This window comes from Hippoglossus stenolepis, chromosome 14 (assembly GCF_022539355.2).
Source record: "Hippoglossus stenolepis isolate QCI-W04-F060 chromosome 14, HSTE1.2, whole genome shotgun sequence".
Lineage (NCBI taxonomy): Eukaryota > Metazoa > Chordata > Actinopteri > Pleuronectiformes > Pleuronectidae > Hippoglossus > Hippoglossus stenolepis.
The window spans coordinates 18,667,304-18,739,392 of NC_061496.1; the positions used below are offsets into that span (position 1 = coordinate 18,667,304).

Here is a 72,089-nt window from a genome sequence, read left to right on the forward strand (position 1 = left end):
CTTTAACAGGCAGTCAACACCACACATGGCATCTGGTATAAATAGAGACAACTGACTAATTAACTGTCGTTGGCCTGCTGGCTGTATCAAGTATCATCAAACAGAAAGAACGGACGTGACTAAACATAGACAAGGCCGGAGCCTGGTGGAGCGAGGGAGGTGTGGGTGGTTATCATCTGGTTTCTACTGCGGCTCTTCAGGCATGTTGATGGAGGTTAAAGCGAGCAGGATGGTGAGAGACAGGACCAGGATGACAGTTGAATTTAAACTGATGTAGGATCTGTCTTTTGTTGTGACAATTCTTGTTCTGAAGGACTATTTTTACATACCTCGGATTCCTGACACGTATCAGACAACCAGCGCAGAGGGAAGCGTGAACAAAGGAAAATAAAGGAGTGATGATGATTTAGTGTCTGTTTTTAGGTAATCCTCCTGTGACACATTGCTGCCACTATGACTATTAATATGTCTTTTCCTATACACCCTATATATAAATACTCATTTTATCACTCTATCACATTGCCTTCCCCAGAGCGGCACGTGGCTAAAAACACAAAGGATACACACACATAACAGCATGGCTGTGAATAGGAAGTGTAAATGTGGTATTAGGAGTATGTGTTACTGAGTACCCATCGGCTATTGTTTGACAATGAATTAGCCTCTGGTGGCAATGGCTATATTATAATATTTTACGGCCTCCAGTGTAAACCTTAGATGTGTAGACCAAGACTTCCATTCGCCGTACACTGATGATAGTCTGAGCCCAAAAAATGTTCACACAAAACACAACTGGCAACTTTCTACTAGGTGTCATAGGTCCATTTCGCTAATCACTATTCAGAGCTATCTGCATATGAATGCTGATCAATTTAAAGCCGTCAGCGGATGCATATTGGTCAATGTGTTCCTCTTATGCTCGCCACATAAACTGTGTACCTGCTACATGATTGGTCAAACTAGAAACCAAAATCTTGTCCCTACAAGATTCTGCATATTCAGGATCTGTTGAGAGATTACTGAGTGTTTAACTGCTTGTTTTTTCCCCATTCATCATACGTTGTTTGCTCCAGATGTTAGAGACGGTTGAAGGCACAGGTAAGGGGAATAAGACGTAATTTAAAGAGATGAATAAAAGTTGGGTTTTCACTTGGTTTGAACATTGTTAGAAACATTTTGGATAATGTAAATGCACAAGTCAACCAACTATATACCACAGGTCTAATTGTTTTCAGACATTTATATGAAGAATCATTACATATTATATCTTTAGTGGCAGTTCAAATGTAGGATTATGAATAATCAAATTGAATTTAATAAGACTAACACAGTACATGGATGTTCTTCATGTGGTTAAAAGTAATGTTTTTATAATTGCACATGAGACATTAACGTTCACATCTGAATGGAACCCTCCTGGTTTTATATGCAGTTATGATAAAGACAGTTTCTGATTCACGTCGAGCTGCACCAGGACACGCTGGGGCTGTGATGGCAGAGCAAACGCTTGGCTGCCAATGGAAAGTGTTATATTGAAGCCTCGCCTCTGATCATTAGTTATATAGATAGAGAGGGTCAGTGGAGCCTCCCCTGTGTGACTCACTTCATGCTGCTGTTCCACCCAGGCACAGTAAATATTTAACCACACGTCAATGGTGGCATTCTGTTGTCAGCTCTTCTCTGCAATGACGATGGCACATCATGTATTTCAACAGTCGTGCTTGGACAGGCTGCTTTTATTTGCATATTATTATGATCATTTTTCGGAAGAATCCCTAAATGGAGGTTTCCATGAGATTGCCGCGTGCCAGAGAGAAATCAGCACAAAGGGCAATGAACTCTCCTTTATGGAATTACTGTTGTTATCATGAAACACAAACAGAGAGCGTAGCCTGGAAAGTTCAACAAGAAGGCGGTGGGAAAAAGAAGGAGAGAAAACCCGGAGGGGGAGGGAGCAGGGGGTTTACTGAGAGAGAGAAGAGGGGGAGAGAGAGCAGTAAAGCCGGAGGGAGACGGGGAAGGATGACGTCGTCATCGGGGACGGAGGGCTATTTTAAGGGTCTGATCGGGAGAAGGCCGCTGCGCACTCCCCTGCGCTGACGTCACAGATGAGATCAACTCCCTGCACGGCCTGCCAGCCCGATCATGTGACCCATAATGACCTTTGCAATCAGTGATTAGATTACTGCGGAGAAAATACCTGCTGTATAGGGAGCAGACACACTGCTGCAAAGGAAAACAACAGGACAGAGTAGGAAGGAAAATAAAATTAAAAAAAGGAATCACTATTGAGAAAAGAAGTGGTGGTGTGTGTGTGTGGGGGTGAAAGCAGAAGGAGAGATAATTAAGCAAGAGTATGAGTGCAAGGACCAAGGGTGAAGACAGCAGGAGAGAGAGAAAGCAGAGGAACGGCAGCCAAGATCGAATTAGCCCGCAGCGTCGGCTACCCCTGAGCGTGGGATGGAGGGGGTTTAGTGGGCAAGGATTCTGGAGTGTGTGTGTGGGTGTGTGTGTGTGTGGAAGTATTCAACCATGTGGGAGGAGAGCAGGATTTGGCAAGTTCTGAACTTGCTTGCACCAACAAAGGAAATGCCTGCATCTGGTATTCATCACAGTGCACTGTACACACACACACACACACACACACAGACGCTGCTATTACCTCCTATCTGTTTCTTTTCAGAGTAAAAGTGCAGGGAGTACTGGTGAACATCGCAACATGTTGCTCTTAAACTGATTTGGTGTCCCCTCCGCACACACGCTGACCTCAAAGAGCAAACCTTTCTTCTTTTCTTTTTTTTTACAACTGATACTATACTCAGTGAATGGAAAGAGCTATTGCAAAAGTCATATCTTTGTTTTACCAGAACTAATACGCAATAAGTCCATTCTGCATTGCCAAAACCACCTACCCAGCCACCCACACTTCCTGCCCTGAGTCTCCCTCTCTCTCACTCCTATTTTCTCCAGTCTCTCTCGCTCCCTCGCTTTCACACTTGTTCTGCTCTGTTCTATTTTGTGCTCTCCACACTGACACCTAACCTTTGTCGGACCACCAGTCCCTCTGGCGCTACGCCGTGGGCTGTCGAACAGACAAATAAACAAACAGATAGCGCTAACACCCTTCCAGCTTGGCCGAGTTTCACAGCTAGAAAGGTTCTTATCGTGCCTGGCTTGTGTCCTGTGGGTGGATTTCATTAGCTTATTTAGCACATTCAACCCAGTTCCCAGCTGAGTCCTATTGTGGGCCTTTTTTAGTGTGAGTAGACCGGCTCTGTAAAAAGCAGCGATTATCAGGTCCATTTTGTGGGGGTGTTGAATTCACACCATATTGATGAGGCTGTGCAGCGAGCGCTCGACAGGCCTGGATCTGGGGTTTGTGGGGACACCACTCGTGTCCTAGGGGCTGAGCCGCGTCATGACACACGACTGTGAACAAGCCAAATGGTCCGCCGCACATGGACAGAATATGGAACCCAGTGTGAACTATCGTGTTACAAACGTGATAGGCCAAGCCAGTACATCGTATTCTCACAGGATCCATGTGGAGGCTGAAACCATAGTTGTTGCTGATTAACATTACTATACTACTGCAAGCCAATACTCTAAATATAAATGGTATATTAAGAAAGACTTTTACATTTAAAGGGACACACTTGTTTCCTTTTTTTAGATGAAAGGATAGAGAACGTCATCCTTTCTGTTTTCACATACCTTTGCACACGTACAAACAAATGCAAATCGTCTGTGTGAGATGTTTTCACACTGGAAATATTGAGTTTGATTCAGGTGAGAGGTGGTCCCTGTGTAGAGCGGGCAGGAGGCATCAACACTCACTGGCTGTGAATTCTCCAGACTCACATACAGCTCGTCAGGGTAATGTCTCAGTGTTCAATGTTGCGATGCATGTGTGAAAGCAGCTAAAGCTAAATGTTAAGCTGCAGCCAAACATTTAACACTTAACATCTGAGGGGTGATGCATATCATGTGCATTATGCCCTGCACAGACAATGCTAACTTATTATATTGTAATATTGGCACTTCATAATGACATCAGTCTAAGGTCATTTATACCATATATACATGTAGGTGTTTAATCGCATTGGTTGCAAAAGTTAATTTATTACTTCAGTACATGACGCCATTTTCTCACTTCATTGTAACATCTTAAAGACGTAACTTATCACATGATATCATACAGTATGATTGGAAATCATTTTCTGAACAATATACGTTTTAGATTTCTCCTCCAGCCTGATTATTTTCGCAGTTATCCTGAAAAGTATGTTTTTTGGATAGTTTTTTTCTCGACCTTGACAGATAAGCTCCAAAATGTGTTCATCTGGAGATACCATTCCAAGTAACCATCCCATAGTTTGTTGAAAATGTATCCATGCACTGTTTAGTTATTTTGAACGCACACATTGGGGGGAAAATGGTTCCCTGCCTCTGGCTGGTGTCCAACAGAGGGAAACAGCTTCTCTCCAACTCTACAAAAAGGTACAAACTTCACAAAATGACAAAACTCCACGACTTCACTGCACCTAGCCAAGAGGCAGTGTGGCTAAAACCACAGCCCTCTGCTTCTTCACTTCAGTTTTTGTTTCGGTTACACAAACAAGACATAGCGTATCATTGCATAGCATAAAGACTGAAGGCAGGAGAAAATCTTATGCTAAGCTAAAGTAGCTGTGTCCTAGCTGTAGTTTCACATTCAGTGTGCATATACAAGTGTGGTATCAATCTTCTCATGTTCCTTTAACCAAAGAAACTAGTCCGTGAGTAAAACCTATAATTAGAGTGTAACTTTGCTGCTGGAAATATATTACATAGCTTGGTCAGTGTCTGTAACAGGTGATACAGTTGATAGAATCATGGTGACCAACACCCTGTTGTACCAAAGCATTAGCATACCAAGAAATGAGAAATGGCTTCTTATTACACACAAAGTACATGTCCTCAACTCAACCTGCCACCTGGGACTGTGGTAACTAAGGACATAATGAGTACAATGTTCCTAATGTGAAACAAAACATGAACAGTACATTTTTATTCATCGCTGGGAATACACACTCGGTATACACTCTGATGCATGTGTCATCCGTAGAGAATGAATACAGCTTGATTGTGAAATGTTTGGAGTGTATCCAGTTTGCCTTTGAGCGTTCCTCAGTCTATAGAGTTTGTTGTGATGAGTCATCACTCACTCACTCTCTCACAAATGACATACATGTACTTTACACTATGTGCCCAGGTGGATGTTGCTGTAATTCACGGGTCGGTCGTTCAATCTACGTTTGGAATGTGCAGCACGAACAGTCCGCTTCCTGAAAACTTTTACAGCAAAACTTTTCAGGATTGTAGTCAAGGGAATGTCGTGACTCACAATACTAGAAATGAGGGGGGTCTGGTCGAAATGTTCCTGGCTTGGATGGTCAGACGTTACTGTAAGCTGTGACTGTGACTGAATAATAGTCTGAAGTGACACTTTCTTTTCTTGTCCCGTCTTTGCACGTTTGGCACATTTTCTCTCTGAAGCCGGGGCTCTGACACTCTCTGCGGCACGTTGTCTGCTTTAGTGTGTAAAGCCGTAGAGCTGGAGATGAGTCACCCATCATCTGTGCTGTGAGGCCGGAGGCCGAGCGGTCGAGCACTTCAAACAGGGCTGCTTCAGAGGCCATGTCCAAACTGGAATCCAGCCCACTACCATTCAACTCATCACCCCTCTACTATCTGACTCTTTTTTTTACCTCATTGTATCTTTGGTGCATTTGAACTCCATCCAAAAATGTTTACAATTATCCCACACCACATGTCTTGCTACTATGACCAGATTTCTTCAAGCATGGCGGTACATAATGTACGTTCATAACAAAATCACAAAGAACTGCGTAATCCCTGCAGCAAAACACACTAATACATGTGTCTATATTCTGTGTCTATATTTCTCAGAAATATAGACAAATGATACATGTTTAAGTTTGATTACCCCAACTAAAGGAGTTATGTTACACCCTTGTTTGATTGTTAGTTTACGCAAAAAAATTACTAAACAGGCTTCCACAAAACTTAGTAGAGGCACTGTACATGGGCCAAGAAAGAATCCAGTGAATTTTGAAACGGATCTGGACAAACGGGCGAGACCTGGAGGTTTTTTTCAATTTCTTTAATATGACAAGACCCAGGGAATAGTTAGATAGAAATAGGATTTTGATGAGAAAAAAATGTGGCATATTTAAGGCACTGAAATATATGAATGTGCCTAATTTTGTTGGACCTTATTTAGAGAAATCACCAATGTACACCAATCAGAACATTAAAAAAGATAACTGGTTTTGGAGTGAATGGCTATTTTTGACTTTTAAAACCATGAAGCTTTGGAAAATAAATGAAACTTCAAAACAAGTTTTAAGATTACCCCAGATATACTGAGCAGCTGGAAAATGTAAACCGGTTACTGCTTGATATGTATAGTGACTGGTTGGTGTATTATGTCAGCATAAAAAGACATCTTAGGCAACAGCAGCTTCAAGGTTACATCACTTCTGAACTGTATTTGTGCTTGGATTTTTATGTCTCCGCCCCAGGAAAGAAAAAAAAAAAAGTTCACTTGGTCTGAAGAACTGATAAGATTTTAGTGGTTGAAGGTCAAACGTCAAGGTCACTGTGACCTTGTGTTCTTGTGGACATGATGAATCAAGAACACCCATAGGGAGTTTTATTACATTTGGCACAAACATTCACTTGGACTGAAGGATGAGCTGACTAGAATCTGGAACCCACAAAACTTATGTTCTTTCAAATCTGGCACAAATTTCCATTTGGAAATGGTCAATGTTCAAGGTCACAGTGACCTCATGTTTGTAGACTGAAACTGGCAGAGACATACAACTGCTGTGTGGTAATTCTATTTTCAATCTATTTTGTGATATTATCCATGTGTTCAGATTGCACACAGGCATATGGGCGGATCTCATTCACGTCTTCATGTGTTTCGTTGAATACATTAAATTCATATAACTGACTGATGTTCACCACACATCATACCCGTAATGTGTCAATACATGAACGATCACATAATACGTGTATCTGTGTCATCCATGCCGAAGTGACAGCCAAACACTGAACTGCCTCTGCCCTGATTGACAAAGACAAAACATTGTTGTGAAATAAGCACAGGCTTTAGAAAAGTAAAATTAAATATGTAGGATCAGCAATAAAGTGTCATTGGGAAATTATGTGCTGAGTTTTCACAGTTTTTCATTTACACTTTTAGTCTGGATTTATTTTAATTGTTTTATTTATTTTTGATATTGAACACTTTTGGTCATAGTCTCATGTGTTTTCACAGTCGTGTGTCATTTCTCTAAATCTACATTTTTGTCTGTTATTATGAACATGAGTCTACAGTCACAAGTCATACTCAGCTGCCAATCAAATTAGAGATACACACAAATCTTTTAGGACCACATCAGGACCAACATGTTTGCATCATTTTTTTTATTTTACACCAAAATTTCAATGTGACAAAAACTGTTTGGAGTCTGAGCTATTTAACCACTTGGCTAAATAAAAACACAATGAGAAATAGGTAAACAAAAAACAGCTGCTAATAAGTAAAAGACAACGGCAAATCTTCAAACACAGCAACTATAACAAAAAAGATTGACAAACTACAAAAAACAACAACAAATAAGAAAACACAACAAAACATCACAAAACAACAAAACACAACATAAATCACAAAACACAACGTATTTGTATTCATTGCTGTTTTGTGATGTGTAGGTTGTATTTTCCCATTTGTTGGGATTTTCACTCCAGGGCCACTGTATTTAGCAACAACTGACCCTCACACACTTTAAATGTATCTGCTGTCAGTTTGTGTCTCTGCATGTTTGTATGACTTTGCCCGATTACATCACAACCTCCCTCACATCTCCCAGAGAGCTGAAGACGTCCCAGGTATGATTAGTCTTACAAGCATTAATTCATATGCTTTGTATCATCATGTGAGGTATGCAGGTATTTTCATGTGTCAGCTTCCGGTGGTAAAAGTTGTGGAGTGGAGCATTGTGATGGCGAGGCGTGTCTGGCGCGCTCTCAGCCACTCGGGTGTGAATCAGGAGGAAACGGCGGCAGGGAGAACAACAGCAGCGGGATGAGTTGCGTTGGGCATGGTTCATTTTTCTCCTGAGGCAGAGGGCGGCCTGCTGGTGACTTTGATGGATAGGAATGCTGCTCACCCACCCACCCACCCACACACACACGCCCACACATGTCCCACACACACTCAGGCTCTCACACAGCAACTCACGCGTCATTGCTCGTGCACGAACACACACATACTGAAAAGTTGTCGACACACACGCAGGCTGCTCTGTCCCACCAGATCTGATATCCAACGCGAACTGTTTACGACCCGCCCACACGGCCTTCCTCCCCTGTCAATAAACTCTTCCCAGAAGTGTGTGTGATGCATGATCATGTAGATGGCTGCATACGGGGGTCGCTCTTGTATCCTCCATCACAGGCTTATCCATGTGCATCCCACTGCACCGTGCAGCACATAGTGAAGAACATTTTACAGCTTTTACACCTTGATGATAAATTTGTGCATTAACAGGATTCTTACACTTAATCGCAATTTTGATTTGCCACATTAGCTGAGATAGAATGAGGGAACACACTGTTCCAGCTACTGGGGATTAAAATAAATGACATCCTGAAAGAAGGTCTCAACCCCAAATAGTGAAAAAAAGAAACTCCCCATTACCAGACAATGTTAAGATCAAGATTTCATGTCCTGAGAGTCGCACTCTTGTCGCAAAACACAAGGATTTGTCAGCTCACTACAAAGTCTAATTCAGGCAATCGAGGTCAGAGTGTTCTGCGTGACCTAGACTGAGTTCACAGCCAAACCTGCTGACGAGGGCAGCCAAGCCGTCTCGTGGCTGAAAGAAGAACTTGACTCTCTGGCAGCTGGAGTGACGAACACCAATGCACATTAGCTTCCCCTCTGAACCAACGTGTTTCTCTCTCACACACACACACACACACACACACACACACACACACACACACACACACACACACACACACACACACACACACACACACACACACACACACAGATCCCGTAATGTGCCCCTGCCAACCTAACAAGTCTCAAAACAGGCCATAGAGCGAGCTAATTCAAAAGCGTAGCGTTCCACTCGAACAAAGGGCCGTGGTTGAAGGAGAGGAGGGAGTTTAACCAACTCCTTTCACTTTGTTCCACTGAGTCAGCAATCTCCCAGAGAGAAGTGAAGAGATGGAGACAGATAAAGAGCCAGAGGGAGCTGTTGGGGCTAGGCAAAGACAGGCACCTTTGTTTGATCGTTGACTCTCCCAAAGATAACGCCAGTGTTTCTTTTTGAACATACACTCTGCTCTCTCTCTCTCTCTCTCCCTCACACACACACACACACACACACACAAGGATGATTCATTTCGCAGACAGTATGATAATATGCTGGTGGGGCACAACGTCCGCTGCACACCAGGGAGGAATGTGTGTCTGTAATCAGACTGTGCTGCTCTTCAGGCTGGGAGGAAGGACAGTTTCTGACTGGTGAATGCGAGCTGACTCTGAGGCACAGTCAGGCACATCTCTCGCCCTCTGAATCATTGCACAACATCTCTCTTTGTCCTTGAGCTGAACCTTATTGTGATGATTTTATCGTGTGTGTGTGCTACATGGATGTAAATACAATAGCCTGCCCTCACTTAGCTGGTTTACATTCAGTGGTGCAAAGTACATTTATTCAAGCACTATAGTTGAGTACATATTCAGGTTTTTGTCTCTGAACATAATTATGTGCTTCTTAGTACAACAGTAATATATAACACCACAACATTTGCAGATAAGAATGTCACAATATGATCAACTTTAATAAAGTTAAAATATGGTGCACTGCTTACATGTTACTCTTATAATAATAGTATTGCTAATTTTAGGATTAAAAGTAAATGTAAAATAAGTCATCATATTATATGATAATATATGATATGACTAGTTGTTTTACTTTGTATCCTTAATTCTCAGTAAATATTTCAATGCACACTTTAGGCATGGGCTACTTATATATAATATACATTGTAATGTTTCGTTAGTACTTAGTTTTAAGATTCTATGTATTTTTTCAATTACTGTCCACATTTTACTAATACAAAAAACTCTGTGGATATTTCATATACAGGTCAAGTGATTTTATTTATTTATTTTCTCAACAAATGTCCATGTCATTCCCGGGCGCATGTGCATTTCCTCGAAACGTGCCAGTGAAGTTGTTGTTTATCGGTGAGCGCGCCCTCGTATCCAGGCAGCATGTTTACCTGCTCTGTTGCCCGGTGACATTTTTCTCTACGTCGTCAAAATGCTGGTAACACCCCTCATTTCACCAAACCACCCGTTTCCCTGTCTTTTTAAGGTGGTATGGCGCGGGCCGACTGTTCTTTGTTTATATTTAGGAGTTTATCTCTATTAAAGTAAATGTTCCTTTGGCTGATACAGCCCCTGCAGTGACTCAGGTGTATTTATGTGCTGTCGCTTTACGCAGGCACATTCTGTCCTCACGGGACAAGATCGCCGCGAGGACACTGAAGCAGGAACCACCTTAAAATCACATGCTGACATAACAAGCGCAATACTCTCCACCCATATCCGAGGCGAGTCAGTAGAGAGGTGTCTCACCTTCCCGGCTCAGTATCAAGAAAGACACCGGTGCGCGCACAGCTCAGAGCGCGCAGGCACCTCCGGAGCGAACAGCAGCTTCCTATTGGCCAGAACGAGACTCGAGCTCTGGTGCGTAACGACGCGCGGCGGACACGCACATCTCCTGGCAGAGAATACACCGAGAAACCTCCCGTGGATTTTTTTCAAGTGATTGGATTTACACGAGTTTTTTTTTTTTGTATCACTGACTTGGTTTTACTTTATATGCCAAAGCTGGGGGAACACACTGGAAGACAACACAGTCCAGCGCGAGGCTTCACAGTTTTCGCCACGATAATTGGTGAGTACAACATGAACATCACAAACAAGGCGGAAAGTATTCATCTCGAGATGCTCAGGAAAAAGTTTGACGTTCTCCATATTGTGTTGGTGCGTGAGAAAATTGATTTGGGACGAGTCGTCTATCGGGGATCGATGGAAGCATGTCGCGGAGTGATTGGATGAGGCACCTTTCATGTAAACTCTGCAGCCATGATTAACTTAATGAGGCCAGTATTGACGACAGGAGTAATGGCCGTGTTACTGTAGATTATATTTAACTGAGGCTGATGTTGTCTGTTTAACAAACTCGTAATATGATACAGGAGTGAGGTGACAGTCATGTTAATATAATAATAAACATTCTTTGTGAATGATCCCAAAGAATAAACGAGTGGATTCATATTTTCTGACCGTTACATGATCGTTATGAACGGAAATATCTTACAACACAATGAAAGAATCCCCTTGCAAGTTTTGATTGTGAGAGTGTTTCGCTTTACCCACTAGGTGGCGACCGAGTATCTTATTTTCAGAGTTTAAAGGCCCTGCTGGTGTTGGGAGAATCTGTTTCTTCGGGTAAAACTTGTGGGGTGTTTTGATCATCATCATTTCCCTTATTTCCTCAAACTGGAAACTTGAGCAGCAACGTTTGCATGCAGGGAAAAATGCCAAGTCAAATACAAGAGTTTTCCATCAGATACTGCATCCTCTCTGTCTTTCACTGTCTCGTGTGTGCACTGTGCACACTGTGAGTTCTCAGGAATACTTCATTCCAGGGCATTTATTTGCATTTGTTCTATTATTATAATGGGGTGTGCATTTTGCTGATGTCAGGGGTTGGAGGAGGAGGATGGCGTCAGCACTGATAATGCCACCCAAACCATCTGATAACTTGGATTAGAGCAGTGACGAGTGTAACCCCTGCTCTGTGTGCCAAGTCTTTAAAATAGCTGTGTCCACACTGGGCTGCTGTAGCACAAGAGGCAGTGAAACTTGATCAAAACATGGAAGCTCTCATGGATTTACAGTATCACATAAGTCAGATCAAAATAATACATTAGTCATAGGTTAATTAAAGAAAATGATTCACTTCATTACTCCTGTATTTGTTTATTTGTTAATTATAGTGTTATTAAGACCTGGCACAGATGAAAACTGTCTGTGTGAGTCAGGAGACATCAACCTTGGCTCAAATGGAATAAACATGCAACATAGACAGTTGGTTTTCTTATTAACATACTCGGTAAATATAGGTAATTACTGGCTAATAATAGGTGAGTTAGTGGCAGCGAGACTAGTAAACAGCGGGTTCTAATCGCGTCCCCCTCAAACCGTGCAGAGACCCTCTGTGCCGTAAGGACACATATTTGGTTCTATGCTGTAATTTATTATGAATGGCTCAAACTCGCCTGCCCTCCACGTGGGTGCTGGGCCGGCGCTCCCATTGGCCGAGCGCAGCAGCGTCCTGCTAGAGTCCTCCCGTGATTGGCCGCGCCGCCCGGGGGCCGTGGGCGTGTCTTTATCGGTGGTGGAAGTGTGTGTGGGGGATACTTTGTGACAATGTTCATTGTCGATATCTTCAGCGGAGCCGCCGTGCGTACTAGCGCGCAGCACAGGAGAGCCGCTCGCCACCAACAGCCGTGTGAGGCTCTGCTGAGAACGGAGCGCGTGTTCAGTCCTCTGAAGCCGGTGAAAGCCCTTCGACAGAACACCGAGGAACTTCTGTAGTTTTGTATTTCCCCGCACGGGATTAGTTTTTTAAAGATAATCGCGTGCGTAAATTTGCGTCCTCGGCGCGTTCCTGCCTGGCGTTTGCGCATCTATGTAGCACACAGGAGGACTTTTGGGGCAAAGGCAACAAAGAGAGAGAGCAGACCAAGAGAAAAGCGAGTCCGTGCGTAGTTGACTTTCCTGAGGGGGACGTTCTCATGATATATCGACCGGAGAGGAGACGGAGCGGCTTTTATTCTGACTCTCGGAGAGCGAGAGGAAGAAGGCACCGAGACCCACAGAGCAAGGCTCTCTGACTGCTGCCCAACAAGGGACCGTAGCCCGAAGCGACGGACCTTGCCCCACCACTATCCCCCCCCAAACTGACTTCACACTCTTCATCCCCGGCTCTGCTCGTCCCCCCCGTCCCCCCCCCTACTCTCCTCTCTGACCACAGGTTATCGGATGGACCAGCATCCCAGCGCCCGGAGCTGCACCAGTCGCGGGGCTTCGTCCTGCGAGGCCGTCCCGACCGAGCCCTCCATGAATCTATACATCCAGTCCACCACCGGCACACGCTTCGAGCTCTCCCTGCCCCTGGAGGAGACCGTGGATGGACTGAAGAGGAGGCTGTCGCAAAGGCTCAAAGTACCGAAAGAGAGACTCGCACTGCTGCACAAAGAAACGTGAGTAAACCCTAGAGCAGCATGATGGGGAGTGAGTAAACTGGAAGTGCGGTATCCTTTCTATGTATGGGAAATACTCGTTTTAATTATGCTTTGCGCTTGTGTGGGACTCCTGGCACCATAGACCGTAATGTCCGGGTTTTTACGCAGCCCCAAAAAAACGAGAATAAACCCGAGTTAAGATAACATATGTTTGAATCCATACTTTGTATTTATGTATTCGTGCCTGAGCGCTCGGGGGCTGCAGACACAACCTTGGTTGCGGTGGCCATCAATACATTCAAGGAAACCACTGACCACTGTATTGGAATTACGCATAGGGGACGCAGCGGTCACTGGAACAGTATTGACCAGGCGATCTGCAGACTCGCATCGATCCGATTCCCTCCTCCATTATAAATACCGAAGCCTGACTGATTTGCTAATGCTGTGCGAATCATACAACGTTAAACATTGATGAGTAAAGTCACACGCAGACTTGGTAGCACTGTAATTTATTTACTGTGCCGCTGCAGGCATATGGCTCATCCCTGGCATGATACTGGAGCGTGGAAGCAGATAGAACTCCTGAATGGTTTCTGGGTGGTGTGAGGTATTGGCTGACCAGTTTCCCTAAGCACTCGGGGAAACTCTTCTGTAATGGGACGGAGATGCATGGGCAGGGGATGAGTTAAGACCCTTTTTATTATTTAAAACTAAACCAAAACCTGCAGTATTCAGCGATTCCCCAATGAATAAGGCTCAGGTTAAATGGGCCAACAATAGTGCAGGTGGTGTTATGCAGAAGAGTGAAGGAGGGGTTCGTATATGCAAAGAGTCAGCATTGTTTTTCAGCCCCCCCAACCACCCACCCACTGTAATCACCCAATAAATCACATCATCCTTTAAAACCCGAAACCCCCTATTTAATCCCCCTGCGCCTCAAACTGTAGACCTGCAGCAAGTCGCGGCTCAAGGCCTTTGTTCATCCGCGTTCGGATTTGGGTCATGTCCGTGCAGCAGGCCGGCCCTAACACTCTCCAATGACGCCGTCGGGGGGTTGAGGAGTCGCCACACCTGGATGCGAGTGGTTTAAGTGCATCGTGACCTGCAATATTAAAGCGTTTCCTTGCTCTGGAACAGATACTCTCATGCTCTGCAGCAGACATTAACTAGTGAAGCCCTGAAAAGGTATTACATATCACCTTCTTTAGAATAGAATCATAGAAACAGCTGTCATAATGCTCCACATGTCAACTGACAACAGTGGGCCTGCGATGTCAGTAACAGCTCATTGCTGCACAGTTTTATTACAGCTAGTAAAAGGACGGTGGTTTGGGTTTCGGCAGGGAGATTTTTGTGCAGCTCAAAGAAAACTCTTACCTCCACTTAGGCAAGTGGCAGTGGTGCCAAATATCCACTGCGAGCGATTGTCAAGCTCCACTATACTCGAAATTGAAATATGACAGCCAAATCAATACGTCTCCTTCATGGAGCTTTTCACCCACGGCTCTTTTTCAAACTAGTTTGGAAGTGTGTCTGCCCCCCCCCCCCCGGCTGAAGGCTGTTTGTGTGTCTGAGGAGAGAAGATATTGTCAGCACAGTCTAATTATCTTGTTCTCTCTAACCCTGCAGGCGACTAAGTTCAGGCAAACTCCAGGATCTTGGCATATCTGATGGGAGCAAGTTAACGCTTGTACCAACTGTTGAAGCAGGATTAATGGTAAGGGCCACTTGAGTGTGATCTTATTTGAGTCTATGTGGAATATTAAATACAAATACTGATTATAAGCATTGCTAATACTTTTTTTTTTTGCATCAAAATTGCTTTTAATAATTGGTGTGTGCTCCATCGAGTCCATTAAAACTAATCATTCAAAATTGTTTTCTTCTTTCTGTGCAGTCTCAAGCATCAAGACCCGAACAGTCCGTAATGCAAGCCTTGGAGAGCTTAACAGAAACTCAGGTAAGAGTCTGAGGCCGTTTCTCTGTGTTGACCCTGAAATAATTTGGATGCATCAAAGTCAGTATCCTGCCACAACTGCAATCTGAGCAGAGCTGTGGACTCGTTTCTCTGTGTTTGCATGTGGGGATATGGGAGGTTTCAGCTTTGGTCAAGTGCAGAGCAACAGCCAGCGATGACAGAGTGGGATGAGATGAGCCGGCTGCACAAGCACAAGCCTCTTTGCTTGTTTAATCTCGGCCTCTTAAACAAGCCAAGCCAAGCTAGACATCCAGTGTGAGCTGTTAGGGTATAATAAGCAGCAACACCCTCCCGTATCCTAGTAACATCTGTGATAGTGTGTATGGTGGGGGTGGGGGGGGTGCACGACGCTGCAGGAAGCCAGGGCGAACACCAGGGCTTATTCGTGAGAAGCTGAGAGGATGAGCACATAACACTCACTTCCACCTTTCTGTTTATATCTTTACCTGTAATCCGTCTGCACTCCTGTATTTCAGCATCTAATAGACATACACATAGATGAACACACACACACACACACACACACACACACACACACACACACACACACACACACACACACACACACACACACACACACACACACACACACACGGACAGTCAAGTTTCCAGGAAGTGTGCTGTGGTTACATGGAGACTTGAGTGTGGTCTCACTAACTCATAAACAGAGTGCTGGATCATCAGATGACAGCCCTCTCACTCTGTACTCGCACAGGGTTCCTGGAAGCCTTGCGTGCACAGTCTGAGTAAGGCGTACACCCTGATTTACAGTGAAACAGCTCTTTAGGCCGAGTGTAATGCATGGTATGCATTTGAGTCAATGTGGCATGACTCACCAAAATGATCAAGAGTGAGAGTAAAAGCAAAAAGAAAAGGCAGATCTCTCGTGCTGGGAGATTGGCCGCAGAGAAGAGAGGCGATAAGGCTGAATGCACACAGACAAGGGTGTGACGTATGAAACACTGTGCAGCTGACTGACTGACTCAGATCAACTTCCTTTTGTAGTGTTTGGTAACACGGCGATGTGCGTAACTGCACCAGCGATGTGCGGCTGACTGATGTCAAAACAGAACAAAATGGTGAAACTGGATGCTGATATAAGGAGTTAACTGTGTCAGCAGCGCAGCGGTTACGTCCACACCAATTTGCTCAACGAGCGATCCTCTGCGATTTGTTCATTTTTGGTCTTTATCAGAGGAAGTGGTCTGTTTTGAGATAGTGGAGCGTGGTTTGGTACGGCTTCATTCCCTGCTGATAATCTAATGGTGGATATCCTGGCCCTGTGTGTGTCTGTGTGAGTGTGTGTGTGAACTCAGCATGCATCTTGTAGCGCTGACAGCAGATGACTGCGCGTGTAGGTGGTTGTGTGTGTGTGGTTGCTGGATGTGTGTGTGTGTGTGGATGTCAGAGTGGTAGTGGGCTTGAAGGAAGCTGTGCCCATCATGTGGTACGCCTTTGCTGGGCAGCCATGAGTGACCGTCATTTTCACCCAGAGGTGGACGATAATTCAACTGGCGACCGAGAAGAGAAGATTTCTCACTCTGCCTTTCTTCCCATGTCTCCTCTCACCCTATTGCCCACCCTACTTCACTGTGGCCTGCGTGTTTATTGTGATGTTAATGTTAATAATGCAGCGGGGATGGAAAGAGTAAAGTGCACATGCATGGGCTGATATCAGGGTAAAAAAGGTTAAAATAAAGGCATAAATCTGCTTTAGTGTGTTTTTATCCAGCGAAATTGATTCCTGTTTATAATTCATGAAGTGGAATTGAAAGATATAGATTGTGGGGAGATTACGGATCTGAGTAAGATTAGAAAATAGGAACACAAAAGCTTTCCCTCATTTCCTCTCTACCCCCCTCCTAACTCTGGGGCTATCAAAAATCAATCAATGCACTTAGCTCTTAAAAGTGTCTGACATGAAAACGGATATGCCCATACACCCAAAAATAGCCTCGGGGAGATTTGGGGTGTTGTAGCCTTAGAAGAAGTGCATACTAGCAAGTGGAGCTCTTTTAACTCCTTGAGTCTCTGTATATTTCGGTCATGCGAGGTCTGAGTTCTAGACCGGGTGTATTCCCAGGAAGTGAGTGTATTCGTGGAAGACTGAGCTGGGGGGGATCGCCTCGTGTCTCCCTCTCCTTTATCAGTGCTCTGGAGGAGTCTGCAGCTATAGCAGCCAGGCAGCACATGACAGCTTCCAGTGCCGTTTCAGACTTTTGTGGAACAAGTTAGATAGAGAATGTTTTATGGAAATTGAGCCCCGGCAATTATCGAAATGGGATTTTTCTCCTTTGCACCGTCTCCCCCTTTCCCTCCGTCTCCCCCTCTTGTTTCTGCTTAGCAGCTCTCCCAGGGCCCTATAATTTAAATGTGCTGCGGTTTGCAAAGTCCGGCTTGCTGCTTCCCCTTTTGACCGTGATGGCTGGCTTCTTTAGCAAGGACAATCCTGACTTGCCTTAATTCTTCCTCTGGAATCTCACTAGACTTTCTGAGCTGTATTAAGCCACTGCCTCCTGACAGCCCTTCAAAATACAGTTGCCTGCACTCTTCTCATTCTGTCTGCTAAATAGAGGTTGTGTGTACAGCTTACTCGTGCAGTCATGCGCACACACACACACACAAACACACACATACACCAGAATTGAAAGGATATATTTAAGAGGATTTCTGATCCTGCTCAGAGAATGAGAAAATGTCTGATCCTAGTAGTAAAATGAATGTACACTTACAAGACACGCAGTGAAAGGGAAATGAAAGCAATATTCACAGTTTCTGGGCATATGTAGGCTGTGACATCAGCCCTTCATGTATTGATCTTGGCATTTGACTGAAAGAGAAGGATTATATTTCCCTCTCAGCACACAGGGACTATTTGCTCATTGATGCACATTGATGTTAGAATAAAAGCCAACCAGGCAGGCAGGCATCACCCTTACCATCCCCCTCCATTGCCCTTCCCCCATGCAGCCACCTCTTTGTTCCTGTCTTAAAGCAAACCTGCCCAGCTGACAAACCCTCAAACACACAACAATGATGGAGGGTCACTCTTTAAGTTTTGCTCTCCCCCTACAATCCCCCTTTCATCTGCCATACGTCCATAGGCGTCACTATACCCGATTGAGTGCAGCTACAGCGGGTGCACGCAGGGTTTTAAAATCAATGCACGGCCCAGCTGGAGCGAGGCTCGGTGAGCTGCAGATTGACAAATTTTGCCTTGAACACTAACACAGATTGCTTTGGGAGGAGGATGCATGTTGCCATTCCATATGTCCCTGCGGAATACGCCGCTACATATCTGCTCTACTTTTCTCGCTCCTGCCGACAAGCACCTCCTGTCCTCACCCACTCCACTCCTCCTCCTCCTCCTCCTCATCTTCCTGGCTCAAATATGGCAGTTTTGTCATTGTGTCTAGAAGCAGACAGATGCAAAGCAGTAGGATCTAACAATATGTGTGGGGAGTCACCTCTGGGTCACCCTCACCTCGCTTCTTCTGCTTTGCCTCCCTCAGGGGGGGGGTTGCCACAGTGGGCCAGACAGGTGGTGGGGGGGAAAAGAAAGGGCAAAGCTTTGCACAAGTCATTCTGTAGCGTGTCAAGTCGATGTGTGCAATCTCTGGAGGCTGGGGGGAATGTGGAGGATGAGTGCAGATGCTTGGGTAACTCACGACTGCAGAAATACAGGGGAAGAATCTAAAGGAAGACAAAAGAGGACCAAGCGTGTTGCTCATGACTAGAAACGGACGATTTTGGATAAATTTGTGCACATGGGGACGATCGTCTCTAACCTGGACCGAGCCCTGTGTGGATGTCAAACACGGTCATAAACGCTGTACATCACATTGTCTAGATGATAATTACTCGGCAGGATTGGCGCTACTGGAAACCACTGGAGAGTAATGGTACTGAGGATTGGGTAATGCACAGAATTAAGAAATGACTGAGATAGTTTGTAGGTCCCGGTCCTTCCCACTGCCATTGAGATGAAGGCTTTTTGTACGCACACAGCTTAAATGAGGGAGTCCTTGCTTCTTTTTTTTTAGAGTGATGATCTATGAGCATATTGGTTTGGCAGAATGTGTAAATCAAAATGTGAATGGAGTAAAAGACAAAAGCTCTTTTTAGATACAGACCCTCCTATAATGCTGTTAAGGAGACCCTCTCATTATGGCAGGTTTGTTTCTTTACACTGAACCAAACAAGCCGGCCCACTGCTGCTCCAGTGTGTGATTTTTAGATCACACACGCCGGCGTTCTGCAATCAGAAGTGTGACGTGTAACACAACCGCGTCTGCGTCTCTATCCATGCCATGCCAGCTCTCCCTCTTGCACAGATCCAGCTCTGAGACTATACCCCTGCTGCCGGCATAATGGTAGAACAACAACAATAACACCCCCTCACTCAGAACGGCAAGGTGGAATAAGACTGCAACATTCCTGTCTTGAACAGGCTGCATAAATGGGGCTAATTCTGATCCAAATGTCTATTCAGCCCCCCACTCATGTAAATACTGGCCTTGAAAATTGCATTAATAAGCTGATCAGGCAGTATTTTTGCACCTGTGTAATCCCCTTTGTGATGCTTAAACGCACAGTGGGATGGGGAGGTCGGGAATCAAGGTGTGTTCTGCAGCAATTAAGGGAGAGCTGGATTTAGCAAGGGATTTCATTGTCCTATTGTGCATATGCATCTGCTCGTATATATGTGTGTCTTTGTGTGACTCCTCGTTCACCATGGCAGTCCTGTATCTCCACATTTGAGTCGTGACCGTCATTGTCTTCCATTCCCTGGTGACACTAAGCTTTTGTGATTCAAGAAGCAGACATCGTGACTAGTGGGGCTACTGTGTGGGAGGATGGAGGCCAGGATTATCGCGTCTGATAGCCACCACCAAGTATAATGGAAGTTCAATTAGGCATATGCTACTGTTGAAGCAGGGTCAAAATACCCAGGTCGATCCACTAAGCCAATACAAGAACACACAGAAGCAAGAGGAAGTTTTCTCAAGGAAAGCCAGCACTCTCTGTGCCTTCGCTGCAGCCATTACTAACCGCCACTCTCCTTATCGTCTTTCCTGCGTCAGTCAAACTAGAGCCCCACTCCCTCCTTTTACGTGTACCCACTCACTTTATCTCCAACAGATGAGGCGTCTTTTCCTCAGTCTCCTTTTTGCTGCTGCAGATAATATTTCCACACATTTGTATCGCCGGGTACAGAAACTGTTCATCGGCAATCGACGCTTTCCTCAAGCAACACACAGTCCTCATTAAATAGTATTAATCAGCATTCAGTGGAGTGGGGGGAGCGTAAGCAGCAGGCGGACGAGTAAAGAGTGAGGATTTCTTTGCTGTTGTTCGCCTTGAATTAGATCTAAAGCATTAAGGGCTGGTGGGGGTCGGGCTTCTTTGTGCATGTGAATTGGCTGGCCAGTTGCTGGCACAGTGGTGAGTGTGGAGAGCCGTTTTTAGCAGGAACCTGATCATCCTGAACTTTGCCATTCGGATCTCTCATTTTACTCGATCCCGATCAAATTTAGGGATGGCCAGCTGGTCCTCACGGAACAGCCCCCTCTGTTTCCTGTCAGGCAGTATTACAGACGCCTATCTTTCGAATTGGTTCTTTGAAGAGCCCCCTGGCTGCTTTTAGGATTTGGGGCATGATGCAAGTCATTGATTTTTTTCCCCGTCTCTTTTGAGGGCCTGTTATTGCATCTTTAGCTGGTGCGTGTTTGCACAGAGACTATCAATAGTGTCCTGGTGCGATCAAACATTTAGGTCGATAGGCGGGTTAATAAGCAGCTTTTTGAACCGTACCTTTCACCTATAGCACTTTGACAGGTGAGCAGCACTGGAACCAAAACATGGCCGGAGAAGATGTCTTCCTCCTCTCATGGCCTCCCTCTCTCCACCCTCCTGTCCTGCCCTCCAATCCTCCCCTCTCTCCACTGTCCTGCCCTCCAATCCTCTAACCTCCTTTCTCCGGCACAAAGCTGCTCAGTTGTTCATGAATGTCAGCTCAGTGCCGCCAGTGCCGCTCTATCTCTCCCCTCTCTGCCCCTCTCAACCCTCCCTCAGCCTCTCTCTTCCTTCCTCACTCCTTATCTCTCTCTCTCTCTCTCCTTTAGTTTGCTTAGTGTGCAAAGGAAGAACGACTGCAAATGAGTTCCTTGAACCACAGGGACCCCAATAAATAAAACTGTCAGCCAGAGATGTCGAGAGAGAAAAAAAAAAAGAAAGAAGGAAGGAGCCAGAGGCACACTCTCACTGAATATTTCATCACCCACCATCAGCACCACCACTCTGACACCCTACCCCCATCGCCCGCATCCCCCATCACCCAACCCCCTCACGATCCTTGCTCCCTCCCTTTCTCATGCCATCCGCCCCCCTTTTCCTCCATGTTTTTCAACTCCTCCATATCATATTCTCCCCCATCACTGCATAGCAACCAAAGCCTCCTGCCGAACAAAATACCACATCCTGGACCTTGAGAACTAAAACAAAATGGTTGATGGCACTGACTGTGGACGTCAGTTGTTAAAGAAGAGTAATGTCTTCATCAACACCTGTGTGCCCCCGTGTAGACTGTGTTTTGACATCATGCCCGTGCAGTTTCTGTTGAGCATATGTCGTTTTAAGCAGACACACACCTTGTTCTTCAGGCATGAGCTCCTCTTCTCTTTGCATACCACTGCTGCTGCATCAGAAAGAGAACAATGACGGGCTGGTTTCTCTCTGTCTGCCTTAACACAACAAAAGTGGGGCCCTCCACTCTCCCCGTCCCCTCGTAGAAAAGCACTACAGACAACCATACGTTTTATGAAGGACTGGAATTTGTGGAGGGCCTTTGCAAGGAACAGGGTGGAAACACAGGAGGAAGAGGAAGTTGGCAGACTTAAAGACAAGCCTAGAAGCTATCCTTTGTTTGCCTGTGATGTTCCAGAAGGCTCTATCTGCTGTCTCCTGACGTCAGTGGTAGCCAGCCACATTGGCTGTCTTGGCTGTGCTCCTTAGAGCAGACAGACATGTTTGGACTGGAGCTGAGCTGCTAGCCGAGACCTCTGGGAATCATTTGCTTGCCAGCTCTCCAGCACTAGAGAACCCCTTCCCCCCTGCACACACATGCATACACACCCTCTCTAACACACTCACTTGCCTTGTTTGTCTCACAGTCTCTGTCCGTCTGGAAGAGGCTTGTTGTTACCTGATCACTCTCACCAATCTAGCCTCTGGCAGGCAGGCGGGTCGCGCTGTATCACCCTCCGCCTCCTCCCCTCCCTCAGGAAACAGGCCCTATTTCAGGTGTTCCACTCCACAGCTCCCGGCTCCCAGCTACACAAGCTGTTCGCTCTCCTTTTCTCGGTGCTCAGGAGAATCAGGGAATGAGTACATCTGACGATAAAAATGATGCAACTTCTCTCTTGGAGGAGTGGACTTCCACACTCAAAGGTTTACTTTGGTTCCTCTTGTTTATGTTCTGAGGGAAGGGAAAGTGACCAATCAGATTATAGTAGTTGAGTGGTCCCCTATCATTTTCCCTGCAAATTAGATGCCTGTGTTTATGTGGGTTTGCGGCCTTTTAATTTCTTGCCTAAAGATGAAGTTGCGGTGTGGGGTGTGTGTGTGTGTACGTGTGGAGACCCCGAATGACTCATGCGCATACATTACACAGGAGAAGATTTCCGCCCAATTTTAGCTCCCATGTATGTGAGAGCGAGGGCGGCCTGTGTGAGCAACCTCTAAATTGACTCATGAGTCAACGGCCGAGACTCCAGGAGTGACAAAATTGTGAGGCAGAAAGCTTTCCTCTGGTGCAGGCTAATTTAAAGCCTGCCTAGTGGTGTTGGAAGCTCAGTAGGAGTACATGAGTTTCATCTCGGTGGTTTTGAATAATCCACACTAGTCATTATAAGGGTAATCAAGCCTCCTCTGTTTCTCCTGCTGCCACTCACTGTCGGCCTGTTTCTCTCACTTTCTCTCGCACGCTAAAGCAAAGGCCCTGCTCAGACTAGACTTTAAATGTTATTTTCGGATGATCCCTTGACAGACAAGGGGAATAAACAGATCTTTCACTGCTGTCATCATCCCAACCTCAAACAAAAGACATGTCCCTTATGGCCACATTTAGAGAAATCGATGTGCACCTATAAATCGACGATGACATGGTGTTTTTCTTCGCAGATAAATTCAAATGTGAGTAGAGAGAAGCTAATTCTGGCTACAAGCAGCGACTCGAGGCAGATTCCGACTCCAGGTGTGAACTGTGAGCGGTCACACCTTAATGACACAGTCTGGATATTTGTGGATGCAGGATAGAAGGTCTGAACTCTACCACAGACAAAAGAATACCCAGTTGGCTGTTTTACCTCCCTCCCTCTAACTAAACACTGGGTCAATGATCTCCCTCAGGGTCTCTGACTTTTGAATGCGTCGGTTTGTGTGTGTGTGTGTTCACTGTGTTGTGGGTAATCAAACCGTCGACTCATTCTCTTGACAGCTGTCAGTCACAGGCTTAGTCAACGTCTCCTCCCCCTCCTTTTCTCTTATCTTTCTCTCTCTCTCTCTCACCCACCCACCCACCACCTCCCCAAAGCCTCACACACACACACACACACACACACACACACACACACACACACACACACACATATTGTCTATTGGGTGACCTTTTATACGTGGTGTTTCCTCCAGCAATTCCACTTCGCACCCTGCCCTGGGCTGAGTTTATTGTCTTACCACCATGGAGTAATCATGGTGGGTGTGTACTGTATCAACACGCCATTAGTGACTGAGTTCACACTCTGAAAAGGCTGAGTTTCTGTTTATCCTGCAGCCGCCTGTATGCTAATCTCTCCTTTTTTGTGCTGCCTTAGCTGTTGATTATTTACATGTTGCAATGCGGCCATCGGATCATCCCAACCCCCTCGTCTGTTCACCTGCCTCTCTTCTCTCTCCATCCTCTTTTCCACACCATGTCAATACCAATGTGCAAAGGTCACCCTGGCAACAGAGAGCCAGTGGTCGATAGAGAAATAAATAAGCAGAATGGGAGAGAAGTGATGGCGGGCAGAGCCTGGTGGTTCACAGGGTTAACTACAGGCCAACCTCTCAGAAGCACACTCCAAAGGCTGCAAGGTCTGCAGGGATTGAGGCCTCTGCTCCTTTCTGTTGTCTTTGTATATATGTTTCTATTACTTGTCTTCTCTGCCCTGCCATTAGTCTTTCTCCCATCCTCTTTGTGCTCCCTCTTCCTCTTCTGTAGCCTCTCAGTGCTCCTTCTCCATTCCTGTTTCTACCTCCCTCCCCGTCTCCCCCCTTCTCTGCCTCTCTGGGGACTGAAAGCACACAGGCAGTCAGGGTTGTTGAAACCTTTTAGGACAGAAGTGTCACTTTGTATTTGCCAGTGCTGTTTGTTTCTGTTTGCTTCTATTTAGGGAGAACCTGAGATGTCATTACTGCTGAGTCTTCATGGCCCAAAGAAACTTTGTGACCCTCTGTTGACTCTCACAAGAAAATACACGTACAAAAACAGACATACACTCACGCGCACAGACTAATGCAATGAGTAACAGTACACAGCTAGAGAGCCAGGCTTGCAGGAGTGGGGGGACAAGAGAACTTTTGTTGTTTAGCGTGAATCCTCCAGCCAAGTCGTGACAACTTCGCTATCCTGTGTGTATTTGTCTGTGTTCATCCGGGCCATGGGTGGATCAGTGGAGGCCTCCACACTTGGCCCCCTGTCACCCATTGCCAGAGCTCCAAAAATGGGCAGCTCTTCCAGTTCCGCTGCAGACCTCTGGACAATCGGCCATTCTGTGTTTGAGAGGCGGGCGGGGTGTATTTCCTGGACGTGGGACTGATTTTTCAGGCCCCGGGCCAGACAGAAGGGTGGCCTTTGTCTCTGCGCTAAATGACACTGCTGACTAAGAACGGACTGAGGGAGGCGAGAGAGAGTGGGCTCTATTTGTGCGTGTGTTTTCCAATGGGTCTCCTCATCAACCGCTCCCCAGCAGATGTAAATAGGCCAATGTTACAGAAAAGTGATTGATTGCATGACGGGCTAATGCGGTGTGTCCGAGTCTCCATGAGAGGGCAAGCTCAAAGCACTTTGGTGTATGTGAATTGTAACTTCTGTCCATTGGTTCATTTACAAAGGAATCAATGTACTTGGGACAGTCTCTCTCTTTTTTAAAAAAGTTTTGGCTTTCACTACAAACTTTTGATAAGAAGCCCAACCAGGCCTCAAGATGTTAGGGACAAATACCCAGCCTGTGGTGGACCTACCACTGCAGACGGTGTTTTGTGATTTTTCTGTTAAGTCCTATTAATAACTCAACCTTTCTTTTTTCTATCCATGCAGGTCAGTGACTTCCTGTCCGGCCGCTCCCCCCTCACCCTCGCGTTGCGTGTAGGTGATCACATGATGTTCGTCCAGCTGCAGCTGGCGGCGCAGCAGTCTGGTGGTCCCCAACTCCAGCACAGACACGTCATCACCCGCAGCAACACAGAGACGGCAGCGGGACAGCCCACAGGGCAGCCCCGTGTCCCCCACCCTCACCCGCATTCCCACAACCTTCCCCATCATCCACATAGCCACCCCAGCCCCCACTTGTCCCAGCCTCACCCGGTACCTTCCTCCCCATCTTCCCCGGCCGCCGCTTCCTTCCCCCTGCCCTCCACGCACCACCAGCCGCTCCCTCCCATGTACCACCAGTCGCCCTCCTCGGCTCATTGTAGCCCTCCTACTCCTTCTCCTCCGCCCCACTCCCCTCGCCCGACACACAACCCTGGAGGTCTTTTCCGCTCACCAGCTCATAACCATCACCACCATCACCACTACCACCAGCCTTCTCCAAGCCAACCCAGCCAACCCAGCCAACCCAGCCAACCCAGCCATGACATCGGCCAGGCCAGCAGCCCTGTAGCCCCGGTCCTCTGCCCTGAGGTGAGCTGGGAAAATATTTCGGAATTCATATTATTTATGTTTATGTGTGCTCCACTGTTACATGTTTGTCATAAGTCAGAGCTCACTTAAGCGAAACTTACTGAGCTAACTAAAATACAAAACCATCTTAACCCTCTGGTGAATGAAAAATGGAGGAGATGAATTGTGACCGACACAAGTGCCACACACTCAACGAAATCTTCCTCCATTACATTGATTAGATTAGTGGGATATCCCAACAGCATGAGGGTGAAGCAGTGGTTAAGTCAGATCTAGGGAAGATTTGCACGTGTTGTGTGTGTCTGTGTGGGTGTGTGTGTGCTTCCATAGTGCACAGTGTCATTAGTCATCACCAGAGTGCAGTCTGCTTCCCAAATACATACAAACAGGCAAACACACGCGATTAGCCAGGAGGCCATGACATTCATATGGCCTCATCCTTCTCAGTGAAATATATGGGATTACGAGAGGTGGAGTAAAGAGGATGAGAAAAAAAGGCAGAGAGAATGAAGTCTGAATGAATCAGTGAGCTGGTTTTTCACGTTGGGACTGATCATTAACCTTGCCATTTTCAGTCATTTATCATTAACCTTTATAGACATTTATTTAACTTTGGTTAACTCGAAGAGCAGCTGCACACACATGAACAAACACACTTACTCATCTCCACCGACCACATTCGCTCCTTATACTTGGTCTACCTCCCCAAGCTGCAGCCTTTGGTAAGAGAATAAGAACCAGATGTCAGCGGACTATGTGGGAGAGATGGTTCACAACAAGGAAACCAGAGAGACGGGCCAGTGTAGTATGCAGAAAAAGAGAAATGGCTATTTCTCACAAGGCTTTTCACAACCTTAATACTCACAAACACAAGAGACAGTTGCATGGGTTTCAATTTCACTTTCAAATGTCAGTTATTTGATCCAAGTTAAGCTAAGGTGAAGTAGCAAGGCTGCCAAGTTTGGTCATTTCTCAGATTTGGGGAAACAAGATACCCAGGGGGTTCTGGGCCATTAGTTGCTAGAAAGCTCAGGTTTCCATCCTCCTGCGGTTTCTAATGACCCCAGCCTTTACTGCATATGTTACTTACAAAGTGCAAATAGTAGTTACAACACCCTTAAGTAAAGGTAACTTACAGAACTCATAAAGGTGTCCTCAGGATTAACCTTACATGATTTCAACATGTCACAGCTGACATATCTCACATGCTTTGTCTGCATGCCATTTGATGTATATGCTGATACATTTTCCACATTCCACAAGATAGATTTAAAACATATTTTCTTGCCTACCAGCCTCATTGTGTATCATTTTTCCCTCCAGGCTAACTGCAGCCCCAACAGCCCTACCAGTGGCACCAGTCCCTCGACACGCTCCCGTAAACCTGGCGCCATCATTGAGAGCTTTGTCAACCACGCTCCGGGAGTCTTCTCAGGGACCTTTTCAGGTAAGGGCGACACTGAGCTGCTCTCAGCAATAACCATTCGATCCATGAGATCCACCTGAAAGACGTCTTTTAGCAGGAACTGTGTGCTATTGTTTCAATCTTCGTCACTCTCTCCCTCAGGCACTTTGCACCCTAACTGCCAGGACAGCAATGGGCGTCCGAGACGAGATATTGGTACCATCCTGCAGATCCTCAACGACCTCTTGAGCGCAACACGCCACTACCAGGGCATGCCACCCTCCCTAACCCAGCTTCGGTACCAGACCCAGTGTGGCTCGCCCACTTCCACTTCCCCGTCCCCTTCCCCCTCCCCACCTCCCTCACCTCCAGTTGCTAGCGTGACGGGCCTCTCTGCCAAAGCTACCTCTGTGCCTGCCGTCAGCCCCAGCGGCCCTCCGCCGACTCTTCATCCGCTGGTGCAGTGCCAGAGCCAGATCCGCATGTGCAAACCCCCTGGTGAGTGTCTCTACTCCACACTCCCTCTGCTCATGCAAGCATGCCTGAACACAAACACACTCACATACACACATTAAGTCATTGTGCGTCCCTTGGAACCCTTGTGGCGCAGATGTTCTTCAGTTGCCACCGCTTTGGAGATTTTTGTGTGTGTGAAATGACTGCAGTCTAGAATTTGTCGTTTTACCAAGCTCTGCTCTTCCATTGCATTCTACTAAAGAATTCATAGTGATCTTTGTCTTTTAGTTTCTATTCTCATAGCGCACCATGGTTAGCTTTTTGGATCACTGTCTCGCTGAAGCACTTATTTTCATCTTTAAAATTCTGACAAAGCAAGAATAGAAGAGTCAGATTATAGAACAAAAACAGTCGTGCTTACAGTTTTTCTCTCCTGGGTTTTGAGGCAGAGGAGAAGAGGAGGAGAAAAGGGTGGGGGTGTCTCCTTAGTAATGCAATACAAGCTTCTTTAGACCTGTTCAGTCAGGCTTCACTTGTCATGTCAGTTGTCTTTGTTTTTGTGCGTCAAGGAGATAGGTTTACCCCTTCAAGCCTGGGCTGGGCCATGTTTAGGTTAGATTAGGCTGCGGGTGGTTTAACCTACCTCTTAAAGAAGGACTGCAGCTGGGGTGTGTATGGGCTGGGGCTCGCTGTGGCCGTACAAACCCTGACATTCCAATGCCCAAGGGCTGGGCCATGCAGGGCAGCGCTGGAGTTCAGATGATGCCGTTTAGGGACTTAGGGCCTGGGTGTTTTAAACCCTCATTTTCCTTTGCAGATACACAGGATGTGGAGTGTCAGACAGATGTCCAGAAGTGATATCATTCAGTCCATGTTGTAAGGTTAGACTGGCGGTGCTGAGAGAAACAGCATTGTCCTCTGCTGTCTCCTTATCTCCAGTTGAGGAAATTGAGCCACTCTTTGGTGAGCTAGCTCGTACGTTTTGTTGAATAGTCTTGCAGGGAGGGTCCTGGAAAACAGAAATAAATGTTTAATGTTTGCTTTTGTTTGAGGAAAGCGAGAGCGTACATTTCTATTGTCATACGTGGGCTTTGTCAACTGCTTGATGACCCCGTTCAGACCTGGTATTAACATCCGTCCTGAGTGATCCGATCAGCAGTGGTCAACGCTAAGTAAAGGGTGTCTGAGATGTATGTGGCCAGGTTCTTTTCGCCCGATCACAAGTGGTCACAGGAGACGCATTCAGGACGCATTTTGATACCAGGTGGGAGCACACAAACCTGGAGCTGTGCTTGCATCTCTCAGGACAGATGTTAAAACCAGGGCTGAACAGGGCCTGTGACCTTCTGTTGCGAGTAAGAATGGCGTCTTTCAGCTGTAGAAACTGAGCACAGATTGAACAGGCATGTCCAGTGGTCCTCTGTGTCGCCCTTACAAGTGTTCAGTGAACAGTTGGAATAACACAGGGTTATTTTCCTAACTCAGGGAAGACCTTCTATTCCTTCGCTGACCCAACCTACATACACCACCCCCCTTCCCCTCTTCTCCCATAACTGTCATCCCTCTTCGTCTGCACTCAGCAGCCCACACTGCTGTTTCCCCCATTTGCTGTCCAAAAACAGCTTTGTCTGTAAAATTCATCTCTCTCTCTCTCTTCCACCTTCACCCCCAACTCCCCCTCTCTTTCCACGTCTGTGTTGTGCATCAATACATTGTCTGTGCTCATTTGGCCTTTAAATAGATAGATTTATTTTCGAAATGCAGCTCTCAAAAGAATTTGCTTTGTGAAGTAGAGGGCAGTAAGAGGAGGAGGTGGAGGACGCGGATAGAGGGAGGCGGTTAAAATCACAAACACTAAGCCTCCATTCATCATAGGAGTGTTTGTATCCTGTCCATCAGTCTACTAACTGCTGACTGATTAACCAAGGACAGAGAAAAAAAAGTACGGGTGAAAGAATAGCCTGTTTAATGCTTTTTTTTTTCAACTTCACCGCTCCTGTCCAACTTCCTCCGCTTCCAGAAAGTGATGTGAATGAGTAACCCCCCCAGCCAACCACAGTTCAGCTCACTGAGACAATGAATGTGCCAGTGTGTTTGTGCCGACAGAGGCTGCGTGCCTATCGGTATCCTGTTCCACATGGTGTCCTAAGGAAGCCGATGACTAAGCGCTCTGAGGCAGTCTTATCAGCCGACACCTGATGGAAGACTTACTGGACTTAACACCGCAGCTTAACTCTGCATCACACAAACCTGCCTTTATTCAGCTACAGGAATAACCCGGTCCCCATTTTCCCGAATATATATATGTTTGTGTGTGTGTGTGTGTGTGTGTGTGTGTGTGTGTGTGTGTGTGTGTGTGTGTGTGTGCGTGTGCGTGTGTGTGTGTGTGCAGTTAAACTCAGGTTGAGGCAGCCTCTTGAAAATGTCACATAGCTTGGCTGTCTCCTGAGAGCCTTTACCCTTTCCACTGCAAGTTCATGTGCGAGAGGGAGAAGGCAAGCGTAAATAAAAAGCTTGAACACACACTCACACTGTCTCTCCATAAAGGCCTTGTTAAAGGCTTGGGTGACTAGCTTGGTTTCATGGCTTTGCGGTATTGCTGAGTGTGAGGATTTGTCAGCTGAGGACCCGTGTTGGATTTGAACAGGAGGGCTTTAGGGCGCCTGGCAGGCTGATTGTTAGCTAAATTCCTTTACTGAGTAGGATGGACCTCCCCGGCACCCGCCCCCCCTCCAGCCAACTTGCCCCCTGCCCAGCCAAACCCATTGTGCAGGGGCCAGGGACAGGGGCTACATACAGGGCACCAGGCTGAGCCATTGTGGGGCAGATGAGGGGGGGGCTGTGGGATTATAGGGCTGCCTTTTTAGTTCCACTCCCACTGCAGCTGCCTTGGTTCAACACAGGCACGCACTGAGAGAGAGAGAGAGAGAGAGGGGCAAAGCAGGGGCAAAGTTAGCGCTGAAAGCTTCTCCAGCACCCCCTTCCTCTCTTGTTTCCCTTCCGCATCCCTTCATTCACCCCTCCTGTCCCCTTTCGATTTGTCAGGTCATGTTAGCGTTGTGCTGGCTGGGGACTGGGCAAAGCCATAGGAGGAGGGAAGGCGAGGGGAGACAGGGAGAGAGGGAGCCACAGAGCAGGATACTATACATCTAACCTCCCCGAGTCCTGCATTTTAAGCCTGCTTGACCACAGCAATGCACTTTATCGACAGGTATAGGCTTAGTTATAGGCCCTTGTCACACGCAGAGGTTTGGTGTTACGCACGTGCACCAGTAATTCGGCAAATGCCCCTGTGACGCAGCTCAGCGCGTAGCTATCTAGCAAAGCCTGCAAAGCACATCAGATGCCCTTTCATTGTCGACAAGGAGAGCGAGAGAAGGAGGGAGAGAGAGAGAGAGAGAGAGAGAGAGAGAGAATGCAAATGAAGTCTAAAAGTCATTGAAGAGCTTGTGTCCCTGCGGGGCAGTCAATGCCCTTTCACGGTGCTGTCAAATGCTCATATGAGCCATGATTTGATTGGTTGCTTTCGTTTGCGTCTGAGATGGTTTATTTTTTTAGGGTTGGATGGGAGAGTGTTTTTCCCCCCCCACATAGTTCAGGTTTCTCATATTTTCAGACAAACTGTACTTCAGGGTGCTTCCTCACGGTGCCGTCTACCTCTGGATACTAAGCCACTGGTCTCTAATCGTCATCTTTAATGTGTCAGGTGGATATGAAGGGTTTGGTTTGTGTTAATGGAGTTAGATCTTCCATAGTAGTCCCGTCAGTGAAAGAAATAGTTGTTCCCTCTTGCGTAAAGGTAATTAGTACACTTTCATTATATTATCAGTAAATACTGAACCTGTTCACCTGTTGGCACTTGGAATAGAATAAAGTGAGACTATTTTTACCTCCAACAAGTAGATCATGTTTTCACTCGTCCATTTGTTTGTTGGTATATTTGTGAACAAGATTATGCAAAAACCACTGGGTGCATTACCACAAAACTTGATGGAAGGATGTGGTATGTGTCGGGGAAGAACCCATTAAAATTTGGCATGGATCTGGATCAGGTGGTGAATCCGGGAACTGGATATCTGTGTGTGCAGCTTGGCAGAGGTATATGCACTTGATACTATGATATTTGCTGAGCTGTACCAACACATTTCCACGTGGTTTACTGACACAATCTAAGCTCTTGACTCATGATAGCCATGCACTTATATTTAATATTATGATTTAATTTTGAATACTACAGTAATTATTATAGTATTTAGACATTAAATGGAGACAGAGGCTTCAGAAAGAACAGACAGTGATTTTCTTCTCTCCTCTTCTCCTCTCTTTCTATCTCTCTCTCTGTCCACCCCTCCCTCCATCCCCCGGTTCCCCCTGATGCTGAGCAAACACAATGTTCTCTCTGCAAGATCACAAGACTTATCAAGGCAAACAAACAAACAACAGCAGTAAGACAACTGCAAATGAAGGCCAATCTTTATACAATCAATAAAAGGAGAAGCTCCTTTAATCTCCCCCTGCGTCCTGCACGCTGCAGCCCTCCTCCCTTTTTTCTCTACCTCCATCCTCCGCTGCTCCTCCTCCTCCACCCACCCACCCCCCACCCCTCCGACCCTTCCTCCCCGTTCACTCCCTATCTCAGTCCTTGCTGCGTTGCTGGGCTGGGCTCAAAGGCAAGGAAAACTGACTGACGCATCAATTATTGATAGATCACCCCTTCTTTCTCCCGGCCTCTTGTCTGTTTTTCCCCGGCTCTCGCTGCAGTGTGCGATGTATGTACAGGGCCTGTGTCAGGGTCTTCAGAGAGGGAGAGTGTGGGGTGCAGCTCGGGATTGAGTGTTGGTGTGACTGGCAGGCAAACGAGCGGTTAAAAGAGGAAAGAGGAGGAAGAGGAGATTGGCATTTCCTTCCTCTATGTGCCCTTGACCTGACTTATTTTTGATATTTGTGCATTTCTAAGAAAAGATCCGCTGTTGCTTAATCAACCGTCTCTTTTCTGTGTCAAGTAGGATTGTACATGTGCATGGTCTCTCTCTCTCTCTCTCTCTCTCTCTCTCTCTCTCTCTCTCTCTCTCTCTCTCTCTCTCTTCCTCCTCCTACTCTTCTCTCTCTCTCTCTCTCTCTCTCTCTCTCTCTCTCTCTCTCTCTCTCTCTCTCTCTCTCTCTCCCCTCCTCCTACTCTCATTCATTCCCCAGAACCCATGGTTCTGGGTCCTCCAAGGTTATTATGCTCACGTCAAACCTTACTGTTTGCAGCCAGGCTCCGGGCCAGCCTGTGTGTATCTGTGTGTGTGTGGGTATTGTGTGTGCAGGCTGTGTGTATAGTCTGTCCTTCTTCGCCAGCCCTAATAATAGCCCTACTGTCATAAACATAGTCTGGAGATCCCTGCGGCCAGCTGTGTCCGGCCCAGTCGCCCAGGGCTCCGGTAGTGACGCTGATGAATGGCCCCAACACACACACACACACACACACACACATTTGGTTAAGCTCCAAGCACATTCCCTGAGCTCTTGCCAAGCCAAAGGCCAAGACCTCCTACAGCCCCACCAAACTGCCCTTTATGGTGTGTGTCTGTTTGTTCTTACATATTGCTGTGTCGTCACAGTAAATGTGCCCTCAGAGCTAAACAGGATCATGGCTGTTGTGGATCAGATAAAGACAGACTTTAAACTGAGACACTCCAAAGACAAACTGTACCAAACCTAACAGATTTTGTTTGTAGGCATGTGTTGGCTTTGTGCCGTTTCATTGTGTACGGCCATTTTTTCGACACAGCCGAGGGGCAGTTTAGCTGTTGGTGTGTCAGGGCAGGGGAATAAGGGGGAAAAGGGAGGAACGGAGGGGGAACAAAGCCTCACGGCAGTGTATATGGATGTCACATGGAGCTGAGGCAGTGGAACAATCGCTCTAATGTATGAGAACCCCCCCTCTGGTTAAACCCCTTGTTCTCTGAGATGACATGCTGCCCTAACACACACACACACACACACACACACACACACACACACACACACACACACACACACAGGACAGAGCATTTAGCAAGAAAGTGGAATTACCCCAGTCTATCTATGTGGCTGAGAGTCACATTAAGAGCTGTTTAACATAAAAAGTTGTTGAGAAGCAGAACGGCTGCTTCATGACCGCAGTTCAGTTCTTTAGTATGCACTGCCAAACAGTGGTGAATATTTATAGTGGGAGAAAAAGGCTCCGTGCTCCTTGATCTGATAAGCAAATGAGGGAAAGAAGTAAATTAAGCCCACACAGGGTACGCAATTCATTCCGATGAGGTGGGGAGTGGGTAGGGGGGCAGGATCGATGCGGAAAACTGCCACCTCCAGCTGAACCTTTACCCTCCACCTCCATACTTTCCTCCACTAACCCCCCCTCCTCGCCCCTGGGGGAGGAATTCCTTCACCCACACCACTGCCACCCCCTCCTCTTCTATCCCGCTTCCCCTTCTTTTCATACTGCCCCACCTATAGCTGTCCATGGGGAGACACTGGGGTGGGGGCTAGCTGAGGGAAGGAGGAGGGTCCTCCGTGTGTGCGATTGGTGGAGGAGGTGGGGGAGAAGGAAAGAAGAGGGGGGTGTTGGGTCAATGAGCTGAGAGTAGGAAGCTACAGCCATAATAAAGGAAAAAAAATTGAAGGGGAAAAAAAACCCAATCTCTCCCTGTCTCTCTCCCCGCTTACAATTTCCATTCGCTTGCATTTTCTATCGAAAGCCAATAGCGTTGTCCTGGGCCCGAGATGGATGGCTGCACTAGAGCTAAGGTTTAATCAATAGGTCTTTTTAATTTGCCATCGATCCACGTTAAAAGCTACTGCGGTTGTTGCTGCTATCGGTGTGTGTGCGCGTGCACGCACCTGTGGGTGCTTACGCTTGTGTTTGTGTGTGTGTATGTGTGCGTGAGTGTACACACTGTGCATGCATTTTTGTGTGAATACATGATGTACTCGTATTCAGGATTGGAGTGTGTGTGTGTGTGTGTGTGTGTGTGTGTGTGTGTGTGTGTGTGTGTGTGTGTGTGTGTGTGTGTGCGCGCGTTTTGCTGTGCAGCAGAGGCAGAGATGGCCGCCATGCTTCAGTTTATTGACATTCTAGCCCATTATTTAATTATTTAATTCCCAGACAGATACTAATGGAGCTTGCTAATAGATTGCGGTGGCTTTCCCTTCCTTCCAAGCTCCCGAATATACGTATAAATGGAATTAGGCTCGACTCAGTCGTTGTTGGAGAAGGATTCACCATGCGATGCCTCTCCCACGAGACTCGATTCTCCTATAGGCACATCAACAGCTAGGAATGCACTTAGTAGCACACCCAGTCACCGAGGCATGTCATCTGCAATTATATGTGCACGTACCACGGGATTGCTATCGGAGAGTGTCGTCTCTGGTCTGTGTTTGTGTGTGTTTTGGCCTTGCTAGTGGTTCTCAAGGAGATTCAGGTTGACGAAGGTCTCCCCACTCAGTGATAAGGGGATGAAATAGCACTGAGGGGGGGTAATGATGCTCAGTGGGGGAGGTTAAGTACCAGATTCCAGTGTTGCATTGTGTGTGTGTGTGTGTGTGTGTGTGTCAAGGGAATGATCCCAGTGTGTCTTAGCCAAGCGTCAAGGCTGTGTTGCTTTATCTGCTGCCTTCTAAACACACACACACACACACATTGACATCCTTCTCAAACCAATTAGTGTAAATTCTGTTAACTGTGAGTAAACTACTCCTCGTGCAAACACATGCCTGACTGACTGGCTCTCCCCTCCCTCTCTCCAGGTGACCGTCTGCGTCAGACCGAGAACCGTGCAACCCGCTGCAAGGTGGAGCGCCTGCAGCTGTTGATGCAGCAGAAGCGTCTGCGCAGGAAGGCCAGGAGGGACCAGCGCGCCCCTTATCAGTGGCTGCCCAACCGCAAGGCCGGCCGCAGCAACAGCAACAGCAGCATGTCCAGCGAGGGCTCCCTGGACCTGGACTTTGACGACTCAGTGTGGAAACCAGACGTCAAGGCTGATTTGAAGTCTGAGTTCGTCATGGCCTGAACCGTCTGATCCCCCCTCACCCTGGAGGGGAGGGGCAGATTCAAAGATGTGCAAAGCTTTGCTCGGGATTTACTTAAAGATATATTTTGAGGGACTGGATTGGCAGGAGAATGACAGAGATCTGTGCAAAGCGAAAATCAAGGTTGTCCATGTGACTGGCTTCTCCCACACGAAAAAAGAGAGGCTCCCTGCAGACTTTAATCCCATCCTGTCCTTCACAGTTGACCTTGTGGAAAATACAGCAGCAACAGCAACAGTACTTTCTTGCCGTGCTTGGATTTGGACAGGCAACAACCGGACTCGACAGTGTATAAGACTTTTCTATGGTTTGATCACAGAGACCATACCTGAACTTGAGCATAGCAGAATTCAGTGGGTGGTGGTGGTGGTGGTGGTGGTATTTTCAGATTTTCTTGTTCAAAGTTTTTTTTAAAGAACACTCTGGACAGTAATGAAGAGATCCACACTGGACTTATTAAGAGAACAGGAGCACCAGAGGCCTCAGTGTTTCCTAATCGAAAGAAAGGCAGAACTGCCAAACTATGGATTATTCCGACGGGCATTCTTATCGATTTCAAAAACTCACCAACCAGAGTCCAGTTTTTACCTGTTATGGGGTGGTTAAACTTCTTTTTGTTTTCCTTTTCCATTTTGAAAACATACTATTATATTTTATAAACAAAAAATATGTAGCATTGTTCACAAAGCATTCAGGTTTTCATATAACAGTTGAGAGTGGTTGTTGATTTCCTTGATTTATAACAGCCGGTCAAAGTGTGCGAAGAAGAGGAGGAGGTGGGGCCTGACATAGAATAATAAAAAAAAAAAAGAATATGGAAGTATTGATATCAACCTCAGTGACATAGGGTATCGATAGGAATGATTAATGAATAAATAAAATGAATTAAGATTAACAGAAAGTGCTTTAGAGGATTTTAAAATCTTTAAAATGTATATGGATAAAAAAAAATCTATTTTTATTTCACTTCCTATCTGCTGTTTTCAAAAAACAGCAGCCCTCTGTGGCTTTAGTCAAGTCGCTAGACTACCGACAAATAACATCCATTCAATCATCCATTAGCGCATTCATGATTTATAGTCGTCTAGACGCAACAAAATGATATGGAATGACAACTATCATCCAGCCCGCCTCATGTCTCACAGACCTGAATGGACTTGTTGAGGGTTTTGTATTAGTTTGTGTACATAAATGTGACAATTGGCAAAGGTTTATGAGGGTGTGTGTGTGTGTGTGTGCCTGTGTCTGTTTGACTTTAGTGTAATTTGATTTAGAAATATCCCATGTTCTTGTCTGGGTTGTCTTCTCCCAGGTGACCCCATAGTTTCTCAAAACGACAACGATCAGCTGCAGTGAGTGCCGGCGTCACAACTTAATATCATAACAGGATCAAACTCCAAATTCTGAGTCGTTTAGGCACATTCGATTCGATAGTGACTATTTTTTTATTGGCATAGAGGGAGAAGAGGTGGGATCTGTATCCAGCATCATTTTCTAGTGCCTCCACCAGTACATCCATAGACATATCAGGTTAGGCCTTTCACAGTTTTGCTGCTACACATGGGGACTTCAAATGAAAAAAAAAATAATGATAACAATAATAATAAAAGCGGGAGGGAAACGTGACTTTTCTTTGCATGCAGAAGTGTGAAATTAACACTGGTGTTTTTTTCTATTGATGGCAGAAAAAAAAAAGAAACTGGTGCTGTGGGAATGAAGGTTAACAACATGCATGAGTTTGTGAAGAAAATAAACAATGCTGCTTTTGTTGGTTAGGTTTTTTGTAACTTTATATTTCTCAATGTTAGAACGACAGTGTCCTGCTAAAAGTATTAACGACGAAAAACCAAAACAGATGAAGGGGAAGTGTGGACTTCTTGCTCAGCACTGAACATTCCTGTTGTGTGACAATGAAGATGATGAGCAAAGAGCAACAGACTCTCTCGCTCTCTCTCTCTACTCCCTGAATGCTGATTTTTACCCCCAGTGACTCTCACGGACCCAGGCAGCCCTGCGAATCGTTACGCCACCTCCCCCCCTCCTCCTCCCGGCCTGAACGCCAACCCGAGGATGGCGTGGATGTATTTTCACAGGGAACCAACAGGCCGGCAGATTTACCTGTACTGTCCGTCGAACCTACTGGAGAGAAGCATCCGTCTGGCATCCGTCTCTTTTATCTGTCTGTCTGATCGAGCGACCACCCTAAACCACAATTGCACTCCCAGAGATTGCAGTGAGAGATTACCTTTTTGGTGAACCTCATCTTTTTTTTAAGTGGCCTTACCTTTCACTAAAAAAATGAGACATTTGGGGACAATGGGGGCGGGAATGTTTTATTTTAATTTTTTATCTTTCTCTGTGTATCATTGTCGGATCTTGTTGTCATCAAGGCGCCGTTTTTTTTTTTGTCACTGAGGACACTGGGCATCTGTTGTTTAGTGCTTTTAGCTGGTGGAGTCTCTATTATGTCAAGGCTTCTGTGCCTTAAAATTGTTGCCCTTGCAGTGTCAGTGTCAGATTTAAGCTTGTTTTCATTGGTTGGTACACACGACTGTAGTATTCGCAGCCATGAGAGTCATAGATTTTTAGGGGTACAGCTTGTTTGAGTAAATCGAATGCTATTCCAAGAAAAAAGTTGGTGTTGTTGCTCAAATACTGTCCATGTCCCATTTCTTCATTGTGTTGCCATGCTTGTTTTGCGTCGTCCAAACCTCACACCCCCTCTTGAGTCAGTCCTCCCACCAACAAGCTGCAGAAATACACAAATCTCATATTAGCTGAGGAAGTTTACGCCACAGTACTCAGATGGCAGGATTTAGCCCTAATTCAGAATAAGACATGTCCTGTGAGGACTCCAGACTTACATGCACTTGCTGTTTCTTTGGATACAACACGATTTAAAAGGACAGCTTATCCCCTGCCCCGCCCAAATTTTATTTAATTCTTTTTTCTATATGTATGAACTATACTCTGTGTGTGCCTCACTTCTGTGTGAAACTCAAAAAGACGAAACAAAACGAAAAGATGACAGAAGCATTACAGAGAGGGGGAAAAAACAGTACGTTGGTGGAAATCCTGATCACGTCATTTAAGTTGCCTGTTATTTCTTGTAGCCAACTATTGAAAATAACAGGATTCAAGAATACAATTTACAATGTTCTAGCTCTAGACCGGTGTAGCACATGTGTGACTGTATTAATTTATGAAACCAAAATGGTAACTGTGAATTATGTATTTCTTTGTGCATTTTTTTAAAAAAGTGGGGGAGAAGGTTTGTTGAGGACGAGGCAGCAGCTGATGTCCGAAAAAAAACACCTTTTTTTTTGTTTTTGGTGGAATATAATGGAATCAACAATACGTTTCCGAAAAAGAGAAAAAAAGAAGAAAAAAAATGAAAGAAAAAAAAAGAAAAAATATATGAATATATTTTTTTTTCTTAAGCAATACATTTCAGTGTGACTTGTGATAGAACATTTTCTTTTTTAGGTAATAAATAAAAAACAAAACGAGTACATCAGGTTGTCTCTGAGTATTTATTACTGACCCACTCGATAATCTAATATTTCATGTGAGAATCTCTTTCACGAGGTAACATGAGAAGCTTATGAGATGGAATTGCATTGATAAAATATAACCTTACCCTGTATTTAAATCTCATGTACTGGACTGATCGGACTGAAGCATCTCAGCTGGCTGACGGGTGGAAGTGGTAGGATTAGCACAGGTCCATGGCCACAATGGGTCAGGGGGCTCCTATGCCATTTTTCATTGAAAAGTCAGAGCTCAGTCTAAATATGGGGGTCATACTTTTTTGCTTCTACTCCTAATACAAGTTCATTAATAATCATCCAATCCATCCGTTATCTGTATTATTCTGTAAGGGAGAGCTGGGGGAGCTGGAGCCATCCCAGCGGACATTGGGCGAGAGGTGGGGTACACCCTGGACATGTGGCCAGCTCATCACAGGACTGACATCCAGGAGACAAACAACCATTTACACACACATTCACATCCACGGCCAATTTAGTGTCCCATTAATACTAGGTATCTGCCCAAATAAATCTGATTAAATATGTATATTTCAGTACATATAATATATTACTGAAGTTCAGGTGCAGTTTTAAACCGACTATGAAAGTTTAGACATTTGGTTAACCTGTGAAATGTTGCTGAAAAGACCCACAGACCATGTCAGTGTGTGTGTGTGTGTTGGGTTCAATAAGGGCATGTGGTTCACAGAGAGCCAACAGAAATGTTCTCCACATCTGCGGGAGCGCACCGCTGCTCAAGATGAGACAGAATATGGGAGTGGAGTGACAGTTTGGAGAAGGAGCAGGAGCCGTGCCTCGTGTGAAACCACGCTTCCTGACACATGTACTTTACAGTGAAAGGTGTTTTGAAGCAGCGGCACTTCTAGCTCCCTGCTCTTGTATCCAGGGAGGCTGAGAACACAGCTCGACTCTCAGGGCATCAAGAAATAGCTGGAACATGAAAGGACAGAGCTACTGTACGTCAAAGCGTGGCTCAGACAGAGCGCTGGTAACACGCTGAGAGAAGCTGCAACAGAACATGATGAAAGCTATTTTTGCACTTCACTTTGAGTTGCTATAGTGATGCTATACCTGCAATGATGCTACGTTTAAAAATGATATCTAATTAAGTCTTATTTACACAAACTGATGTATCGTAAAGCCTCGTGATCCAACTTAAGCCTGGGAGGACTTGTATCTGTGGTATTTACCTAATCTCTATAAACTGAATCTATGTGTGAATGTGAAGATTGCAGATGCAAAATGTCCATGTCTAGTCTGACCACTTAGATTCCCGCATGCTAACAGTCCGTGTAGAGAGCAAAAGAGGGGACGCACTGACCGAAAAGTACCAGCTATCTGCCTTTAATTTATCTACATTCAAATGCAGATAGCTGTTATAATAGAGATTAACCAAAATATCATCTGGATGAGTGTTGGATCTAGGATTTTCTGAATCAGGGGCCATAAAGGGGCCACAATTTACACAGAGGGGCCAATTATATGACCGACATCCATGCACTCTTCCTGATTCAGTAAAGTGCACATTTAAGTCATTTCCTATTTACTGTTGGTAACACATCATTTGTTCAAAAACATTGTGTTCTTCAAAAAAGCTTAGAAAATAAAAATTCTTAACACATTGTCATTTTTTTGGTTAGTGTTAATAGCAGTTGTCCAGTTTATGTAGAAAAAAAATTACTGAAAAAATAGTGGCACTTCAGGGGCCAATCCGATCTCAGCTGGCGTCAGTGCCACTCCGGCTCCACCCCTAGCTCCACCCGTGTTCTGGACCTAAAACACCTACACAAACTCCCACTGTTTGTGTTTTGTGTGAGAAAACGTCCAACTCATGTAAAAATGAAAATAGTCGGACTGTAAACAATTTACGGCAAACAGAAGACAGAGTCTTGGCCCAAATATCATCTGTCTACACGGGTAGATCCAAAATATTTGAAGTTGCCCTCAGAGGCAAATATAGTCGATGGGCTCTTAGATTGATATTTACCACACAAACTGTCAGTAGTTTCAGATTTAAAAAGCCATGTGTGAAGCCAGGTGCCTCATGTTGTTTACACCTTCAGCCTGATAATGGTCAAGGACTAGAAATGTGTCCTTTGGCCTTTTCTTATGCCTGTCCCTTCCTCCTCTTTCTGCAGAGACGACTCTGGTGATGAAAGCCTCCTACTCAGCGGCCTTCAGCACATAAGCAAACACTCCTCCTCTCTGTCAGTGCTCTGTGGTGAACGCAGGGCCAGCAAAGTTTGATAAGGTGAGGCTGATGAAAGGAGAATATCAATGAGACCTCATCTATTGATTAGCTCATCGATAGCCAACGGTCAAGAATTTCCCTGAAACCAAAGGGACAGAGAGGAGGAAAGCCAAGTGAGTTCTTTCATCAGCCTTAAGGTAGACCCTTAACTCTACATGATTCATTTAGTTTCACTTTTTCTGTCCAAAACGATTACAGTTATTTTTAGCATTGAAAACTTGTTCGAAACATGGAGCTAAAATATAAATAATGAAAAATAATACGTTAATAGTAATGCTCATTTGATTCTGAATCACATTCACTTCCTACTTTTGAATCATGATGGAAGATGATCAGCAACACCCACGTTCATGAGAAAACTCACTTTGATATAGAGATCTGATGTGTGGTGAGATCTTTCATCTCCATGTGCACAACAAATGGTCACAGCCTCAGTCATATAAACACTGTGGGGAGGACTGAACAGTCTATGAGCAAGAGTTTGGTCACTGCCAGAGTCAATGAGTGCTTTCAACTCACAGCCATTCACTTCCACCATCCGGCATATACCTGGGCGCCGACTTCCTATCACGCTCTTAAAGGTGATGTTTTCAGTTTTATTGACGCAGTCACTTTGCTGTAGCCCACTTTATTTCTCTAAATTGAGTGCGAGCGAATTTAAGGTTTCTAAATTGAGTGCACAGTTAAATGTAGTAGGGTAAAAATTGCTTTGTTATTTACTTTTCTGTGTGTCTTGTAGTCCACCAACCTCCCGGCAACCTGACAAACACTGAGCTGCTGCAACACACCGGCTTAAGAAGAGGAGGCTGAATCATTGAACTGCTTTTGGGGCAGTAACACAGCACTTTGGATGCCAGATGCTGTAAAACCTCATAGAAGAAGAAGTAGAATTGGACTGCATCATTCTGCTGTAGACTGAGGGGGGGGTCTCAGCAGCCACCTTCATCTTGTTTAAAGAGGACTGTCTTTTCTTCCCTGCGATAATCTATGGACTGACCAGCACAGACTATATAAACCTGCAGTTAGGAGCTAAGATGGTGTCTCTTGGTCTGAGGAGCCGTCAGTGTGTTGAGTTCTGTTTAGAAGATTTATGTTTAAGCTCTAGAGGAGCTTTGTTCTTTTTTTGTAAATTGACGTGCAGTTTTTTTTCCAGTCAGTTTTTTTGTCAGTAAATGCAATCTAAGGACAACAATCCACTGTGCATTAAAAGGGGTTGAATACACATTTGATGAGTTTTTACTGTGGCAGCAGGATGACAAGTGGGGTTGACTCAAATATGCCACTAACAAGTCTTGATTCGGATTGGCTGTACCTGCACAGTATAGCAGGGTTTATGCATGTGTTTGTTACAGTTCTAAATGAATGATCCGCTGTGAAGTGTGTAGGAAAAGACAGCAACACTCACCTTTAGCTGCAGAGCTAGGAGATGAGTCAATTCACACCACCACCGAAATAATTGCAATGACGACTGCGTCGACAGAGATAGCGCTTTGTGTTTTGTGGGTCTTTTAGTTCCTGTGATCATGATAATAAAGGAACAGGTCAGGAAATGAGTGTGGTTCATTGATATGTTTTTAATCGTTTTTCGACAATAAAGCTCTATGAGTCAGAGAAATAAGAGAAGTAAGATATCAGACTTGGATACACAAGAAAAGGTCACCAAAAATCTTCTCATGTGTAGTTTTTTTTTATTATCATGGTTTATCCATCCAGTTTCTACACCGCTTATCCTTCGAGGGTCACCGGGGGAGCTGGAGCCAACCACAGCTGCTTGGAGAAGGTCACCAACGTTCACACCTATGCTCAACTTAGAGTCTCCAAACAACCTCTGCATGTCTTTAGGCTGTGGGAGGAAGCTGGAGTACCTCGAGAAAACCCACACAGACACGAGCAGAGCATGAGAACTCTGCACTGCGAGGCCACAGTGACAACCACTGTGACACTTGCCACCTTCTTGGATCGTAAAATGAAAAAAGTAAAAGCTTCATAATGATGAACCTTAAATACCAGTATGCTCCTTTGATGATAAGGCTACACACTATATATGTGCCAGTTGGGTGAGTCTAACAAAAACAAACCACAGTTGAGACTGTTGACACACATTCACAATGAATATCGCAGGTGTACCACACCAGTGTTGTCTTGTGCTGATTCTGCTTGTGCTCTTTTTGACTGTTTACATTTGACTGGCTGTAGCACGGGCACAAACTGCAGCGGCGCACTTATAAATTCTCGAGGCTTCCAGTCATACTGCAACTATCAAGAGCCTCTTCTCAGAAGTCACTGCCTCTTTCTGACTGCAGCTGACTGTCAGCCTCCACACTTATCTGCTGCGCTCTGCAAAGCTCGCTTTCCATGGATGTAACTGACTTTAGAGACAGAGAAGAACAGAGGGAGGGGAGAGAGAGGCAGAGAGAGAGAGAGAGAGAGAGAAAGAGAGAGAGCGAGCCTCAGCTGCCACCGCAAACTGAAACCCTGTGGCTCTGGGATTGAGAGGAGTTTCGCAGAGTTTGGGTTTCACACGTCGCTGTGTGATCTGAGATAAGACGTTCTCAGCTGTATCCTCCCTTCACTTAAAAACACATGCATACAGACACACACACCACACACACACACACACACACACACACACACAAGCGTAACGGAAAATATTCCAGGATGTCATGCAAGTTTTGTGTACCCCCTGTCATAATGAAAGTTCATAGCGTACTCTATTTGTATTGCATGCATCTGTGTGGCTGTGTGTGTGAATGTATTGGCTGCATGTGTCGCGGGTACGTTGTGAACATTGTTTTAAAACCACTGAAAGATGGAGGTATTTCTTTAACAGATGGATGGACGGATTTACTGTAATGCATTAAATTCGCACATTCACACAGACTGCAGAGACACATTAGAAACCCCCCTCTTTTCTTTTTTTACCCTTAACAGCTTTAAGAAAAAGTTAGAAATTTTCTGAAATACCATCATTTACTTTCGTTCCGAGAATTCATGAGCAGGTTCATATCTTTTGCAAGGAGGTACAGTGAATAAAGGCCAGACGAGTGTCTGAATATACAACCTCTACAGTTCACCAATTAACATCACATCTTGCTTGTTTAAATCCTACAAAAACTTAAGTCTAAAAAACTGAGCTAACTGCCTGCTTCTGGCAGTAATCTCCATATTTGCTTTACCATTATCTACCACAAATGTGGGTAGATGAAGGGCCAAAGAAGAGCAGCGTCGCATTTGATGTAATTTTGAAGCATGATATGTTTAATATTCGTTATATTTTAATCAACAGGTCACTTATCAACGTAAGTGATGCTGTCGGTCATGACAACGGCATCGACAACTGATTCTCCAGTTGGAGGTTCTGTGTAAAGAGTCGAACTTCACTGGACTTTAAATAAACGGGTGAACAGAAAACGGTGGTGCAGCTTCAGGGTTTTGTGGACTGAGTCCTGCAGCAGGTCTTTTTTTTATGCAGCAGATCCATGACTTCAGGTCACTTTTACAGTTTCAGAAAGAAAGCTGCAACCAGCACCACCACAGGACGAGCAACCAGCCTAGTCATAAAGGCAGGTTTACGACGGCCTCTGCACTTCGTGTACATTTTAAGGCCAGAAACAATTTAATTAAGAATTTCTTTGTTCCTCCAAACCTTCCCATTGCACCAATTTAACATTTTGTTTTCCTGCATTTCGCTCTCTCGCTTGAGTGGACGCTTTAATGATTTTACATAAGGACAACACACAACCTCTTTTCTCTGATGAAAGCCCCATCTGCACAAGAGAGTAATGAAGCGAGCACACTGAAGATGCATTTTCTTCAGGTCAGGGCATAAACATAAGAACTCGGCTTTACGTTCTCTTCCTCCTCTGTGAGACCCGGGGCTGTTCGCACGGTCAGCAGGGACCTTGTTGTCTTTTGTCTATTCTTGTTTGTTCCCTGCACAGTCGAAAGAGAAGAATCGCTTTCTGTTTGAAACACTACCTGATGGATATTTATGCAGCTGTGAGGCTGTGAAGAGAGGCTTTAATCTCGCACACACACACACACACACCATCGCTGGGCCACTGCGGAACAATTGAACACACACGTACACATATTAGACTCAAAGGTGTTCAGCTGTCTATCCCCATCAGTGTGGAGCCGACCTCGGAGCTTGACCTTGTGACCCCAGGGGTAATGGCACCGGGGTCGCGGTTAAAATAAACCCTGGAAACTGGATAAACAGGATGTGTACACCCACCCAGACATATGGCACTCACTAATCACAACCCACTGAGCTGGGAGGAAAACAAGTGGAAACCATCTCCATGGAAGCCACAAGTACACAGCATTAGTTAAAAAAAAACAAAAAAACTTCTGTACTGTAATATATAAATGGATCAAGCTGCTTAGCAACAACAAAACCAGCTCCTGGAGCTCGGGGGAAGTGTTCCCTTATCAAATGTATTGTAATTTACTTTAGGAGTGAGACTAATTGTTGTAAGAGGAAATTATAGACGTCACAGTTTCACACACACAGAGTGGACTTCCCTGTCAACGCTCACAAACAACCGCGATGCACTGATGATGAGACGACTCACACTGATCTGTTTATTATTCGTCATATAACTTGCATTGCTGCCTCCAGTCATGCAAAGATGTCTGTATATCATCATCATTAAAAAGAGCACGCTTCAAACTATGTGTGATATAGTAAATAGTCCGTATTTATATTGTGCTTTTCTACTCTAATCAAGTTCACAAAGTGTTTTACATTACAAGCCATATTCACCCATTTACACACACAGTCATACAGCGCTACTATAAGCTGCTGGGAGTCAAGGACACTTTGAATTGCAGACTGGAGGAGCTAGGGATCGAACCAACTATCGACTATCTGTTTGGTGGATGACCTGGTCTACCTCCTGAAACCCAGCCAACCACATTACCTTATTTTTTTTTGCTTTGATTGTATCACCACTCAGTGCAGCGATACAGGTAAAGGTTTGTTTGCTGAATAGGTATTTTGTTTCCATTCATTAATCCAGTCCTACCTTGTGTTCGTGTTAGCTCATCTCCTGTCGGGAAGTGGTGGTATTTGGTTTTGTTTTGCACAAACCAGTCAAAGTTTTTGTTTTTCACAACAATCCAAAGAAGTACATAGTTATAATTTTGGCGCGTCAATTTACGTTAGCTAGGCTGTGATTCAGATGCCTGGAACTAGGCTACCTAAATGTTTGCAATTATTTTTGGCTTTATGTTCTCAAGTTTTACTCTCTTTATTATCATTTTAAGCTTCAGCCTAAAACTTGATCATCGAAACAGCAGATGACAAAACACTGTCACGTCTTGGTCCATTTAACAGCTTTTCTGGAGCTTTTGATCATATCTCATGATATTCACCGACAAATGGAGATTTTCATTGAATAAGAGATCCTCAAAATTCCACTTTTCTTGCATATCACTTAAATCAGGTGAAATATGAGCATCTACTTATTCAAGGAAGACTCAGTCTGTGTTTGCTTTCTCAATATTCATGTTTTTTGTGTCATTGAATCGTATCTTGGATACAATAACAGCAAGTTCCTCTGATTCTAATTTTACTTTTGAGCATAAAAACCTGAATCACTTAATCTTTTGTTGTTTTGCAGTGATACCCCGCCAACATTTTACTCTACAGTTTCCTTTTGTGGCTGTCTGTGTGCGTGTGTGGGTCGAAATCCGCACATTGTGTGTCTGTGTGTGTGCAGGTTGCTATTTCTTACATATTTAGCACTTGGGAGGTTTTGTGCAACTGTCATGTGTCAAATGCGCTTTTTGTTGGTGTCCTCCACCTGTCTGTCTTTCCTCTGTGAAGAAGATCAGGCACCTTTCAGCAGTTGCTCCAGTGACCTTTAGCAGCTGCGGGGGTGAAATTGGCTGAGCTTCCCTCACCTCATCCTGGTTCTCTTGCTCTTTCTCTCTCTTTCTCCCGTAAAAATATGCAGCTCTGAATGAGAATGATAGCAGCTTCAATGATAGGCAGTATAGTAAGAAGAGCCCTTTGCTTAATACGGCAATAGCACATGTTCTTCACTTCATGAGACACAAACCTGGTCTCCAGAGCCGCACCTATAGTAGCTACATCCATTCTACACAGGTTTCATTTGAAAATGATTTTTCAAATTAAAATAATAATATCTGTCCACACAAGAGTTGTGGCTCAGAAGTTTTAATCCACATTCACACTAACACACCTGAAAACGCATATCGAGTGACTGCTCACGTGCACTGGGCATGAGTGTGCCAGTGTAAACAGGAAGCATTTGGTTGTTAGATGCATAATTGTCGCAGAATGCTTGAATAATAGCTCGTCTCCTACACATGTAAGCAGTTGTATCATTGTAAAATGCAGAATCTAACCTCCAACTGAAGGTCGGCGGTTTGATCCCAGTCTTCCCCATTTGCATGCTGTCTATAGATGAATGTATGAATGTGTGTGAATGGGTGAAAGCGCTTTGAGTGGTCATCAAGACTAGAAAAGCGCTACAATACAGACCATTTACCATTAACAACAGGGTCAACAATGCTTGTAATAGATTATCCTTAGTGCTCTACACTGGTAGCCGAGGCTAATGATGGGAGTCATGTGATAGGAGTCTAATGAATCAGTGGTTGTGAGTGTCTCCATTTCTGCCACCCGACTAAAACACCAGAGTGTTCCAAATAAAACTGGGCCAGCAGCATTTCTAAACTTCTCCGTTTTAGTGGCTCTAAAAGTCTGTACTTATGTAAACGCCACGTATATGTAGCAGAGTCTATGTGTTTTCTTATGAAAATTTAGCCGTGGGGATTTTGTCTCAGGCTTGTTGCCTAATCAGACCTGTGTCTGAGTTAATTGTAGAAGGTTTTCTGTAGCTGCTCTAGTGTGACCATGCTTCCTCTTCAGATGATGAGCTAAGCACTTAAAGAAAAGGACAGGTCAGTGGTTTCCATGCCCCCCAACAAGTATTCACAGCAGCCGCAGCTGGAGGGGCAGAGGGGAGTGAGAGTGTGGGGCAGATAGATGTGCAGTTCTGCGTCTTCCTCCCTGCCACCTCCCCTCACCTCCCCGATCCTTCTTGCTGCATTTATTCAGCCACCCCTCCATCCATCCACCCCTGGCCCCTATTAGCGAATGTGGCGCTATGAGTTATGGAATGGCTTTACAGTGTGCTGAAACAGCTGAGGTCATGGATACAGACAGAGTGCATGCAGCCCCCTGTGCAGAATGTAAATGAGTTGGCCTTTCTCCAGCCGGGAGCTGAGCTGAGCTGTGCGTGATCTTGTCTGCTGCTCCCTCTGAGACGCAAGGCAGGGATCCTGCTAATCATCCTCAAAGTATGTGGGACAGCCGACAGAGAGGGACAGAGATCCTTCCCTCTTAAACACAGGATAGGGATGCTTTCCGACACCCATCGCTCAGTCTTCATCTTCCTCCCCCGGCTTTTTTTTTTTTGGCTCGCACAGCATGTGGTGAGGAAACACCGTTTGTATGTGTGGGTTTCACATAGTTTCCACTGAGAAAAGGTACATTTCAAACCTCCTCCGAAGAGACAAAGTCAACTGCAGGAGGGAGAGAAGAAATGGCAAGAGAAGGAGAAGAGCTCCGAGAATGCTTGTTTGTTGGATGTGATCTTGTTAGCAGCAGAAAAATAGATTATTTATGCTGTGTAGCCTCAGCGTAATTAACGTTAAGATCAAATAACAGACTCCAACCTAACCTAAACTGCTTTATATGTAATGCTTTGTTCCACAGTCCCTTGAAATCCCTTTAGGAGCATCGTACAGATTTACATTCCATTGAGCTGTGAGGGGAAATGATTGTGTGCGAAGTGGCACAGTTTTGTTTTTCTGATAGGCAGCATGGCACAGGGAGCTGTGTGTTTCTGGGATCAGCGTAAACACAAATGCGTACCAACTGTGTAAGTATGTGTGTGTAAATACAGTTAATGGTGCATTTGACTTTGGGGGAAGCCCTGCACCCATTGTTCATATAACCCCATATATGGTAATGTAAACACGGCACTTCGTAACTCCTCTGCAGCGTGCACACAAAACTGAATGAACACAGGAAGACCCACTCTGGCAGGAAGTGGCAGCTGCTGCCATGGTAACAAACCCAAAGCAGCGAGAGACTCGCCTTTCTCACTGTCTTGACGTCATTTCTAGTATGCTATAACTGAAAGGCAGCGGCGCTCAGGGGCGAACAAAGAAAAAAAAATACAGGGAATCTTCAAATGCTTACAGAAAAATAATGAGAGATCTGAAAAATATTTTGTCAGCACGGGCCTTTCAAGAGAATCACTGGACCGGAAAATCCCCATATGGTCAACATTATGTTCAACACTATAGAGGACAATGATCTAAAAGCAGCATGGACGGCATTAACAGTAATAACAGCATATTGACTGATGAATATGTAAATGTTCTGTGTAAATGCCAACTTAGCAATATGGTCACAATGCTTTTTTAAACTCAAGCAGTATTTACAGTTTAGTGGTTTATGAAACAAGTGTAGATCCACACCTACCAGGTTTGGTCTGGACCTTCAGACCGTCCGAATCAAAATAACAGATGTGAAAGCTGCCTCGGACCACAGTCCATATCAAAGGCCCAAATTTAAGTCCGACCAGAAGAGGTCTCTGTCTGGATTAAACTGAACTGTGGTGCGGTTTATTTGCAGAGGGACAACATGTTGTTTTTTTTTTAAGTTATGACTTGCAGACCAGATGCAAGAAGTTAAGAAAGAATTAAACATTGGAAGGAGGTAAAGAAGCAGAATATTGCCCTAGAGATAGAGAGTAACCCAGGCTCGCAGGTTTGTCTGCAGTTGCCTGCGGCGATATCAGGTTTGAACGACGAGGACATTCAAGTCGAGTAACGCACCTCATGTTTGTGAAGCTGGTAGTGATACCATAATGATATTACTGTGGCAATGAAATAAACAAAATCAACTGGTTCATTCATTGCCATTCAAATGGAAAGACTACCACTCGCTCAAGTGACCACACGCCAACATCAGACGCACCTCTGCTTACAAACCAGTCAATGTCAAGTATAGGTGGATGCAGCCACGTAGGTGATGACAACAGGACGCACGTATATCACACAAAACTCTTTAGTCCTTTACCTAAATTACGATGAGAAACTAAAACTAACCAGATCCGGTGTTTATAATGTAATGAGGACAAAAACGTTTGGTATGGACCTTCACGTGTGAAAATGCCAGCAGGAATTTACCAAATCAAAGTCAGAGCAATCGGGACATTTTGTGATATAATTGTTTAGCTTAAATTCGACAGGACAAAACAATCATCACCACCAGCTTGATAAGTATGTCATATCTCTGCAGGTGATTTATAGCAGTAACTACAGAGAGTAGCCTTTCTAACCTGAACTAAACATGTGCTACTTCTATTGCTCAACTATGCCGACCCATTTCTACAAATAGAAATAGAATTTGATAAAGAAAGCCCACAAAATGGGGGCATTTGGAGCTAACTAAAAAGCCCACCCAGGATCCAAGCAGGTGATTTGTTGCCAGTCAAAGAGTAAAGCGTCCTAGACCAACAAAACTAGTCCCTCGAGGCCTGGCTCATCTTTCCCTCACTTTGCTCCCCCTTGCCACCTAATTAAAACCTCTGCATCCATACAAATCTATCCAGCTCCCTCTCCACAACAGCCCCTCACTCATTAGTCGCAGCCTTATCCTTTGTAATTTGCTTCTTAATGCTGCTGCTTTGTATTAGAATCGAGGTTTAAAGAAAGGTGGGGGTTAGATTTCGTTTTGGCCCCAAAGGCTAAATCCATAGACAGCAAGCCTCTTTTAAAAAGGGGCAAAGGGGAGTTATACAAGAGTGTGTATGTGGCCTCTTTTACACAGCCACTCAAAGGCAGGAATATTACCCCTTTATTCTGCCTCGCCATTCTGTATAAAAGGTACAAACACAGATTGGGGGTGGGGGGGGTGCATTGTTGTTTTCCCCCTCATGCCGGCAGCCAAGGCAAAATCCTGTCTGTGTGAGAGTTGGAGCAGCGGGACTGGACGCCGCTGCTGCTGTGTTACATGTCATGCCTCGGATTCTGCAACGCCGCCGTGCTACGTATAATCACATACGGGGGCGGCAATATGACGGCTTGTTTGGTTTAGTGTAAACAAGCAAGGCAACATAAAGTGAGGTCTTAACGGCGATACAGTGGGATCTCTATATAAAAGGGGCTTGTATGTGTGTTGGTGTGGGGGCTTACAGCAAACAAGACACGTGCATAGGGAGAGGAGGGCTGAGAGAAGGCGTGTGTGCCTGCAGACAAGGGAGAATGGGGAAAACTCTGAGCGCACAGGCAGCCACACTGATCCCGTGCCATGAGGTTCGGCTTTGGTAACACACTTACCTATACACAAACATCTGCCTTTTTTGGCCCTGTAATTATCCAGACAGACTCGTCCCCCACCTCCTTCACACCCATTGGCCCTATTTCTGTTGCAGCACTCTGAAAGGCGAGGGACAGGTGCTGCTGGTGCCTCATGGGTTTTAAGCTGCTCCGAAATTGTCTTCCACTCATTAGCCCCCTTGCACACCCCACATACACACACAGAGGGATGGAAATGCAGGATTGTTATTCCGTGTCTGTCAGTGGTTATGATTTATGACGCTAAGTCTCTCAGAAGAGCCATACGTTTGAAACATCTGTGTATATGGCAGTGTGCAGGATTCTGAGGCGTCAGCGGTTGTGTTGCCAAATTGTGCTTTTGTTGGAACCGTTTTATCCAATATGTTGGTTTGCCAGTGAAGTCAAAAGGCAGTACTTTGTAAGTTTGGAACATTTGTTTAAATGTCAGGGTCAGTGAAGCACACTCAAGAGAAAACCAGGCTTGTGGCTATCACTGACAAAACTGATGTCACATCCTCTGAGGGATCTGGGGGATTTTTAACTACCTCCAAAGAACAGTATAATATCCTCGAACCAGATTGTTAGGACAGACTAAATAAAAGTAATATCACCAATAAGAGTGCCACATATGGAGCCAACTGAAGGGGTAAAGTCATAAATAAAACATTTGCTGACTTTTCTTGCAAGAGTGTTGTTGAGAGGCCCACAGAACAGCTCGATAAGAATTCAAGCGTCGATATTCAGATATGTGATGCAGTGTGTCAGCAATCATGTCTCTACAAAATATGATTATGTGTTGCTCATTTCCTTTGCCACGCTTTCGAGGAAACGTAATTTTTATCTTGATTATGTTCAATGGCAAACCCCCTCCCACATCCAGGAAGTGATTTATGATATCTCACACTGCACAGAGATGGAGAGGAAGAGATTGGCATGGGTAGTTTCACATAAAAAAAAATGTCAATATAAAATCACTATCACTGCAAAGGTAATCGCACCTTGACCGTATGTTTTTGTGACTAAAACCTAGGTCACTGATTTAAAATCCAGTGCTTTGTAAGTGGAATATCTATTTTTTAAAGGTATGAAAAAAATAAATAAAAAAAGCACCTTGATCAAATCCTTGATCCTTGGCTTAGTAAAAATAGATGTATTTTGACTTTCCTAAATATTACCTTAGAAAGCAGGAGCAGATAAGTAAAACATAATCTGATAGTTTGCAGATGTCCACACTAATTCGTATATATTTTTTAAATAAAAATCTTTTCCTCTGTCTTTACACCACTAAAACAGTGATTTTTACAAATAAAGTGCAGATTTTCCAAAACTCAGGTTTCTTTGTATCCGTGCACATGTAAAATGGAGCGTTTCGGAAACGATTTTGTGATGTTCAGGTAAAATACCGTCCTGTCATTTTTATTTCTCTATTAATGATGCAGTCTGTCTGTCCAGTGACAATAGAGACGTGAGTGACACATCCTCAGCCCTGTAATAGATACCACTGAGTGTGATCCAATTGTCCATGGTGGGATCCGTGGATCATCCAGGACCCTCCTGCTATGCGTCCCTCCCTCCCCCTTCCCCCAAAACAGTGTGGGGCCTCTGGTACAACAGGGGGGCAATGATCAATAGGGATTTTGTGTGTTTGATTGTCTGTGTGTGTGTGTGTGTGTGTTTGGGTCTGCAGTGTTTGCTTGGTGTCTGTTTCCAGTCTGTATGTGTGTGTGTTTCCATCTGTGTATGTGTTTAAGCGATGTGGGGAGGGTCAGGAGGGGGAGACGTGTCTTTAAGTTCAGTGCTATGGTTGTGACTGATAGGGTAGCGGACCCCAGTGTGTGAGGGCCCCGGGGACCGGCTCTGTATTGGCGGATTCTGAAGAGAGGCTTTCTGTTCCCCCATCGATCCCAACATGTCAATTAGACAGACTCAAATAAATGTGTCCTCAACCTCAGCAGGCCGGACGTATGCAGAGCCTCCCATGTAAACGACACCCACACATCAGGCCCCGTGTCACCGGAGCCGGCGCGATACCAAAGGGCCTTCTGGGTTAGAATTGACCGAGAGCTTTTCCGCTGCACAGATTGTTTTTCATTTTGACCCTGGCATTTGCTCGTGGAGCAGTCAAGACAATGTGTGTAAAACTGCAAGTGCAGGTGAATTACCCCTTTATGGTTCAGACTTTCGCTTTGGTTTCTTCAGAAAAACCCAGTGCAGCTGACAAAAATGAAAACAGAGGAAATGTTTGCCTCAAGCTTGTTTTTAATTTGATGAATAATAGCGTGAAAGCCAGGTTGTTTGTTCTTTCGATAAGGTTTCATAAGAAAAGTGCACAGAGGTGTTTCGCTGAAAAGGGTAAAGGGCTTTTCTATTAATTGTTTTTCACACTTGAGTAGATAAACGTGTTCCGTTGACGGATGATTTTATCCAAAGTGACTTGAGACAACACTAAAGCTTTGGAAACATAGCTGACGGACGTAATAAGCTCAACGAACAAACATTTAATATCATCATAGAGCAAAATTTATCAGACACGTTTACATTCATATCTGCACATGTCATATCTGTATATGGTCACAGGCAGTTTGCTTAGCACCTGGAAACACTACAAAACAGCAACAAAATCCACCGAACCAGCACTGATGAAACTCCCGAGTTAGCCTCTACACATTTTATCTTGTGTGTTCAACATGTCCAAACACCAAAGTGTAAAAATAAGAGTTAGCTTGTTTGCTCATTAAATGCTGAACGCCAACCAACTGCTAGGAAATCGTCCAGCAAATGAGATATGTTGTGTAAATCTGAGCTTCAGTTTGCTAGTAGGTGGATTTTGTTTTCATTTAAGCCAGACAGGCTTTTTCCACTCTGTGTCCACTCTTTATGCTAAGCTAAGCTAATTAGCTCCTGCCACAAGTCGATGGATTTCACTGTGCTCTTTGTGCAAAGCTAGGCTAAATAGCTACACCTGCTAAGAGGTGGATTTCATTATCATTTGACAGAGCCAGACAAGGCCAGTGCAGTCCTTCTGCTAAGCTAAGCTAACTAACTAATGGATACATATTCATCAAACAGATATGACATTGTGACGTGTCGACAAGAAAGGGAATGTTTCAAGGCTTTGAAGATTGTATGAAAAGCATGATTATCATGCTGCTCAATTTGAACACACTTGCATGAAGACACACAGACACACATTGACACAAATAGACTTTTAAAGAACCTGGATGAGACCATAAAATTGACTGTGTCCAAACAAGCCCACCATTATAGAGACAGATTGGGGGAGAAGCCTCTTGAAGATAATGACAGGGAGAAGTGAGCGACCCCCTGACAGAGGGTGATAAACGACACTACCTCTGTCTCTTCCCCTTACTCCATCAACCCATTCTGCTCCATATTCACTCCTCTTTCCACCAACCCCTCTAAACACACACTCCTCACGCCTCCTTCCTTCGAGCAGACACCCCTGTGAGAGGCCGCCCCACCCTCCATCCACCCCTTACTCCCTACCCCTCCGTACTGATCAGTAGGATTTACTGTGCACTCGTCCACAGTTCTCAGCAGGTCACACACGCCCTTTGGATCGATCCAGGTCGAATTCAATTTGTAAGATATTATGTATTGATCCATGTGCTCTGTCCTGCCCCCCACCCACACCCTCTGCAAAGCCCTGGCAGGCGCTTATTGACCCAAATGCACGATTCCTTGGATCATCATCATCACACAAGTGTGGCAGTCTGAGCTCGTATTAGGGTCGGTGGCCTTAGGCCTATAGAGGTGACCCTCCATTACATCTGCTGCCCGAGATCTTCTGCACAACACCTAATACTGTAAAATAGGCGCCAGCCTCTGATGAAGGTGCTGCTTGGGTTGAAAGCCATGTATCCCACAATCTGTTGTGACAGCTTTGTCAATGCTCGAGAGCCCTCTGTTATGAAAATGTGTCAGCGTGAAATGTTTGGCTGAATTGAAGCAATTTTCTGTGGTAAAAGAATATTTTGATAAATGACATAAATGGGAAACATATTCATTTGACCTCTTTTTAGTTTGCATGTTCTTATAAAGTAAAGCAGATCCGCCCAGTGCTTCCACGAAAACTCATGCTGCCATTTAGCTTAGCCAACAGGCTCTAAATCTTTCAGATCAATAGCTGTTCCCTAGTCTCTCCATCAAACTCACTAGTAAATAATTCAAATGAGATAGTTAAGCCCCTTAGAATATAAATGATGGAGAAAAAAAATCCTCATTGTGATTTGAACGTGCGATTTACGGGCATAAAAGTCACTGTGGTGAACCGGGGGGGAAACAGAAATCAATGGTTAAATCAACGCAGGTTAAATCAATAACCGCTTCGACTGGATAAATCGAGATCTGAAAAGCTTTTATGACGTCCAGATTACATTAACAGGAAATATTCAAGAGGCACCAGATCACTTTCCTATTTAGCAGATCGCCGTATTCAATGTTGTCACAACAAAATGGCAACCACACATTAAAGTCGTGTGCTTAAACACACACACACAGGTCAGTGTAGACCGAGACTCAGACCCAGATTCTACCAAATGGACGATGTTGCACCACAAATGACTGACACGTAAAACGAATGAGCTCAGGTCCTGCATGGCTGCCACAGATAAGAGAAATAAGGTCACATGCTAACAGGGGAGAAAGCGCTATGCCAAGGTGAGCAATGGCTATGACATTTCACAAACTAGGCTAATTCCCCAGAAAATTTAGAAAGGGCACGTTGCACATTATTGCGTCACGATTGTGATCATGTTCAAAGCGTATCAGAGTCACTCTTTTTTCCTTTGCAGCTCTGTGGTTTTCTTTTCCGTGCCCAGAAATGTTCTTTGTCAAAGAAGCATAATCCGTCACAACAAGCACGTACCTAAATTACTACGCTTCATGCTGTGCATTTTAAAAACAAAGCTCGAAAAGTGAATATATCTTCTGAAGTTACTGAATGGAAGAAAGCAAAAATCTTTAGAGAACAAATGCAATTCAAATTCTTATCTCTGCCAGACACTGCACAGACATCCTTTGTTTAAAACGGAGGACATGAGGGACCCTCTGCACGCACATGTGTGCTTAAGTGGGCAGCAATGCCTCCACGTGTGTCCTGTATGTGTGTGTATATCGGGCTAGAGAGGGAGAGAGAGGGAGAGAAAGACAGAGGCAGCCATAGTAGTCCCTGCGGGGTGAGTGTAGGACGGCACTGCGGAGTTTCCTCATCAGCATGTGGGATTCCCTCTGTTTACCCCTCCACTTCCTGTCCCAGCAAGGAAGCATGAAACACACTCCGACTCCCCTGGCAGGAAACACGAGCCCGCTCTGCTTTGTGACTCATCATGACCTTCAGCCAAACCCTCATCACATGACAGTTTGAGAAGAGCCCAGGGGGAAATTTAAATGCTTGAAGAAAACAAACGTGCGTGCTGACAGTGGATTTGCATGCCTCTTTATGTCTTTTGCCAAAAGCACATTGCTGTGGGGTAAATCCAGCTGCTGCTGCAAAAATATTACTGACACCGATCTCGCATAGACACTTGCTCATTTCAGAAACGAAAACTTTCAGGGGTTGAATCGTTGGTTCAAATGGTTTGAAAAAGTTTCCACTATGACACAACACTCTCCTGAAAGTGCAGCATTTAGCACATAGCTGGTGTTTATGCAACTCTCCAAAAAAACATTGGTTTTGTGTGTCTTGGTGAAACTGTGGCAACTTCTCTATTATGGCCGTTAGTTAGTTTTCTATCCTCCTCTGATTTTAATGGGTAATATGCAAGATTGCCCTAAAATAGGAGCAACCATATCTAAGCTTGTTACTTAAGACAACATTTCAATTAATCTATGAGCATATTTACAAATGACCTATTTACAGCTTGTATTTGCAACAATGCACCATGTGTCTTCATAATTCCTTTCACATTGATAATTGGACAAGCCTGTGGTCATACAAACCATTGTTATTGGTCTTGAGTTCCTCTAGTTCCTCTTCTTTAACTGGAGCCTGTATAGCACAACATTTGTCAGACCTCCTCTCTACTTCAGAAATGTATTTGTTAGAATACGATGGATGATAAACTTTACAGCAGCCGTATTTGGATCCACCTCAAACTTCATCCACTCCACTTGGGAAAATGTGGAAACCTGAAATTAATCTTTTATTAGCAAGCAAAACATTTCCAGAAGCAATTTAATTGTGAGGAAAGTTCACTTGTACCACGCTGAACACAGTGATAGCAGGAGCACTGACTTACTTACAAAGGTTACTGCCACAGGCAACCCGGACGTATGCAGCTCATTAAGGAACTAATGAAAAACTGACTGTCCAACATCAGCATTTGTAGTTTCCTAAGCCTCTGGCAAGCATTCAAGAATAATTTATTACTAATTTCATATATTCGCTTCCCAATAATATTACTCCTAGGGAGTAATAAATCATAAACAATATTTCATTGTAATTCTTCCCATAGTGTTTGAGATATTTCACTGAAAGATACAAATGTTAACACTGGTGCTAGAGAAAAAGTCAGAGGATCACCAAAGTCATCACAGCCGTTTTCAGACATGAACTCTGAAAATGTCGCGTTCACAACAACAGGGAAATGTTGGGAATATTCCGGGTGGCGCCTTGGTAGAAGATGAACAGGAGGCAATTCTGCTGCAGAAATCATGTTTTGATTACAGCACATCGACAAAAGCTCTAATTGTCTTTTCAAGTTGTCATCTTCATCAGCGCCTTCTACGTGTATGACGCCTCTTTTCCTTCAGATACTTGTATTATTTTTTCTTATATATATTTTCTTATCTTGCATGTTATGTTATGTAATCAACATGCCCAAGCGCTTTATTTTTGATCTCAATTCACATGACATATTGTTGCAGTATCGTCATAAGGGCTCACTCCGGATATTTCAGTTGGGAGCTGGCAGGAACAAATTTTTTTTTTCATTTTCTGGGGACCATGAATGTCTTTACCAAAACTCGTGGTTATAAAGATACTCCACGCTGTGGGCAGGACTAACGAGAAAGGGTTTATAAATGTGTTTTCTTTCAAGAGGAGGAATCATTTCTATTTTGGAAATCAAGCATCAAATTTATTTTCATTTCATCTTAGTTCCGCCCTCCATCTTTAGAATCCAATGAAAAAAACTCAGCAAAACCCCTTGAACTATGTCACAATGTGTTGGCCCGGACTGAGTGATGAGTGGCTGTTGTTTTTCTTTGAGTTGGCTGTCTTGGAAGTGCGCTTCCTTCCTTCCTCCCCTTCAGTTTTCAGCTCTGTCTTGAGTTCTGTGTCATGGGCCAACAGTCAGAGACAGGGCCGGCTGTGAGACTGGACTACATCAAACACAGACCAGACGCTGCTGCCGGAAGACAGGCAGGAACCGTGAAGCTCTGCTCGACTCTGTCACTGTCTATCATCAACAACCAAAAAAAAGAGAAAGAAAGACCTAAAACGAGTGGTGCTGCGTAGATGGGGGTGGTGCGGAGTGGAGGAGGGGTGTCAGGCAGGTGGGAAGGGATGTAAGCCAACATTCAGCCAGCCTGCTTTTTGTCAGCTTGTTATTCTGTTCAGCCTCATCTGAACTTTATGTTCAAGGGGAGAGAAAATGAGGATATCAGAGTTTATGTCAAGTGGCAACTATATCCTCATTCATCTGGGATCCTTTGTCTTGGTGCGGGGCAATTACACAACACGGTGCAGGCCAATTTTCTGATGGAAAAGGTTCTTTTCAGGGGATGAAGATAGACTTTCCACTTGACCTGTGTATAATCAAAGAGCACAACAATGAAACTGGGTTCTCTCTGTGGTTCCCCCCCTGCAGCTTTCTGACATTTAGCGGAGTGGTCTTTTGCCTTAATGACTTGTGAATGAAGCGAAAAGAGCGGTAATGTGTGTGATTGCTGGAGTATTTATGTGATTTAGGCAGCAATCATGAAGAATAAATACAAAAAATGTAAAATGTAAAATGCACTGCAAGAACAAAAAGCAGGTAGTGAAACATATTTGCTCAGTTATTTTTGAAAAATTGATTGATGAATTGGAAAATGCATTTGCTCACAAGCTGTATAACATTTCACGCTGAAATCCAAACATGTCAGAGTTGAGCGATACCAGACAAGATTTAAACCAAACCAAGCTCAACTAAGCCGATCCCAGACGTGAGAAAATCTCACGCAGACTGGACTGAATCAGATCAGCCGTCAGATGTCCGTCAGTCAGATTGTCTGAGCCAGTCTGGGAAGTATTGATCTCTGTGATTGATCTATGGCTCTGTCCATCTGCCTGATCCAGACCTTAATGCCGCGGAGCGTGCGGGAGGAGGAGGTGGGGAGGGTAAAGGAAAGAATAGCGGAGGGAAGATAAAACAGATAAGAGCACGGATAGGATGGTGCACCAGGAAGTGCAGAGGCAGAGTAGGAGGGGATAGAGAGAGTCTAGCCAGTCTGGTCTGGACAGCTGGTGTTGATAACTAATCTGCACATTGCTGGTGCTTTTTGTCGAACATGAAACCCAGTAACCTGATAGCATGAATTAATAAATGAACAATTTCTCCTACAATGGGGGCCCCCTGTTCCATTGGGGTTTCTTTACACAGACACAATAGACACTTTAGAGGGGCCCATAGGAGTGTTCATTCCCTCAAGTACTAACTACCCAGACCACTGGATGAATGAGAACCACATGATCGAATAATGACACCGAGAGCTGATGTCCTCGCTCATGTACCCATCGGAGAAATGCACAGTGTGGGAACTGTGAATAGCGTTTGGGAGGGAACCGACTGCCGCTTCTGCGTTTCAGTTTCTTCTCTCGGTTATTTAGAGCAGGCCTAATAAGCAGTGTGGGTGGTGAATGAGGAACCATTAGCTCAATAGCTGAATGAAGCAGCCTCCACTTGCTTTCTTTTCCTTTTCAGCCACCGGCAATGGGAACACCTGCACAGAGAGACAGGCACGGTGAGAGGGAGGAAGGGAGGGGCAGAGGAAAAAGAGTGTCAGGGTTCAAGAAGGTGGAAAGACTTCTTGAGGAGAGAGGAGGGGGAGGCGAGGTGAAGAAAGAAAGAAAGAAAGAAAGAAAGAAAGAAAGAAAGAAAGAAAGAAAGAAAGAAAGAAAGAAAGAAGAATGTGTTTTTCCAAGACGAAGATGTGTTCGAAGCAGACAACAGTGGTAATAAAATCAGACTAAATCAACACCTCTGAATGTCATTAATTAACAAGTTACATCTTGTTTATTCAATCTATTCTGAAACCTTAAGTGTAAGAAAGACAATTTGTGTTTTTGTGTTTATTATTATTACTATTTGTAGCTTTGCCTCCACATAATCCCCTGAAAAATTGCAACCACACATTGCACATTGTTTATTGTATTGATTGAGTAAATAAGTTATGTCGAGTTTATCAGGCTCAGTTCACATCTGGTATTAACATCCATTTCAGGTGATTTAATCACACGTGGACATTGAGGATCCATTTGTATGCACCTGCTATTAACATCCCTCCTGAGAGATCTGATCACAAGTGGCCAGTGCGAAGTACGTGTGTTCACACCTGGCATTCAAATGCGTCCTGAACGTGTCTCCTGTGACCACTTGCGATCACATCTCACTTCCCCGCTCTACATGCATGTGCGTCACCTGTATTAGCTAAGACCAGGCGATGTTGTTTTGACCCAGTCTGAGTTTACAGACGTGTCCGATGTCCATGCCGATCCACTTGCTGATCCAGAGCCGCACCAAAACCACGTTTTTGGGAAATCTGTTCAGTTGTTTTTGGGTCATTTTCGTAACAAACAAACAGACAGAGGTGAAAACATTACCCTCATTGGTCGAGGTAATTAGCCACCAATTGATTTTCTGCATGAAGGCACTTGTAAAGTCATTTATTAACATGTTATTATGCCAAATAAATTGGGTATTCTGGTGATTATGTGTGGTATTATTTTTTAGCTGGGTGCATGTTCATTGCCAGGCTTCTAGTAAAACAATACAGATTCCAAGAACTCTCTGTGCTCCACAGTGATTAAACAAAGAAGATAAAATCTAACGAGTGATCTTAAATGGTGCTGGCAAGTGGACTATTATTGTAGAACAGAGCAAGTTTAACCGTCTCCTCCTGTTTACACTAGTCATCCTGCTACGCTAAGCAAACTAGCTAGTGGCTGCACCTTTAAGGCGTATTCACTATTCCTGCATGCATAGCACTGGCTTGTTCTCACCTCCTGGAAACATGGCTGGATGTTTTGCAGTTGACAGCTGCAAACCGATGAAATTGATGACGAAAGGTGAAAAGAAGGAGGCCGAGGTACCGAGGTGCTGAGTGAGGCTGCGTCAGAGGGCTGATGTATGGCAGGGCAGATGCCATGAGGGGGAGCGGGGTGTGGGTGGGTGCAGGCCTCGCTGAGGTATAAGCTGGCAGAACAGAGAGAGAGAGAGAGAGAGAGAGAAGAGGAGCAGGCAGGCATGCAAGCTATGTGATGATTATCTGAAAACACAGGGGCCGTCTGTTCCCTTACCCTGCCCAGGCTCGGAGGCACAGGGCTGGGTCCCTGAGCAGGTGTGCAGGGTGGGGAGAGACACAGGAAAAAAGAGGGAGGAGGGGCAGAGACACATTGAGGGAAATGGAAACTAGCTGGAATGAAAAGGAGAAGAAAAGACAAATTACAGACAGAGATGAGTGGCCTGGTGGTAAAGTCTGAAAGACAGGCATAAGCTCTTGATGACATCATAGCCGCAAGCGATGGTACGCCACAGAGATCAGAGCGCAGGTCAGCGCCGGTGGAGGAGAGCAGGGTGCAGGCCTGCTGCAAGCTATCCTGATCATTAGCATCTCTCGCATGGCTTAATAAAGAGCTCAGACAGTGATAGTCTGTATGCCTCCCAGCATTTATCTGTACGGTTAGATGTCAATATAGAAGTAGCTGCGTATCAGAGGAATGGTGGGGATCAATGGAGAGGAGAGGTGAGCGTAACTGGATCACTGTGACCCACAGCTGACCCTTCATCACCGGGAAACACACTATATGTCACCTGTCCCCCAGACGCCCACTCGCTCCGCTCTCAAATACACACATGCACACACACAATTGACCTCTCACCTCATCAGTTTATTGTGACACTCATTTTTCGCCCATGTTTCTTTTTCTCTTGCTTATTTCCTTCAACTGATATATATATATATATATATATACAGCAGAAGATGATATTACTTTACACTTTCAAATCCAAAGCTGGATCCACTCTGTGACACAATTGAACACAACAGTCACTCGGATTGATTTGCAGCCTATGAGTCATACTTCACAACTTTGCATGAGGAAGGTACACGTGTGCTCTCACAATGTCCAAAAATGTACCTGTGACAACACCTCTGTGTGCGGAGCTAAAAATATGCCTCTCTTGTAGTTCTCTTAATGTGTAATTGGCTTGTGACTTTGCAGAGCAACATAATTAAGCAAAGACAAACCAGCAGAGACCGGTGCAGCCACTCTGTGTACATACACACACACACAGTCACTGTTGCCCTGTCAGCTGCTGCTGCTTCTGCTGCTGCTTCTGCTTCTGGTAAAGCGCGCAGGGCTGTGGGAGTGCAGGGACATTTCTCGCAAAGGGAAGTGGTGGGCTGTTTGTGGCCTCGTTTTTAGCCCCGCGCTTTGAGAAATGGCCGAGTGCCGCTTTCATTTCGAGCAGAGAGGCGAGCAATTACACTGTGCGGGTCACGTGACGTGGAGATGCACGTTTTTTACTGCACCTCCGAGGCCCTCCAAGGCTGATATGCCAAGAATGAAAAATAAAGAGTCGACCCCTCCCCCGGCACCACTTTGACCCTCCCCTCCCCTCTCTCCAATAAACAGACACACACACACACACACACACACACACACACACACACACACACACACACACACACACACACACACACACACGCATAGAGTCGGTGTCTTGCCCTCTGAATGGCTTCCAGGCCCATATGTGCATGTGGCTCATCTTTGCATTTATCAGTCTCACAGAATAATGAATACCCTGCGCTGGGATGAATGGATTCGCCAATAACACTCCAAGTGTTCTTGGGCTAACATGGCCCCAGCCCGTAATGCTCTTATTGTTCTCTGTTGTATTTGCTCCATTGAAATAAAGATCAATATCCAGAGACAATAGATGACCAGCAGCATCAGATGAAAAAAACAAACACTCATTTAATTGGTGGAGAGTTGTCATTAATCTGCACCAGTGTGTGTGTTCCTTTTGCATGTGTGTGTGTATTCCATTGTCTGTGCGTCCTCTCACTTTGTTTCAAAGTGCTCGCCTTTTTTTTCTCTCTCCCTCTCCCAGCGACAGGCAGCGCATCTTTTTCTGGTCAAGGAGGACATTGATGAATTGCTGCGAGGCGAGCCGGAGAGGCACAATTAAGATTCCATCAGGATAAAGGTAAAGGTAAATTATTTACATTAACAAGAAAGCTTGGCTCTCCCAAACATTCCTCTGCAAATGGAGAAGAAAATACCTCAGCCTCTGGAAGCTGGAAGGGCCAGCTTGTATAAATTGTTTGTGCTTTAAATAAATGAACCTGGCAAACATTCATGTGTGTTTTTGTGTGTGTGTGTGTGTGTGTGTGTGTGTGTGTGTGTGTGTGTGTGTGTGTGTGTGTGTGTGTGTGTGTGTGTGTGTGTGTGTGTGTGTGTGTGTCAGGGCATCGCACCCGTGGGTGTTAAAGGTGTTAGGACACCTACACATTCGCAGAAATATGACTCTACCCTTCATTTTTTGCTGGGGTGGTCACTGATGAAACAAGCTTCCCACACATGAAAAACTATTGGTCAAGTTAGATTGACTAAACAGCCATTCAGCCAATCACAGCCCTTTGACCAACCCATTACCCAGAGTGGAGTAACAGTCAGAGTCAAATACAAAGAAACAGCAGACTAGGAAATAACAGCTCACCCATGAAAGAGCCATTTCACTGGTTAGTAATGTAGAATATTTTTGTAACTTTGTCTTGTTACACGATATGTCAGCTAACATTAGCTAATGAACATAAAATTAAATGGGTTATCCCATAGACATATATACATACACATTTACTGTACATATTCTGACACATAATATATTTCTTTACACTATATATACCGGTTTAATTACATTTATTTGCCTTTTAGCTCAATCCATGCTAGATGCACCATGTGCGGCAGGTAAAAAAGTTGGTAGGGGGCGTGGCCATGTCGCACTGGTCCCAAAGTGAGTCTCTTCACATCTGCCCACAGTCCCTATCCAAAACAATGAGATGAGATGAGAACGGGTGAGAGCAGTGAGAGTGAACAGATTCAGTAAACTTGAGGGCAGTTAAACCAAAATAATGAGCTGAAAGATATTAAAAACCTTTACAGAGATAAGGTGAAACGAGTCTTGGGATTCTTCATTGTGAGTTCAAGTGACCCCTTTCGCAAACAGGACAGTTCATGATCCATAGTTCATCTAAAAATTGTATCCGCTTCCAGTTCATTTGGTGGCTGCAGGTCATTGGAAATGTTAAGTAAAGAGTTTGGTTTAGTTTTCCAACTTACACAGCCACAAAAATAATACAACTCTCCACACGTCGGACAGAAGAGAAACAAGAGAGAAACTATTATGGAAGGAATCAGAAACATAAACACATCCCTGTAGAAAATAGTCACAGTGGAAAACTATCTCGCCACGAAACATCGATTTTCTGCTGCATTTGTTTGACAAGTTTCCAGAACAAACTTCTCCCTCTTGTGACATCCAGATAACACAATTAAATTGACAACGAATGTTACAATTAGGTTTGTTTGGAATGTATACACACAAACATTGATGTGCTTCCTCCGATTTCTGGTGCTGGCCTGTCTCCTTTTATTTGCATTAGCAAATGGTTGAGTGTGTTTTGGCAGCGTGCAGGTTTACAGAGAAGAAATCAGCCAGAGCACAATGCAAGAAATTCAGTTTGATAGCATGTGGTAGCTGAGTCCCCTCAGTCATGTCATTGTTCCACTAATGTTGTGGAACAAGCACATTAAATGTTTGTCTCTACATGTGTGTATCCCCATTACACGCTTTAAAACGAAGAACATATTTTATTCTTTACTTGAGTATTTCCATTTGATGCTACTTGAAATGTACGTTTGGATACAACGTCATTCGCTTACAGCTACTTTGCACTTTAAGATATTGCTTAGAATGATATACTCAACCAGTCGTTCCCAGCTTCTTTGACCTGTAACTTTTTAATTAGGATCCTTGTCACATGTTACAGAAGTTGAATCAGTTAAGCAGTTCTACCAAAAGGAGATTTCCCCTTAAAACATCTCATCTTTCAATTGCTCAAGGTACAAAGAGGGGAAATTATTCAAAAAGTCCCAAACACAAATATTAGAGAAAAGCTAAATTAACATATTTACTAAGCAATTAGTCTCCAATGAATTCTCTCACAATCTTAGAGATTTATCTTATGACCCTTTGGAGCAGACCAAACCCTTGTAAATTAATTGATTACAAGTTAGACCAGGTAAAAGTAAATTGTTACTTATGCAATGATGCATACATTTCAGCTTTGGAACAACCTAATGAGATTATGCTTGCATATTCAGTGACTTCTTTTAAATCTATATGTGGTGTTGTCTTTTTATCTTTCAATGTTTTATTGTTTTTTATAATTTGCATTTGTATGTATATTTGCTTTTATGCAAAGTCATCTTCTTTTAGGTGTTCCTATTCCTGTAATTTCCAAGTATTGCTTTTATGTGATGCTGTCTTCTTGTTGTTTTGTATTTATTAATTGTAAATGTGAATGCAATATGAATGCATTTTTCTCCAGAGTAACCTGTGTCTGCTTTTTATTTATTTTTTCCAAAGAAACACAATAATTCAAACTGTTACACATTCACAAACTATAATCATAATCATACAAATAGCTGATATTATAGCTGTATACAATAGTCAGGTACATCAAAACCCAAGCATCAAAAGAATGGAAATTTGGATCAAGCAGCATTTGAATAACCTGTTGTTATCATGGAATATTTTCACTTCTGTATTTCCAACAGACGTCTGTTATGTAAAGGATCAGAGTACTTTTCCCACCATCAAACACTATAATCTGCTGTGGTGCAGCTATGCCTCATATTTCACTCTCTATAATGTCTATTAGATGTAAAAGAGAGGTTTTACCCTCTTATCCGTCATCACTGATATGTGATTTACTGGCAGAATGATGCCAAATGCCACATGAGTCTTCACAGTCAGAGTCGCCCTCGGCGTGATCGGCTTAATCAAGCAACATGCCTCAGAGTTTGGGTAGCATGTGTGTGTGTGTGTGTGTGTTTGCATATTTGCACAGCTTGTGTATGTTTATACCCACCAATGTATATGTGTGCCCACGCATGCTCAGCATTAAAATGTCTGCATGTGTGCTTGCGTGTAAGTGTTTGAGAGCCAGCGAAAGAGAAAGAGAGACAGTGTGTGGGTGGGATACGTTTTTGACAAAGTTCCCCATTTTTCAGAAATAATCACTTGTTCCCGTTACAGAGAGTCGTGTGACTCCGGGGCTGCTGAGAAGGCAAAGCCAGAAAAAAAACCCTCTCTTTCTCTCCTTCTGTCTCCGTCTGCCTCTCTCGCTCCAGGAGCATCTGACCCTTGTCCTTGTGGCTGCTAACAAGGGGGTGTGGCTGTCACTGGAGGCGTTGGGGCTAAATTACCATATTAATTAGCTCATCCTTTGACCGACAAACACAGAACTGAAATGTCACCACACTCACATTGGCCACAGGAAACACAATTAGTGGAAGTCATTATTGTTTTAGCAATGCCCTGTGTTTCTCACTCCATTTCCTGCATCCTCCATTCCTCCCACTCCGAGACTCCTTCTATTCGCTCAGTCCCTGTCTTTGTTGTTTGACCCCTACAAGCATTCCTGCTTCAGCAATGGCTGCTTGTCACCCTGAAACTAAAAGGACAAAGTCTTCACTCAGAGAAACATGTTTAATCCGTCAGAAATGAATGCAGGGATCTCTGTATGTCTCTTTGTATCATCCATTCGACTTCAGACTTGGTGGGTGTATTGCCGAGGACCCATAGAAGTGCAGTGTTGGTGACTGGGAGGTCTTTCGGATGAGTGGTTCTTGAGAGAGCTTCATGAAATACTTTTCTGCACGTAACTTGATGTGATGTGAAGCTTTACACTGTCAGACATGCACTGAACTCCGGTCTTCTGAATTTTTCCGGAGGGGCAGTCTGTGAGAACACGGCGAGCGAGAGGGCGTGTTGATGAAAAATAAAGAAGAATACAAATATAGAAGATAAAGAAACAAGGCCACATCGGTGTCGATGTGCTGTAAACTAAAACATGTAACTTCCTCAGTGGCATTTATATGTTATGTTCTACCTCCTGTATGGTCTACCCTGACGCCATCCACCATCTGAACGCTCTGGAGATTTTCCTGTTGTTGTGAAGGCATCCGACCTGAAGAATCTTCTGTTGCGTTCTTCAAATCTGAAAGTCCGTACCCAGGTTCATGTTTGAAAGGGGCTTAATAGGTCAGTGCTAAACCAGGATAATTTAGACCGTGACAGGAAGTGCAGTGTCGAGAGTGAAGTATTTACGATGATGCCCTAAAGAAAGCAGCAAACTGGATTAACTCAGGCCAACCAATCAGCCCCTACCAACAGCCACATTTTAACTGGGCACTGGTTTCACTCAATAAGCACATTTCACTTCTGTGTTTTCTGTGTACCGTGTGTATTTCAGAGTTATATTGTTCACTAGGATTCAGCATAACAATTCACTAGTTTAAAAAGTATTGATTTACTAAATTGATGGAGATAATCTGAAGGTGAGTTCAGGCTGAATCTGAAGATTTGTGTTCACTGGTTCACTGGATGTGCTGTTGTCGTGCTCGCGAGTCACTTTTAACCACAAGACTGATTCGTTGGAAAGACGCCACTTGAGAAGAGAAGATCCATATTTAACCATCCAGATTACAACCAATGATAAATGTCACAAAATTACCAAATTATCGTACACAATGAAAATTTCGTACATCGTACAGAGGGAAAATCGTACATCTGGCAACACTGACTCTGAGTTGTAAGTGGGCTTTGTTTGAATTTAAGCGCTGGTGCAATCAGGGTCCAGGGGGCCAAAAAAAGATTTCACAATAAAGGCACTGGCATCTGTCTGCTGTCCACTCATCTCCACTTAATTCAGGAGATGGATTTAAGTTTGAGGTTTTTGCATCGATTTCAATATAGCTTAAAAATATATATCAAACAAAAGAGGGGAATCTGATGCCATCTGTGTGGTGGTGAGCCAGAAGAATTTGCAGCAGACACTGCCATGTGTACGCCATATGTATATTTCTTTTGATCAAAAAATCCACATTGTTCTGCAGTGCACATCCTCACAGCACCATCCCTCCTTTGAATCATGCCTGTGTGTGTATTCTTGGTGCTAGCATCAGATAAATAAGTCAAACCAGAGGGGACTGTAAGGCTCAGATATCCTCCTGTGTAGATCTAACACTGGACCGCTGCCTTTGTGTTCTCGTATGCTCTCAGAGTGCTCTCATCACTTTGACATCAAAGATGCTGCCCAGATATCCGTCCCTTCACATGCATGATAGCTGGAGGTAACATTGGAACTTCCCATGTACTGTATGTCTGCGGGTCAGGGTACACGTGCACATGCATTTGTGTTGTTTGCCGTCATGGCTTTGCTGCTTGTGTAGGAGCAGGGGCCGATGGGCAGATGAATACTGCAGTCTGAGGCCGGACAGGAAGTAGTTTGTCTCCTGTTCTGTCCTAATCTCACACAGCCAGACCCCCGTCTCATTAAGGTAATGGATGTGTGGAGTAATTCAAACACAAAAGGTGGTTGGGGAGAGGTGGAGACACAGTGGGCCTTCCTTATAATTTGAACAAATTCAACTACCCTGTAGAAAATGTGTTTATACAAGCTGAGAATTTAAAAAATCTTGTTACGTCTCTTTTTTTCTCCATTTCTCTGTGAGCTTGATGTAATGGAGGTCCTGCTTTGTGGGAGTAATCCTGTCATATCCTCTGTTGTCCCGTAATGTACCGTCTGCTCCACTCATCATCAATGTGAGGTTCTCTGAGGTGAGCGTTGCTTTCTTCCATCAGTATCTCAGAAACTGCAGGTGAAATAAAAATGGCAGTCAGAGAACGTATACCTCTGCCAGGACCCAACAGTCCCCTAAATTCACTAGATCATTATTGTCAGTCCTCTAAATATGTCTATGTCTATTAGTCTCTGAGAAATCAGTAAAAATGTTGAAAGCCGTCTCGCACTGTGAAAGTGAAAAAATAGTCCTAGATACGCCCCCTGATCCAGGGGACTGCTCACTCGGAGTGCCCTCTAGTTTCCACTTGAGTCTTTCTTCTTTGCATTTCATGAGATTAAGAAATATAATTAATTGGAAATTTGAACTATTGTTCAAATGTTGGAACAAGAAAATGAAATACTGAATTTTTTTTACCTTGGTGCCCTGTCAGTAAATTAAACAGTTTTTTGTTCTTTATGCAAAGTTGTGCTCAACTGAATGAGACCAAGCAATCTAAGAATTCATGTGAATTTTTAACCATAGTGGGAATAAAATCATTGATAAAACCCTTGACTGTTTCTCAGCCCAAACTATGAAAACTAGACAAAGGTCACATTAATCTAGATATCGGCTTTTCCCTGTGTATTGTGGCCCAGAGGAGCAGTGGATGTTATGGTTTGTTTATGGAATCATTAGGTAACAAAAATGAGTCCATGTGATCATATGTATGCAGTCAACTATAATATGATGCCAGCTTTTATGCATCCGTGTGTGTGTGTGTGTGTGTGTGTGTGTGTGTGTGTGTGTGTGTGTGTGTGTGTGTGTGTGTGTGTGTGTGTCTGTTTGTGTTCTGGCTCTCCTGGGGGCCTTCACTTGGGCCCACTAGTGTAAGAAGTGGGTCAATCCTACTGTGCTGAGCAGTGAGAGTCTTGCAGTGACAGGTCTATGAGAAGAGGGAGGAGCAGCAAAAGTCCCCTGAGAATCCGAGGCTGTATCAGACAGTAGTCAAGGTATCTGCTGGAAACATACGTGTGCACAGCATATACATACGCTGAACGCTGCATACGTGGGTGGTTGCATTACAACAGATGTGGTATTAGTGTAGGGTGAGAGCGAGGCTTCTCACGTAATACATGAGAAATCCGTCTTTGACCTTGAATCTCACTTTCATGCCTTCGCACTTGACAACTTGTCACATGTGGTTTGATTTAGACGTGTTTTTGAAGGACAAGCCAGGGGACTGAGGGAGGACGGATCCTTCACAACAACAGACAGGGTTGTGTCAAAACGAGAAATATTTTATGGAGCAGTGCGTTTTACCAGTTCATACTGAATCTGTCATGCGGAATCCACACACACGCAATCAAAGGCCAATATTTTAAGAATTTCACATACAGTAAATACTAAGCAAATCTGACACCACAGTGCTGTTGTGTTCTGAGTTATGGCTCTTGCTTTGATTTTGTTTGCTCGGTGGGGGTGTTCCTCTTTTCTTCTCCTCTTTCTTCTCCATCCCTAATAGCAAATGCCGTTAGAAGTCCTCTCCCATGGGAAGAAT

General features: G+C 44.6%; 1 protein-coding gene across 1 annotated transcript; it reads left to right on the forward strand.

Moving 5' to 3' along the window:
- The first annotated feature begins 10,568 nt into the window (after positions 1–10,568).
- Positions 10,569–39,775, forward strand: midn (midnolin). The gene is made up of 8 exons (XM_047342869.1): positions 10,569–11,057; positions 13,206–13,434; positions 15,049–15,136; positions 15,317–15,379; positions 25,758–26,342; positions 27,666–27,789; positions 27,910–28,245; positions 35,980–39,775. The coding sequence occupies exons 1-8, from the start codon at positions 10,982–10,984 to the stop codon at positions 36,240–36,242; spliced, it is 1,764 nt and encodes a 587-aa protein (XP_047198825.1). The 5' UTR covers positions 10,569–10,981; the 3' UTR covers positions 36,243–39,775.
- The last annotated feature ends 32,314 nt before the right edge of the window (positions 39,776–72,089 follow it).

Excerpts from the sequence above, each read along its gene's own strand:
- midn (XM_047342869.1), top strand. The coding sequence starts at position 10,982 with ATGCCAAAGCTGGGGGAACACACTGGAAGACAACACAGTCCAGCGCGA. Across the intron at positions 11,058-13,205 it reads AGTTTTCGCCACGATAATTG|GTTATCGGATGGACCAGCAT; the intron begins GTGAGTACAACA and ends CTCTGACCACAG. Across the intron at positions 26,343-27,665 it reads CCCCGGTCCTCTGCCCTGAG|GCTAACTGCAGCCCCAACAG; the intron begins GTGAGCTGGGAA and ends TTTTCCCTCCAG.